Source organism: Xiphophorus maculatus, chromosome 21 (assembly GCF_002775205.1).
Source record: "Xiphophorus maculatus strain JP 163 A chromosome 21, X_maculatus-5.0-male, whole genome shotgun sequence".
In the NCBI taxonomy this organism is placed as follows: domain Eukaryota; kingdom Metazoa; phylum Chordata; class Actinopteri; order Cyprinodontiformes; family Poeciliidae; genus Xiphophorus; species Xiphophorus maculatus.
Genome location: NC_036463.1, coordinates 1,683,812 through 1,755,900, shown reverse-complemented (window position 1 = coordinate 1,755,900; position 72,089 = coordinate 1,683,812). Strand labels below are relative to the sequence as shown.

Here is a 72,089-nt window from a genome sequence, read left to right as displayed (position 1 = left end):
AACAGAGTGTTCAGCGGTTAGAAATGTGAGACATGGCTAAGGTGATAAGCCTATTTTGTAGAAGTTCAGTTACTAGTATCTGTTTAGCCATCAGCAGAGAGGCTTTTTTGGATAATGCCTAAAGTTGAATTGTGAATGTGTATGCAACCCTGCTCAACTGAAACTTACAGATAAGTAACTTATAGATTTTTGCCTGACACTTGAGCCAGGGGGTGTGACAAAGTAATGTGTGATGTATCCTATCTAGAAGAGGGGACGTTCAACCCCAAGTCAGAACTCATCCGATTCTCACTGAGATGTGAGCTTTGTATGTTTTCTCCATTTGCAAATGTTAATTAAAGCTGTGTTTGTTCTCTCCTAAAGCTGAAGTTTGGTCTCGAATTTTGTGCAACTTAACAAAACTTTAAGCACTTTTCAATTAAAACAAGTTTGAACAGCCATTACATTCATGTGTCCTCACTCTCTGTGTAATGGTAACAGTTTATATTGGGGTTTTTTCATGCTTTAGTTGGCTATAGAATGTGCAGTGTTCCCAATGCTTTGATGTGAATGAGAAATGTTATTTAATCACTATGTTAAATACGCTGCTTTTATGTTGAGTACAGCTGTTGATTCTAACACACTCCTAGTAGAATGAGCTCTTCAATGCAAAAGTGCCTAAAAAGAGATGGATCTGCTGGAGGGGTACATATTGTTTCCACTTTGGTATTATATCTGGTTTAAATCAGTTTTCTAAACTCGCCTTTGGAAACATTGTGGCTGTGTTGCTAGGTGACAGAGCGGGAGCTGAAGTCAGGTGGCTCCCACCTCCAAGTGACGGAGAAGAACAAGAAGGATTACATTGAGCGAATGGCGAAGTGGAGAGTGGAGAGGGGGGTGGTGCAGCAGACGGAGGCACTGGTCAGAGGCTTCTATGAGGTGAGCATGAGTTCTCACTAAAACACCACTGCTCTAAACCAAAGGGATACACTGTAAAAACGCACAATCCATAACATTGTTTTCCTAACTGTCAGACATTAAAATAGATTAAACTTTTCCTGTTTTTATGTCAGGATACTTTTTCTATTTGTTAAATGTCATAATGTTGCAAAAGATCTTTTTTTTTTTGTCTGTCTTCAAATCCAAAAATGTATAAACATTGAGATAGCAATTATTTTAGGCATATCAAGGAGAGCCCTGATTATGATTTGCTTCTTTCTCTCTGACTGGTCTTTCTGACAACGTTGGAATGTTTTTTCTCTTCAATTAACAAAAGATCTATTTAAAGGTGTTGTATATTATAATAAAGTATATTTAAGTATTTGGTTTCAACTTGATGAATTTTTGCTGAGGCATTAAGGTTCTGTGGGGAACTAGGGTTGGTCCAAGAGTTGGTCCATGATGCGTGTAAACTAAGTTTACGTGGACCAGCTACGTTTACACATGATGCGCGGATAACTTCGCTGTGTATTAAAATCGGGTTAGTGAAACTTAAAAACTGGGAGATTCAATACTGAGGGTGTGAAGGGAGTGACAAAGGAACCAGAGAATCTAATCAGAGATAAATGAGAACAGCTGAGGAAGAACCCAGGCAGAGGCGAATGAGGTGATGGATAATAGCTGCAAAGGGTAAACAACTGGCAGGCTAATGGAAGAAAAATATCAACCAAGCAAAGACAAAAGGGAACTAATATAAGAAAAAACAATCCTAAACACAAAGGAATAAACTAAAATGAGGAGATCTAAGTAACTGAATGACACTGAAATGATCAAAAAAGATTCACAAATGAAACTTCAAGTTCAAATGCCTACAGATGGTAACAGAAATATAGTTATTGAGTAAATATTCTGAAAGAGTTAGGGACTCCATTTGAGCTTTTAAATATTGAAAAAAGATTGACCTTTATCAAGTAGTTTGTTTTCTGGAAAAATAAAGTTGGTCTGTGCACATGATTTGGATTTCAAAATAATTAACTTTTTAAAAAAAAACTAAATACAATTTCAAAAGGGTTATTATTCACAGCTAAACTTCGATCAGGAATGTGACAAATTGATCCTAAACTGCTCGGCTTCCGGCACCGACTGTCTCCGCTGTGCTCCTGCTCAGGTGGTGGACTCCAGGCTAGTGTCGGTGTTTGATGCGCGGGAGTTGGAGCTGGTCATTGCTGGGACGGTTGAGATTGATCTCAGTGACTGGAGGAGCAACACGGAGTACAGAGGAGGTCTGTGTCATCTGTTCAGTTTCACTCCCAGATTCCAGACAAGATATGTGCAACTCAAGTCACATACTTGACATTTAGGCCTAGACACACTCATTTGTTTGCTTTGTTTTTTGTGGTAAAAAGTAAGAATCCTGTTGTCAATGTTGGGGGATGCAACAAAAGTACAAATGCATATGTAAATGAAATTGATGTCTTGCAGTATCCTCTTTTTTTCACCGGTTATTGCATGTAAAGGCCATCAGTATGAACAAACAATAAAACTGGAACTTGTTTACAAAATAGCAAAATAATTAAACTAAAACAATAAAGTTAAACAAGAACAACAGAGTGGTATGAAAAATAAAATGTTCAACTGTAACAGAAACACAGAGGTCAAAGATGGAATGGAGTTGAGCAGCATCACAAAAAATTATCGGTTTTAAAACGTGTTACTTCTTTTTGTACACTCTGATTAGATTTTTATTTTTTTATTTTTGTTGTTGTAGTGAAACAGGGTTTTATGTTTTGAGAGATTTACATCATGTTATGTCATTCCCTTATTAAAAATCTACCTAAAGTGTTGCCTTGATTTTTTTTCATGCATGTTTAAGAAATCCTTGAATCTCCCATGGCAACCATTCTGGGGTGCCTAAACGCTTGCTCTCATAAAACTGTGATGACATGCTGCAGGCAACATGTTAGAAAGAGCAGGAGCTCCTTAAAGCACAGGTGTCAAACTCCAGTCCTGGAGGGTCACTGCCCTGCAATTTTTAGATGTGCCTCTGCTGCACCACACCTGAATAGAATAATTAGGTCATTAGCAAGGCTCTGGAGAACTGATCTACACAAGCAGGAGGTAATTAAGTCATTTCATTCCAGTGTTTTGTAGCTGTGGCACATCTAAAAACTGCAGGACAGCGGCCCTTGAGGACTGGAGTTTGACACCCCTGCCTTAAAGGGACAAAGGCCAATTTTAACATTAACATAGTTACTTGCTTGTACTATGTGCGTAGAAACTACATAATACTGTCCCTTTAATCTGGAATCACACATAGATATCTTTGGAAAATAGTGGAAGAAAACAAGATAAGAATAGGATATAAATAGAAACAGGATAACTTAGAGCAGTGGTTCTCAAATGGGGGCACGCGTACCCCTTTTATCGGTAAGTACGTGGAGGTACTGCAGGGGGTACGTGAAGCTTTTCAAAATATCTTAAAAAAATCAGTAGGCTCCTCATAATAAGTATTGGGAAAAATTATTTTGTAAAAAGTTTGATAAAATATAAATGTGTGTTCATGCACTGAATTTTATATTCAGTATTTAGTTTCAATATCCTTTAAAATAAAACTGCCCCCCCCCCACCAAGTTAGTTTGACCCAGGGCACTCATCAACGACCTGTCGCTATCATGATTACACTGTAACTATGGAGACGTGGCTAAAGCCTAGCAGCAATGCTGCTGAAAGTACAGATAAAGTGAAAAAGAAGGCAAAACCAGAGCTGACGAAGTACAGAACGTACATGGAAAAGTATGTTTTAATGGGATTTACGTCCACGATCTCTGTACCTCTTTTTTATTCCAAAAATGTTTTGCCCGTGTCAGGGGGTACTTGACTAAAAATATATTTTTAAGGGGGTACATCACTGAAAAAAGTTTGCGAACCACTGACTTAGAGCATGTGTCCTGATGTTATTATCTGGTTTCCTTTCTTCTCTGCTGGTGTTTCTACTAGTGGGTGTATTTCTTAACTCACCAGCATTGAGATGCTGCTCAGAGCTGTAGAAAATATTTTAATAAAATATTCAAAACAAGGATCATTTTGAATTAATCATTGAATTTTGGTAAAAAATTATCTTCTTTATAGTGTTAATGCTTCCTTTATTTGAAAGTGGTGTTATCATCCATCAGTTTAAATCATCCTTTATTGTTTTCAACAGAGGAGTCAAGTTAAGGTGGAATAACTATGATAGTTTGAGAAGGAGAATTATATCTCCAGGAGTTACAGCCCAGCATGTCACTGTATTAACAATTAGTGTGCTATCCCTGCCAGGTTACCATGATGGCCACATAGTGATGCGATGGTTCTGGGCAGCGGTGGAGAGGTTTACCAATGAGCAGCGTCTCCGCTTGCTGCAGTTCGTCACAGGGACGTCCAGTGTGCCATACGAAGGCTTTGCATCCCTAAGAGGATCTAACGGCCTCCGGCGTTTCTGCATTGAAAAGTGGGGCAAAGTCACATCACTACCCAGGTATATCAATGTTTAAAAAAAAGTTACACCAAAATATCCAAATTTGCACAGAACCATCTTGGTTTATCTGCAAAAAAGAGAGTTGTTTTGAGTTTTAATTAATCTTTAAAATATTTTGTTTTAAAAACATATCTTTTATAAAGCTAGACACCGCAGCTTTACCTAAATGTCATCTGGTTATTATGTCTGAGCTGGACTGGCTTTTGGTTCAGCTGAAGCCCTGCTGCTTGCAGGATGAGGAAATCCTCTCAGTCAGAGAGTCTTGCTGACTTCTGATCACTTTCATTGTCCCCACTGGGAACTGAAGAATAGAGCATCAGCAAGAGAAAAACACAAAGCAGTTGTTTGGTTTCACTCTGAGCTATTTGATCAGTTTGTTTTTTGAAATCTTAGGGGTGATTTTGAGAACAGTGAAACATCATGTATGTTCTTCTGAATGAATAAAATGCCTCACCCTAGCTGTCACCAACACCAGTCACTGTGTGTATTTCACTTTCTCTCTCAGGGCTCACACCTGCTTTAACCGCCTTGACCTTCCTCCATACCCCTCATACACCACTCTGTATGAGAAGCTGCTCATCGCTGTGGAGGAAACCAGCACTTTTGGCCTGGAATGACCCATAGGAATCAAATGGCTTCACTCTGGCTAGGCCTGGAAGCTGAAGGAAGGAGAGCAGCCCATGTTGGCTCCAAGTCTTGTAAAGATTTGTGAAGTGTAACAGACATTTGGTGAATTGGCCTGGTTGGGTTCTCTGTGTTCATCTATCAGTTCACTAGAAGGAGGTTTCTGACTGCAGCCATATGACGACAGATCTAGTTTTATTAGTGGTAGTGAAACACCACAATGACTTTTCAAAACTCATTATGTCTATGTCTGTATGAGGGAATCCAAAATTCTTATTTGCATGAACCAAAGTGGATCAACCCTCCAAAATACCAAAATGCTCATGGTAACAAATAATAAATGGAAAACAGGCAGATAAAGTGCCTGTTTTCCATATGACTGGAAAACAACAAAATAGTTCTCAAATAAGACTTCTACAAATCTAAGATTGTTGACATTGCCTGACAATGTGTTTGAATGTACCATTAATATAAAAAAAGATGATAAATTATAATAAATTATTAATAATTGTATGGTTTGAAATATATATATATTAGAGGGTAGTAAAATAGTGAAACTGCGAGCAAAAATAGGACAAAAAAATGGCAAGATTGCTGTTCATAGCTACATTTCAGATCATCAGATTTTCATCCATCCATCCATCCATCCATCCATCCATTTTCTTCCGCTTTACCCAGGTCGCGTCACGGGGATAGCAGCTTCAGAAGGGAGGCCCAGACTTCTCTCTCCCCAGCCACTTGTTCCAGCTCCTGTGGGGGAATCCCAAGGCTCTCCCAGGCCAGTCGAGAAACATAGTCCCTCCAGCGTGTCCTGGGTCTTCCCCGGGGCCTCCTCCCAGTTTGATGTGCCCAGAACACCTCCTTGGCACTAAGGGACGCCAAGAAGGCATCCCTTGGCGTCCAGGAGGCATCCTGGTCAGATGCGCGAGCCACCTCAACTGGCCCCTGTACCCCATACTCCCAGAGAACCCCCCATAGGGCTCTCCGAGGGACACGGTCAAACGCCTTCTCCAAGTCCACAAAACACAAGTAGACCGGTTGGGTGAACTCCCATGCACCCTCCAGGACCCTGCTGAGGACGAAAACCACACTGCTCTTCCTGAATTAGAAGTTCAACTATCCAACCCTCCTCTCTAGGACCCCTGAATAGATCTTGCCAGGGAGGCTTAAGAGTGTGCCCCCCCCCTATAATTGGAGCACACCCTCCGGTCACCTTTTTTGAACAGGGGGACCACCACCCCACAACGTCCCGAGTTGAGGTCAGCAGCACACCATCCCCACTATAAACAGTGTTGGTGCCGTACTGCTTTTCCCCCCTGAGACGCCGGATGGTGGACCAGAATCGCCTCGAAACCATGCGGAAGTCTTTCTCCATGGCCTCTCCAAACTCCTCCCCCACCTGAGTTTTTGCCTCATCAACCACCTGAGCCGCATGCCGCTTTGCCCGCCGGTACCCATCAGCTGCTTCCAGAGTCCCACAGGCCAAAAAGGCCCGATAGGACTCCTTCAGCCTGACAGCATCCCTCACCAAAAGTCTCCACCAACGGGTTCGAGGGTGGCCGCCGTGACAGGCACCAACAACCTTGCGGCCACAGCTTCGATAAGCCGCCTTGACAATAGAGGCACGGAACATAGTCCACTCAGACTCGATGTCTCCCACCTCCCCGGAACGTGTTCAAAGTTCTGCCGGAGATGGGAGTTAAAACTCCATCTCACAGGGGACTCCAGACGTTCCCAGCAGACCCTCACAACATGTTTGGGCCTGCCAGGGCCCCCTCCCTTGGCCGCCACTAACCTCACTTTGCACCCGACCCCTTTTGCCCCTCTCATAGGTGGTGGACCCATGGCAGGGGGGACCCATGTCTCCTCTTCGGGCTGAACCCGGCCAGGCTCCATGGGTAAAAGCCCGGCCATCGTGCCCCCCCTCCGGGCCTGGCTGCAGAGTGGGACCCCGGTGACCCATGTCCGGGGGAGGGAATACCATGTCCAATGTTTTTGTTCATCATAGGGGTCTTCGGGCTGCACTTTGTCTGGTCCTACACCTAGGGCCTGTCTGCCTTTTTGTGACCGTACCAGGGGCATAAAGCCCCAGACAGCATAGCTCCTAGGAACATTGGGGCACTCCAACCCCTCCACCACGATAAGTGGCAGCCCAAGGAGAGGAGATTTTACTTAACAAAAACTAAAAACTGAAGCAATTACAGAATTGTGAACACGCAAATAACAGATTGCTCCTTTAAACACAAACTGATGAATTCTAACATTTTAGATGAATTATAGCTAAGTTCTTGGATCAAGAAAAAACCTCATGTTATTTATTGTTGAAAATTAATTGGCAAATAAAATCTGAGAAGGAAAGGTTGAAACTTGACTCTGCCTTAGCAATATCTTATAAATTTTGGACCAACATACAGTACATTCAGAGCTTCAGATTTTTATATAAAAAGAACACCTGAATTAGTGTTCATTTTATTTCAGTACTGTTACATAAGAGGAATAATCCACTCAACAGTGTAATTAAAATTATGCACCCATTTAAAATGCCATGAGTTTATTTAGATCTTTCCAAACAGAGATTTGTTGTTATTAAGCTATGTAGAGATTAATTTATCTTAAAAGTTAATCAGATATAGACATAAATTTAACCTAAAATAAATCTGGGAATATTCTAACATACCTATAGGTTAAAGCCATTCACTCGGGTTCTCTGGTTCTGCTGTTAGTGAACAATCACATTTGTGTTTTAGGTCTTGTGGGTGTACTAAGAAGTTGGATGCAAATACCCAACATCTCTGGAAGGATGACATCATGGCCAAGTCCTGCTACATGGAGGTTCATTTGTCAAAATGCAAGAGCACCGGTTTTCATTAAGGAGAATGAATTCTTATTTTCTCTGATACATTGTGCAGTTCTCACTCAAAATTCTCCCCTCACAGTTAAAAAAAAATCTGAATATTCAATGCTGTCTATGAGAATTTCTGATTTTATTTTTTTTCTGCTCTCAAATTTGAATTCTTTCAAAAATTTGTCTTCTAGTTCACACACACACAGAGAGACAAACACATGCTCATAGCGGTGTATTTTAACAGGAAAGAATATTCATACAATAAGAGGCTTTTATTATATCACCCGTTACAGTTAATTTCAGTGGATGTTATAAACTCAACAAAAACAAACTATTTAGCCTCTGTCCCTACAAAGAACTGGTGTCATGCAGAATGCTCTATATCTGGACGTGCAGCTTTTCAGTCTGGATCTCTAAGTTCAGTGTAACATAGAAACATCAGCTGGAGACAGACTTCATCTTTGAGAAAACAGCATCATTAAGGACAGCTGTCCTCCACAACAGTCCTCCTCTCTAAGCACTTCTAAACGACCATGATGTGATTAAATCAGTCATCATTTCCCATCATTTCCAACTTAAGGACTTCTGAGACCTTCTATGGAAACTTGGGGGATCACATCGTCCAATAAGTGATGTGCTCCCCCACAACACATTGGAGTGCATCGGCAAACCGTGCACTCCAAGGTTTGCCGATGGCTGTTTATGGTCCGGTCCCAAGCTGTAATTGGGGGATTTCAGAAACTCACCAACCTGTTGAGGGATGCTGCAGCTTTGAACTGCTCTTGTTCTGCTGTTTGAACAGGAACTGTCATGTTCTAGTCTTCCACAGATGACTGCTTCATCTCAGACTGCCGTTGCTCTCCAACTTGTCACTCATCATCATATCAATTGTTTTGAACTGTTGCAAAGCAGCATGCAAATGTCCAAAGGCTCAAGATTAATGGACACATTTACCTTCTAAACCACTATGTACCGGAGCTTCAGGACAAACCAGTGTAATATATGCAATAATAGAGACTTTGACTCCAACATGTATCACAGTCATCTTGTCTCTGACGGTGACTCACTGCAGACTCCTGCATTCATCCCCTAGTTTTTGCTTCCATGTTTCTCTGAATAATGAAACTGTGCCTCAGTAACTTACTGCCTCAGGCGTGGTGTGTGGGGTTACTGGGTTTCAAACCTGGCGTCATTTTTGGTTCAGTTATTTGTATGCTTATTTTTGTTTGTGAGTGTCTTCTCAGTCAGGTGGACTTGGCATTCTAGAGAGTGCTTGTTTTATACATCATGCCTGATTAATATTATTTTGATGCTTTAACAAACCTAAAGATATCAGGAGTATTTATTCATGGTCTTTGAAACGAAGAGGTAGTAAACTTACCATTTTACAATCATGTTGCATTTTTTATATATAGTAAAAAAAAGAAGGCCTGCAAGAAAAACTGCTCAGGTTGCAAATATCTGTCATTTTCATTGAGGAGATTTTTCTTGCCACAGACAATTTCTTTGTTATTTACATTGTTTTTGATTGGTTGAATTTCATTGTTTTGGTTGATTTTGTTTTCTGTTTAAATACACTATATTGCCAGAAGTATTTGTTTTTCTGCCTTTTCACGCAGATGAACTTGAAGTGACACCTCGTTTTCCTCTATGACAACATTTTGGCTAACCCTTTGTAGCAATAACTGCTGCAACTCCTCTTGGAGGGTTTCCTCAAGTTCATCATTTAGCGACGGAGAATATTCATAGATTAAAAATAAAATAAAATAATAATTTAACCTAATCTGTCTTTCCCTAATGCTGACATTGTAGGATTCTAAATGGAAATTGAGTGTCTTGGATGTCCCAGTCAGGCTGGATCTTCTGGAAAACCACTTGCAGATTTCTTGGACAGAGTCCACAGTTTAAGTTTTTTTCCTTGACTTGGTGACGTAGATGGCACCTAATGAGTTCTCTTACTGTAGTTTGGCTCCATTCCTATTGAGACCTGCTGCTTCAGCATCACATGGTCATTCACTCATCACTTTGATGCAGTAGTAATCATACACACATATGTTATTCTGTTTTCAAGATCATTGTCAAAATCACAACTTCTTTCATCCAAAATCTAATCATTTTGGATATATACAATAAATGTGCAATTATTTCTCTAATGATTCCATATTTGTCCCTTAACAACTAAGGGGCCATTATATCTTAAGTTATAATCATCATCATCATAGTTTAATTTAATGCAGACTATTAAAAGAAACATAAATCATTAATTATTTTAATTATTTGTAATCAAAATCATAGTTGCACACCTCTATAAGAGTAAACAATGCTAATCCATGATTTTTACTTCCCACTTTTATTTATTCAATAAAGTGATAGTACCTTATTCTTTAATCAGTCTATGCATGGGAATAAGTAATTGTCTCACCTATTTTTGACAGATGTTTTGCATAGCTGTTGACAATGTTAGCTATGGTCACTTATTCTATGAAGTTTTATATTCACTGCTCTCAAGTCAATCTAAAGGCTGCATGATATTTGGATATCCATAGATATTGACTTTATAGAAAGTTAGAGAATTCTCCACAATATATCTGCTGACCCAGCTCTGATTTTATCTGATCTACGGCTTCATAGGTTCCCAGTAACTTCCATTTTGTTCTAATGTTAGTGACAGTTGACATCAGAATATTTAGTGACAAAAATTCATCTGGACCTTATTACACAGGAGCTGCCCTTTGACATTAACACAGTGGAATCCATGAGTCTGACCCATATTTTTATGTTTGTAGAAGCAGTGTGCCTTTGTGATGAACTTTATTTACATATGAGAATAGAAGTAATTTCAAACACCTGAATTCAGAGATTTATGCAAACAATTATGGCAATATACAGTACAGACCAAAGGTTTGGACACACCTTCACACATTCAATGGGTTTTCTTTATTTTCATGACTATTTATAAGGCAAGAAATCCCACTTATTAACCTGACAGGGCACACCTATGAAGTGAAAACCATTTCAGGTGACTACCTCTTGAAGCTCATCAAGAAAATGCAGAGTGTGTCAAATCAGTAATCACAGCAAAAGGTTGCTACTTTGAAGAAACTAGAATATAAGGGGTATTTTCAGTTGTTTTACACTTTTTTGTTTAGTGCATATTTCCTCATGTGTTATTTATAGTTTTGATGCCTTCAGTGTGAATCTACAGTGTCAATAGTCATGAAAATAAAGGAAACTCATTGAATTAAAAGGTGTGTCCAAACTTTTGGTCTGTACTGTATATATTTCATACTACTCTAAGTTGTAAAATGTAAATTGGTCCAAATTACATAGATGATATTCACTCGCTGGAATCTACATTTTGAAAAGATCTCCATAAAACTTATGCAGTAGTGCATTTATTACCAAAGAGAATCCATTTTAACATAGCTAAGTATTTTTCGGAAGAAAAAGCTGATTTTTGAAGGACCATTGCTTGAGAATCATAATTTGTGGTAATAACATTATTCTCTATCTCCAAACAGTTCTTACTGGAGATAAAGGCCCAAACTGACAGGCATGGATTGACTAGATGCACTGTGTTACAGTCAATGTGCATTCCCCTTTAATTAGCTAACCCAGATATAATTGTCATTGTAAACTGTTATTAAACAATTGTAGGCCCGGGGTGGAGAGGTGGGTGGTGAACATTTGTACCACGTCACCCAAATCAGAAACCTGCGCTGTAAAGTATACACTGACATGAAATCTTTTCACCATCACCTAATTTTAGATAGAATCGGGTACAAATTCAGATAAGCAAAAGATTGGCTTAAGAGTGAGCTGGCATGTACACAAGGGGCCAATCAGAGTGCATCAGTGAAAACATCTGAACTACAGCAACTGAGTAACCTACAGTTGCTGGAGCAGCTGACAGTCACTGAAAACAGCAAGAAAGTTTCTAAGGGCCTGAAATAAAAAGAAAAACTGGCAGTATTGATATCTCATCACATGAGAGACAATCAGAATACCCTTGTTAGTACTTATTCTTTCAAAGAAAGTAAATTTTAATACTCTCTGGAAAGTGCAGGCTATTTCTCTGCAGAGGAAAGGTAAAGTGGCAATAAATGAGAAAGTTCTCTGAAAAAGGAAGAAATTTAAAATCTCGCAGCAAACAGAAATTACAAGATGTTCCCTATTTGTGCCTCACATTCAGAACTAACAAATGATTTTTTTGGGCAGTATATTATATTTTCAGAGTTAGACCTGTGGATCACAGCTGAATAAGTGAAAGTTGACCAATTCCATTATCCTAATTCAGGAGTTATTTCCATTTTGGGTCTTATCAAGATCATAAGGACATTCATGATAAAAGGGCTAAATGAAAAAAAACAACAACTACCAATTAACAAACTGTTAAAAAATTAATAAATAACTCAGGAATTCTTAAAATGCATTCAAATTAAAAATGTTTTCACATTGATGTAATTTGGCAGTACAGAGATTAAAACAGATTTGATAAAAAATAATTTTTAAAGCACACAAGAGTTACCTTTAAGGTTCTATTTATGTGAAACGCTACAGTCTTTAGGGACAAAAAAGTTTGACACATGTCCTAATCTAATCTCATCTAATCTAATTCCTCCCTATCACAGTACATTTCTAGATGTTACATAACAATGAACAAGACCGAGGTAGGTCAGGAACTGAATAAGTTCTGTGACAAAAGTTTGAGTCCTGGGTGAGTTTGAGACTCATGAAGAGAATGAGTAGTTTAAGACAAACGGCTCTAATGTGGAACAACAACTCATGTAGGAATCCATAGATCATCGCTTTGGCTTGGATTAATAAACTACAAGATCTCCCATAACTTTAGACAAAGAGGAGGCCTCAAAGACACAATGAGATGGGTTTACTCTATCATCAGCAAAATCTCTCATGGTAAAATAAAGATAACCAGGTCTTTGGTTGTTAAATACAACCTGGTCCAGTGTGACAAACATGAATCGAAACAGCTCCAGAAATGTTACAAAGTGAGCAGTGTGAATGCTGTGATCTCATTATGAGACCTGCAAGTTCCTTTAAAATCTAAACCTGAACAAGCCCATCAGTATTTGGTCACTGTGAACCAAATTACATCTAAACTTAACTGTTCCAACTGGGTGCCCATCTTGTTGCTGACCTTCTTTTTATCCAGACAAATGTAAACTATCCTTCCTTGTGAATAGTTAGAGTTAATGTTCATATGAAGACGTGTATAACTCATATTAGTATAGAAATAGAACACAGACCTTAGCTAACTTTGTATCCGGTCAAAATTTCAAGTCACTGTAATTCAGTTGTCCTGGACAATCTGCTAGAGTTGGTAGGTTGTGTTTCCTAAAATGCTGTGCTAGAGGGAAAGTCTGCCTTCCATCACAGCTTACAATTAATTCTGTTTTCTTTTTAAGAATGTTTTTGGCACTACTGGCCTTTATTCAATAGTGATCTGACAGGAAGGGGGGAGAGACATGCAGCAAGGAAACCAAGGAAAGGAGTCACACTTGGGATGGCAGTGTAGGTCTGTGACCTCCACTCTAACCACTGCACCACACGATGGCCCAATTTTGTTTTCTTAAGACATTTAAAAACCTCTTCCAATTGCCAGAGACTGAACCAACAATTCCCTCTGTACTTAGCATGATGACAATCATTTTATCTGACCTAAACCACACTGTTGTCACTGTGTATTAATGTAGACACATAGAGCAAGATTTGTGTAAATTCTGGATAATCTGTGAAAAAATTTATCAAGTGTCGTATTCCCCTGGGAGCAGCTGGAATTTGGCTTTTTACACTTTTGTTTTGCTTTTATTTTGTTACTTTTGCAACAGAAAATGTGATGACATTTTAAAATTAGAACCACTGGACGGTAAAATTAAGAGATTAAAATATTTTGCTAAGCCATTTGTTAAGTGAGCTCAAGTACTTATTGAAATTGGAGGAAACTAATTTACAAATTGCACACTCTTTCTTCTGTTGAAGCCTTAATCATATTTATTGCATCTCCACAAGAAAAAAAAGTTGTGATCCCGTTGCATTGCTCAACCTTTATATCTTACAAACTTTTCTACTTTCTGATATATATAATTAGGGGGAGGCACTGAAACTTGATGATGATGATGATGATGATGATGATGATGGCTGAATTGGTTGGGGGGAGGGGTTGTTTTTGTGTCACTTCACAGATACCCACTGCCTTTGTCCACTCCTTTCACTGCAGGCACCCTCAGTTGTTGTATCTCCTATGTCAACATGTCTCAACTTGTCATAGCTTTCACTACTGCATATCCAGCTGGAATATTCTATGCTTTGGAGGAAGATTGATGGATGCTCTTTGGCAACCATAAGAAATACTCTCTTGATACGTTATGTTCTAATTTAGATTAATGCATAAACATTTATTCATTCATATAATGTACCACTATCACTGACCTGTAAATGTCAAATGAATAAACTAGATTACAGTTGAGGTTTCAACAGAAAGGTATGGGAATGGATAATTGTAGCAACATTCATTTAGTAATTTATTTTTAATTTTACTTTTTAAAGTCAGAATTCAATAAAAATAGTTGTAAAGAAAATATGATTTAATGGATGGAAATGTTGTGTGAGCTGACACTGAAGCATGCAGAAGCTTTTGTTTTTACTTTTGTTATACTTGTTTTATCTGTTATATATCTGTGCAGAATTTTGAAAGGTGCAGTTCTGAAATAAGTGATGACGGGTTGCTAAATACTCAGGCTGTACTAATATCCACCATGCCATACAACTGTTTATGAACCTTAATAAAATTATCACTTTGTTACTGCGCTGCTGCTCTGGGGATTTATTCTACATGCACAGTCGAGTAGGAATATAATATAAAGATGTTAATCTTTGGGGTGGGGGGAATCCTTACGAGGAAATTTCACTAGATTTTCTTTGAAGTTCTGCTGGAGAATCAAAGCCATATTTGCCAAAAGCTGTTTTACAATCTTTGTAGCTTCAGTGTTTATGGGTTAAAATTTTAGTTGTTTTTACATTATTGTGCAGAGAGATCAGAAGTGAAGAGGTTGACCAGCCTAGAAAGTTTTCTGTATAAAAAACTTGTTCAGATGTAGTTTTAAACAGAAATTATTAGATTCATCTGAACATAATCAGCCCTTCAGACAGGTGAAGCTGTGAAAATCAACATGTAGACAACTTAATACTGAACATAAGTAATAATCTAATATTGTTATTTTTTAAATGTTATTTAAGTTTACATTTTTCTCTATTCACATAAAAAGAATGAAAAAGAGAACATAGCAACCAACAGACCAAGATGTGGTTGGTGTTACAATGACACCAAGTGGATTATAGTTTGCATTGCTCAACGACTCTTAATATAATGAGTTAGTCTTTAATGGCCTGCCAAGGACTTGTTGTCCTTAAGCCACTATGTAACTACTTTACTTGTAAGCTGGTTATACATAGTTCTCATGTGACATCACACTTCCAGGAACTTTGTAGGTGACAGCCATCTTGGTATGCAGTTGCTATGGAGTTGCTATGACAACAATAAATAAACCACAAGCTTATTACTTGCTCTTACCTAGTATATTATAACTATTATTCAATCACAACTTTTGAGTACTCTACTCACCTCTGTGTAATACTTCAATAAATATCAGTGATATTTACAGTAGTATTTACTGCCAAACTAGCTAAATTAGCTTAGCTAATGTAGCTTTTATCTTCAAGCCAAGACGGACATGTAGCCTATGTGTATGTTACTGCATGTACTTACACTGCCAGTCACCAGAACCTTCTTATTCACACAAAGAGTTTGTATGTTCTTAATAAAAAATCCGTTGAAACATTGATTGTATGTGTCAGTGGATTTCAGGTCATGAACTTCCGCCATAGTGTGCACTCTTTATGTTCACAAAGTAGTGAACTTTGTCATAATAGAATATCGGAGGCAGGTTGTATACATCATCTGACATGCTTCCATAATCTGTTTCATACGGGTTGATCCCAACAGCAGCAATATTGTTGATATTTCTCTTGCACATTGGTTGAGAGTGTCAATATCCTTTCTTTGTCAAAGGCATGATTCATCTACATTTTGTGCTGCACTTGCCTACTAAGATGGTGCAGATCACTTCTGGTTCAGACTTGTGGGAAAATTCAACTAAGAATCGTTAGCAGTGAGACGGTTTTAGGCCAAATATTATGCCAAACTAAAAGGAATTGCACGAAAACGTCACAATTCACACAAAAAACAGAAAGAAAGGTTGATTTGGGGGCAAGAGGCAGAGTATAGCCTAGACAGGTCATCCATCGCAGGGCAACACAGAGACTCAAACCCAGGACTTTCTAGCTGCAAGGCAACGGTACTTTGGCCACTGTGCAGCCCTGAAACGCATCAGTGACTTGAAAACAAGTACCAGTCTGTAATGAATGTATTTAAGTTAGTATATTATCTGAAGAAGATACTTTTTTAAAATCAATACTAATTTATTAAATATACGGTTATATAAATATATGTTTTGAGACAAAAAAAATCGATCATCATTGCTCCTGCTACTAATTGGCCAGGACACCTGTCTGTCACCAGGAGTTGCCATGGTAACAGTAGAAGCGCACCTTTGCTCCACGGAGTGCCTGTGAGCAGAGCCAGAGCAGGGTCGCATAGTGGAGCAGGACGAAGGGGGTTTGGCAGAACCTCACCCCAATGAGGCGCTCAGAGCCGGTGTGTGACAGGTTTCTACGCAGTGCGAAGCTTCCTACCGTCCAGCCTGTCGGACAGTGACACATTTACGAAAGTTTCCTTTTCCAGTAGCCGCTTAGTAAACGAGATAGTTTACTTGTTCTGCAAAAGTTGGACTCTCGAAGCGCGCCATGATTCCCGAATGCCCTCGCGCCGGGGACATGAGAAGCAAAGCCCACTTCCAGATGAACCCAAGTCCGGTTCCTGTCGCAAGAGGACCGAGCCACGCTCACCCCGACAGCGGCTTGCTTTCGGAAATCCAAACCTCCATTAGGAAGGAACCTTTCAGTGTGCACTACACAGTCACCCCCGGCAGAGAACTGGGCAGGTAAGTACCAGTTATCTGGAAGTATTCGCTCTTTAGTTGTCGCTTGTTGTTATTGGAAACAGAAATAAGTCTGTTTTGAGCTTGAAATATTGGATCGGATACAGGATACACCTTAAACATGAGCTTGAATATTCTATTCTATTTTAAAAGGTTTTAGTTCTCCTATTGGTTTTTACCTGGAAATATTTCATTTTTTGATTCTATACAATCAATCTCAAATCTGCGGAGTACCATGGACTTCCCACTGGTATTTTGTTGTAAAAATAAAAAATATAAAAAAGGGAGTTGCTACATTTTTGGATCTGGATACATGTGAAAAAGAAAAATAAGATTCTGGGCAATCTCTGTTTTACAAAACTTAATCATTTATCCCATTGTGTTTATGTTCATCCATTTATCTCTGTTCTTTTCTTAATTCCTTCATTCATCCTTAATTTCATCTTACTGTATTTGTTCCCTCCCTTTCTTAAACAATGGAAAAGATTGTGGCTCCTTTGAAAATATTTATTAGAAAAGGGAAGTGCCATGGTAAACCAAATAGAAATATCAAAACATCCAGACCTCAAAAGCCTTGAGGACAAAAAATTAGGAACAAAAAAAGACACATAGTCATAAACAGGAGTCAGTTTTTAAATTGTAAGAAATTGGCTAAAGGAAAGAAGTTGAACAACCTAACTTGAACAATTATTAATCCATAAATGGAAGAAAGCAAATCAGATGAATTGTGATTTTCCCATGTTCAAGCAAGATAGTCAAATGTTTGACTAAATCTTAAATTTTTCCTCTGAAAAAAAGTGCCTATAATGGTGGACCCTACTACGACATGTGCCAACTGAAGGTTTCCTCAACCTTCTCGTATATGCTATGAAGCCTTGTTAGTATAAAGCAGAGAAAGCACTTCATAAAGCACATTGACTGAAAAAACCTCATAAGCTATGAGGTATAAACACCCAGATGAAGGCAACAAGTAGTGTGTGTTGTGTATGTCATTTGCAACGCATGACCTGACATTGTGACTGACATTAGCTTCCACCGATCAACATGAAAGGTTACAGTCTGCAGTGCAGCACTAGAGAAGGCAGATCAGCTGAGACATCATTGTTAGTATTATGGCAACATTTTCAAGAATGATTTCATTTACAGTACTCTCCCTTCAAATATTTGACCCTTTTTTAAATTGCTTTTACAAATCAATCAGTGAAAATTTTATTTGTATAGCACATTTCAGCAACAGGGCATTTCAGAGTGCTTTACATAATAAAAACACAAAGTCATGCAACATAGAATCAACAGTTGAAACATTACAGTCTACAGTCAAGTGGCATCGTTAAGTTCTTAATCCATTATGTTTCAAAAGCAACTACAAACATGTGGCTTTTTAGTCTGGATTTAAGAAACTCAGTGTTTCAGCAGATCAATCACGATTAGCAAAATTTGATTGGAAATGTTCTTCAGGTGATAGAAGACCAACTTTGTAACTGTCTCTATGTGGCTCTGAAGGTTCAGATCAGAGTCCATCACTATTGGGCGTGGTCACTAGCTTCTAGCTGTAATAACTGAGGTCAAAAAGGGGGGGGAGTGAGTTTCAGGCGACTGCTTGCTGAGGTGGCTGGTTGCGTTCTGTTTGTCATTTTAATTGATCAGTAAGGTTGGTTCATTTCCAAAACCTGTGACCTTGATATTCACCTCCAATTGATGAAACTTAATTTCTTTCTCTTCAGTTCTCTGCAGTATCTTGTCAGGCCTCTGTGCTTAACAGAAACATTGTGTTGTAAGATGTAAAGAAACAGACTACATGTGTAAAACAAAGCAGAAATTGTCTAGAATGTGAGAAACTCCACACACACTGAGGGTGTGTTTTTAAAATGACTGTACAGCAGAGTGATAACTTTAACATTTCTTTTCATTGCTTATTCTTAAAAAAACAAGATTTTAATGAGCTACACAAAGGAGAGGCTTTGAGAATTTATATTTTAGTGCATTTCTTAATTTTTGGACACCAGCAAATGAGTAATTCCATTTTTGTTCCATTGTCCTGTAATGCCATATTCACAGATGGCTTTACAAATCACAGATCATATGATCCATCAAACTGCTTTGGCCAGCGTCATGACCGCTAACTTGCTTTCTGTTTGCACACTCACACCAAACAGGCACACACACTCTCCGTTTACGCATGTGAAAGGTTTTTTTTCAGGGTGTAGTCTGTGAATGAAGCTGCAGGTTTTGGAAATGTGCTGATGCTGCTTTGCCAATGGCTGTGTGGCACAGTGTGGTGGTTGTTAAACTGCAAACTATGCTGTTCATTGCTGAATCCATCCTGCTCTAACATCCAACTTCTTCTCCAAGGACTTTAGAAATGAGCTGATATGCCACTAAATCCATATTTGCTTTTCATTCAGAAAGGCTCCTGTCTTCATTGTTGTCATTTGTTAGTTTTATGTTTGAGACGGAAGAAACACATTGATTATAGTAACACTCAGGTGAGTGGACACTGCGGGCAGCTGCACTGTAGTTAATGCTTAATGTTAGCTTTACGGATGAACCGCAAAATAAATTTCATATCATCCCGGTCTCAACAAAATGGTGGCGGAACACATGGCGGTGGCACATCGCTGGTAGATGTGTTTCTGTGTGTGACGAATGAAGGTGTCAAATCCTGTTGCTAAAATGGACACAAGAGCTATAAATAGCTGGGCAAGGTGAGAGTTAATCTGTTAAATTGGCTGAAGATGAATACATAAGCTAAAAGCTGGAGTATTGACATTTTTTACAAGCGTATTTGTGGGCCTGCATCTTTATTTTCAAATTGAATATAATTTCAGATTTTTGTATAACTTTTCTTCAGGTTAACTTAGAAAGTGAGCTATTATTGTTCATTTTCTAAACTACAGAAAAGTGATTGTTAGAAATGCTCAAATATGAAAAATTGGACTGATGTTGATATCCAATAGCAAAACTGCTGTTAGATTTACCAATTTACCGATATTCCATCCATCCATCCATTTTCTTCCGCTTCATCCGGGGTCGGTTCGCCGGGGTAGCAGCTTCAGAATGGAGGCCCAGACTTCCCTCTCCCCAGCCACTTGTTCCAGCTCCTCCGGGAGAGTCCCAAGCTCCCAGGCCAGCCAAGAAACATAGTCCCTCCAGCGTGTTCTGGGTCTTCCCCAGGGCCTTCTCCCGGTGGGACGTGCCCAGAACACCTCACCAGGGAGGTGTCCAAGAGGCATCCTGACCAGATGCCCAAGCCACCCCAACTGGCTCCTCTCGACATGAACAAGCAGCGGCTCTACTCTGAGTCCCTCCCGGATGACTGAGCTTCTCACCCAACTCTAAAGGGAGAGCCCAGACACCTTACAGAGAAAACCCATTTCGGCCGCTTGTATCCGCGATCTTGTTCTTTCGGTACTGACCCAAAGCTCATGACCATACTTGAGGGTGGGAACGTAGATCGACCTGTAAATCAAGAGCTTTGCTTTTTTGACTCAGCTCTCTCTTCACCACGACAGACCGGTACAGCGCCCACTTCACGGTAGACGCTACGCCAATCTGCCTTTCGAACTCCCGCTCCCTTCTTCCCTCATTCATGAAGAAGATCCCGAGATACTTGAACTCCTCCACTTGGGGCAGGACACCCCCTCCTCCCCGACCTGAAGAAGGTACTCTACCCTTTTCCGGCTCAAGACCATGGCCTCGGATTTGGAGGCACATCCTCATCCTGGCCGCTTCACACTCGGCTGCGAACCGCTCCAGCGAGAGCTGCAGATCACGAGCTGATGAAGCCAATAGGAACACATCATCCGCAAAGAGCAGAGATGCGATCCTAAGGCTACCAAAACCGATCCGCTCAACACCTTGGCTGCACCTAGAAATTCTGTCCATGAAAGTAATGAACAGAATCGGTGACAAAGGGCAGCCCTGGCGGAGTCCAACTCTCACCAGAAACGAGCCTGACTTACTGCCAGCAATGCGGACCAGACTCTGACACTGGTCATACAGGGACCTGACAGCCTGTATCAAAAGGCCCGGTACCCCATACTCTTGGAGAACCCCCCACAGGGCTCCCTGAGGGACACAGTCGAACGCCTTCTCTAAGTTCACAAAACACATGTAGACCAGTTGGGCGAACTCCCATGCACCCTCCAGGACCGTGCTGAGGGTGTAGAGCTGGTCCAGTGTTCCACGACCAGGACGAAAACCACACTGCTCTTCCTGAATCCCAGATTTGACTATCCGACGGACCCTCCTCTCCAGGACCTCTGGATAGACCCTGACCTTAAAAGTGTGACCCCCACTGTAATTGGAGCACACCCTCCATTCCCCCTTTTTGAACAGGGGGACCACCACCCCAGTCTGCCAATCTAGGGGAGCAGCCCCCGATGTCCATGCAATGTTGCAGAGTCGCGTCAGCCAACACAACCCTACAACATCCAGAGCTTTAAGATACTCCGGGCGAATCTCATCCACCACGAGGACCTTTTTAACCACCTCGGCAACCTCGTCTCCAGAGATTGGAGAGCCCAACCCAGAGTCCCCAGGCTGAGTTTCCTCAATGGATGGCATGTTGGTGGGATTGAGGAGGTCTTCGAAGTATTCCATCCACAACGTCCCGAGTTGAGGTCAGCAGCACACCATCCCCACTATAAACAGTGTTGGTGCTGTACTGCTTCCCCCTCTTGAGACACCGGATGGTGGACCAGAATCACATCGATGCCGTGTGGAAGTCCTTCTCCGTGGCCTCTCCAAACTCGTCCCACACCCCAGTTTTTGTCTCAGCAACCACCTGAGCCGCATGCCGCTTTGCCTGCCGGTACCCATCAGCTGCTTCCGGAGTCCCACAGGCCAAAAAGGCCTGATAGGACTCCTTCTTGAACCTGACAGCATCCCTCACCGACGGTCTCCATCAACGGGTTCGAGGGTTGATGGCGCCACAGGCACCGACAACTTTGCGGCCACAGCTCCGATAAGCTGCCTTGACAATGGAGGCACGGAACATGGTTCACTCAGACTCGATGTCTCCCACCTCCCCTGGAACGTGTTCAAAGTTCTGCCGAAGATGGGAGTTAAAGCTCCGTCTCACAGGGGATTCCGCCAGACGTTCCCAGCAGACCCTCACAACACGTTTGGGCCTGCCAGGTCTGACCGGCTTCCTCCCCCACCACTGGAGCCAACTCACCACCAGGTAGTGGTCAGTGGACCGCTCCGCACCTCTCTTCACCCGAGTTTCCAAGACATACAGTTGCAGATCTGATGAAACAACAGCAAAGTCAATCATCAAACTGTGGCCTAGGGTGTCCTGGTGCCAAGTGCACATATGGACACCCTTATGTCTGAACAAGGTGTTCGTTATGGACAATCTGTGACGAGTACTGAAGTCCAACAACAGAACAGCACTCAAGTTCAGATCCCAACCACGCCCCTCCAGGTCTCACTGTCATTCTTCCCCACCAGAGAGGTGACATTCCACATCCCAAGAGCCAGCTTCTGCAACTGAGGATTGGACCGCCAGGGCCCCCTCCCTCGGCCGCCACCCATCTCACATTGCACCCCATCCCGTTGGCCCCTCTCATAGGTGGTGGGTCCATGGGAGGGGGGACCCATGTCTCCTCTTCGGGCTGAGTCCGGCCAGGCTCCATGGGTAAAAGCCCGGCCACCAGGCACTCGCCATCGTGCCCCCCCTCCAGGCCTGGCTCCAGAGTGGGGCCCTGGTGACCCGCGTCCGGGCGAGGGAACACCAAGTCCAAAGTTGTTTCTCATCATCGGGGTCTTCAGGCTGTGCTTTGGCTGGTCCCTCACCTAGGACCTGTCTGCCTTTAGTGACCCTACCAGGGGCATAAAGCCCCAGACAGCATAGCTCCTAGGATCATTGGGGCACTCAAACCCCTCCACCACGATGAGGTGACGGCCCAAGGAGAGATTTACCAATATTTTATTTCATAAAATTTTTTTTAAAAACAATTACTCGATTAATCGTAAGAATAATCTTTACAATACTCAATTAGTAAAATATTAGTTTACAACAGCCCTACTCTGTTTAATATGTCAGGTGGTAAATTTTTTGCGAATTAGAGGCTGCACTTATGCACAAACATTACTATGGTTATTATATCCATCCATCCATCCAACCATTATCCAACATGCTTATCCTTGAAGGTTCGCCAGGGGAACTGGTGCCTATCTCCAGCAGTCATTGGGCAGGAGGTGTGGTGCACCTGGACATGTGTATCTTTCTGAAAGGGCTTGTAACTTTGTTTTTTTTTTATATTACATTCATTTGACATTTTAACAGGTTTGTGTATACTTTTATGTTCACTGTAATTTATCTTTGATGATTTCTAGAAGCAAATGGATTGCAATTTAAAACACGTTTTGTTTTTAACTGAGCAAATATTGCATTATTTAAAAACTATTAAAAATTTGACCAGAAATTTTTGCCTGTCAATCGAACACAGTTGCACTTTTTGTGAGCTGTTATTGCAACTTAAAATGATGTAATACCAATTTTAAAATGTTTTTCTTTTTATTAAGATTGATGGGTAGATCTAAGATATTTTGAGTATTTAAATGAATTAATCTATTTCGATACTCTTCGTGTGATGGGATGTGATGCTTCTAGGCAGCAGGATCCTCCTGACTCTCACATGAAGCTGCTGCAGCAGCCCACGGCACTGCACAAAGCCCATGGTGGGTAACAATAATACATTTTATGAGAACATGCTTTTCAGGTCATTAAAGGTCACCGAACACTGAAACTACAAAACAATAAAAAGATAACAATATAATCAAACACAATAAATGGTTACAATAAATAATGACATTAAAATGAACAAAGAAGTCTGAAAAAGTGAGTTTTGAGGTTAGATTTAAATGACCGACATTGAATGACAGGACATTGATTTTAGATGTTCTTATTTCCTATGTCATCTCCTGGTTGAGTCGTTGGTGTGCTCTTGGAGTAATTTCAGTCAGCCAGCAACTCTTGGCTCGACTAAAACTTTGTTTCTTACCGGCTCTTAAATGTTGCTATTTGAGATCCTGTAGCCTATTTCATGCTTTTAGACAGGTTCTATTGAAGCAATTGCTTTCTTCTTTAGGACTGAGGTCAACTTGTAATACACTTACACTTGTAATATTACAAGCACTGGTAATAACTAAGTGCTGTTACACACAATGAATTTATATTTTCTTTATAAGGTCAGGTAAGTTTGGTTAGTTTTTTTCTCCTAATGAATAAAATTAAAATTTGAAAATTACATCATACTCGTGTTGTCTGATAGTAACATTTGTTTCATGATCTGAAACAGATCAAAAACCTATAAGGGCAAAACTTTTTGAAGGCAAAGCAAACTGCTTAAAATACATAAGCATTGAAACAGAAGCAAATTGTCAAATTATAGAAAGATAGGGTAATACACATTAAAGTAAGACATACAAATTCTGGAGTTATTTCAAGTTAAACTGTTCTTTCTTCCTGAGTGATTTTCAGATGTTTTGTTAGCAAACCCAAAGGTAGTTCATTATATTTCTTCAGTTTGTATTTTTCAGATTCTGAAATATATCAAAGTGTATTCATGGCTCACTGTGGGTTGTAGCTGGTGGCATACAAGCATGTGCAGTGTGTTCTGTTTTTGGGTCAGTACTTTAGCCAGGCTGATGCTGCCGACTGCCAGTATTGACCAGAAGTCTGGCACCATACAGACCCATCATGTCCCATCATTTCATTTCAGAGGCTGTGCCTGCGGCGGTATGTGGGACATTGTTCCACATGAGGCCACCTTCACTGTGCCAACCTTATTTAGGTCATAGCAAATGGCAAACTAATAGAAACACTTCCAACATTCTTCAAACACTGTTTACCAGATTCCTTTCAACTACTTTTTCATACTATACTGAATTCTTAGCTGCTGCTTGACAAATTTTCTCTTTCTATTGTATAAACCAGAACACCTTTGGGTGGAGTCAGTCAGTGAGTGTTAAAGTTTACCCAAAACCAGTGTTACCAGTGGACCCATTTTATTTAGTTTTTATTTTTGTCTTCTCTTTAAACTCGTCCTGTTGGGACTGTAGCAGTCAGAATTATTTTCTTAGTACCAAGGAGAAGTCCGACATGTTACGGTAATCAATAATCAATCAATCAAGTTTATTTGTATAGCACATTTCAGCAACAAGGCAGTTCAAAGTGGTTTACATCACAAAAATGCACACAAAAAAAACAAAGTTGTAGAACACACAGTCATCAATTGTCAAGTGCCGTCATTACACATCAATATGATGATTAATAAACTCTAAACAGGTGGGTTTTAACTATACAATCTCAAAACCTTTGGCTATACATGACAATAATGTGGCTATAAATACTGTAGATCTTGTGCTTTGTTCTGAGATTGTTCCTCTCTTTTAGGGGGAAGTTTTCCGTGGTTAGAAAGTGTATAGAGAATTCCACGGGGCGTGAGTATGCTGCAAAGTTCTTACGGAAGAGGCGGAAAGGACAGGACTGCCGGATGGAGATCATCCATGAGATTGCAGTGCTTGAGCTGGCCACAGCTAGTCCACGCATGGTCAAACTCCACCAGGTCTACGAGATGGCCTCAGAGATGGTGCTTATTCTGGAGTTGTGAGTACAGAACATAAACATAAAAACACATTTATTCCATCTCAAATGTTAAATGTTTAATATTAAGGGAAGAAAAGGGCAAACTTTAATGATCAGCAACAGTTATTCATTTTATCCCATTTTTTCCGTGTGGGCCCCATTCTCAATATGTACCGTATTTTCCGCACTATAAGGCGCACCACATTATAAGGGGAATAGAATAGACGCTACAGTAGAGGCTGAGGTTATGTTATGCATCCATTAGATGGAACTGCGCTAAAGGGAATGTCAACAAAATAGTCAGATAGGTCAGTCAAACTTTATTAATAGATTACAAACCAGCCTTCTGAAAACTCCGTTCATTCCCAAAATGAATAAAAAGCTGTTTTATTATTTTCCCCGAAGTAAAGTAAGTGACGTGGTATTTTCGTGACACAGTTTATCTTTTAACAACAGCAAGGTATAACATATAGTGGAGGGGAACTTTTCCTCGATTCAATAAACATGTAAAAAACAGTCTGATACTGTTACGGCAGGGGTTGAACCAATTAGTCGACTAGTCGACTCTAGGACGTCTCGTGAGTTTTTACATTTCATGTCGACTAGTCGCAGTCATGTGATTGCCGGTGGTGACAGCCTGTGCTGATCTGACAGCACAGTATACGTCACAAGACACAAGAAAAATAAGTTAATACATTAGTTTAAATGATATGTAGATGGATGCATATTTGTGGTTTTACAGTGTTTTTAAAAGGAGATGGAGTTGCAGCTGCAGTCCACTATAAAACAGGAGCCGTCTAAAACTCGCCCCCTTCCCGCTAAGGATGTCACTTAGCCGGCTCGCAAGTGTCTTTGTCACGAAAAAATTTAAAATATTTAAATATTAAAAATATTTAGCTGTTCCGGCAACCAGCACTCCCAGCGAGAGGATTTTCTCTCTCGCTGGGAATACCATTACGAGAAAGCAGGCAAGCCTTCATCCGGCTCATGTTGATGCCCTTGTTTTCCTACATGTCAACCAAGAAAAAACCCCAACAACTCTTAGCGAAGAGAATACTGACAGCGAGTGAACTTTATTTACCCCCCCCCCCCCTCGCCCCCGTGCCACCTCTTTTTATTGTTTTTACATGCCATCTAAAAGATGTGCGTTTCCTTTTGAATGTTGGTTTCCCAGCAACTTATTATTTATCATAAACTATCCCGATGTTTTGTTGTTTCACTTGTTGCTGTTCTGCGTAAATGCCGTATTTTTCCGTGAAAACGGGTAATAAAGCCTGTACGTTACTCCAAAGCTTTGCGTCTTGCGTTGCTATGACGTCACAACGACTAGTCAACTCGACATCGACTCGACTTTTATCATGTTGACGTTGACTAGAAAATATCTTAAATCGTTCAATCTGCTGAGTCAGCAGAGCTTCCTGCCGCGCATCGGGCGGAGGAGAAGCAGGTGGTTTCGTTGAATTCAGCTGTAACCAAACGGGATCCGTTCATAACAAGTTTGGCTTGTGATGTTCCAAAAGCACCATGTAGTCAGTGTGATCATTTGACTCCTATAGTAACTATCCAGAGATCATCAGCGTCAGCCGGTGTTTAGAAAAAAAAAGGCAGACCCGACTTTGTGCAACAAACTTTTCCCCGCTGCTCACGAAGAATCTCCATAATAGACTTAGTAAAAGCAGGAGAAGGGGAGAGTGTGTGTGTGTGTGGGGGGGGGTCAATATTTGCCGTGAAAATAGCTAATAAAGCCTCCAAGTAGTTGTGAAGGGTTTTTGCACTTACGTCACTATGACGTCACCACAACTAGTCGACATCGACTCGACTATTATCATGATGTAGTCGACCTTAAAAAATATGTAGTCGTTCAACCCCTATGTTACGGTAAATCAAACATTAGTGCAATCACAATATATATCCACTTCTGCACCTTTGATTCGTTCATGTTAAATTCTCTCGCTGCTGCTCCATTCCCATGTTCTACTGTGTGACTGATCGCCTTGAGCTTAAACTCTGCTTTTGAAAAAATTGAAGGTTTTTAGGTGCGCCTTATAGTGCGGAAAATACAGTAGTTCCCACAAGAACAGACCGGAAGTCAGTGCCCTGGAAATGCACCATCTTGATAGAATACCGGTAAATAGCATTGCCTATGGTTTTTTTTTTTGTTTTTTTTAATCTTTGATACTTTGTCTTTTAGTTTTTTGTACTTGCTGTAACATCAATTGCCCATTTGGGATATAAATCAATCTGGATCTGAATCTATGCAGCATTATGATCTACACTAGAATGATTATCTGTGCTTGACCCCGCAACTATTACCAGTATTTCTGCAGACTTATAGTGACTTCCCAGACTACTGAATGTAGTGTGAAGTGCTTTGGGGTCCTCTGGGATTGAATAATCACTATACAAGTACAGACCATTTTACTATTTAACATTTCATTATTAAGTTGTCAAGTTACACAAATGAACTTGGATAAACCTAATTCCACTAGTTATCAATTGAAGCAGTTTATTTTAGTTAGATCAACTATTCTTTTCCTCAGAGCAAACACACACAAAATGCTGTTGACTGTAGTAGCTGTACCAGTTGTCAGTGTTCTCATCACACTGCTTCACTTACTGTAGTTCCTATAGTATGTGTGTGCATGTGTTCATTCATGCTTTATTGATCAAAAAGGCCTTTCTGACTTCCTGTGTCTCTCTTTATGTCATTGTCTGGCCTCTGTTCTGCTTATTGGTATTGTTGTCAATAATTATTAGCACCAATAGTATTGAACACTGGTTTATAGTGAATATGTTTATGACCAAGAATCATTTGGACCTTTTATTTTTCTGTCTGTTTTTTTACCCTGCCAGTTTTTTCGAATGCATTTTGCTGCTCACAAGGCCTCCTCTGTTCCTATCCAGCTTCCTCTGAGATAAAACTTAATACACCAGTTCTCGTAGGGGACACTTTGTATGTTCTTGATTGCCGCAATTATCACTTTCTTTGACAGTTTTTTTTAATTATTATTATTATTCATAAAAACTATCACAGGTCAGAGGAAATTAATCTAAGTTAGACAGAGGGTGAAGGTTTCAGTGTCTTTAGCATTATTTTTTCAGTTTTTTGTGTTGACCTGGGATGAAAGTGATCTGAGAACTATGCAAATGGCCTCATTCAAGTGGACCCCATAATTACATGACTATATTTGATGGTGCTTTGCTATTTCTGCCACCACCTCAAGAAAATCAGAACACATAATCAGGCTGGAGAGGATTTGATTTCATAAACCAAACACCACAAGTATTGGCTATAGGACAGGTTTTATGCCCATTTTGGGGAGGTTTTGTATGAAATGGGAATCAAAGAATGTCATTTGGTTTTTCTGTGGCTCTCTTGGTTTCCGTCCATAGTCTAAACACAAACTGTAAATTACAGATGCATCTGTTGGTCTTTAGCTGAGAATCCTGCCTTCATCCTCTTTAAGGTTCACACTGTGGGGAATAATACCTCAAGTGAACATGGGGGAAAACAACAACTTTTATTACTTTTTATTACTTTTATAATAGGCTAATTTGCTAAATACGTTTTCATTGCACTATTACATTGTTTACAGTAATTCCACTTTACTTCTTCTGTAATTTCACTTTCCATGTAAATCAACCAGTTTTATTTCAAGTGAGTTGATAACCTCTTAGCCAGGCCACCATCGTAAAAAGAGACCTGGGTCTCAATGGTTTTTTTTTGGGATTTTTAACCTGGTTAAATAAAGTTTAAGACAAATAATTAATATAGTGTAACAATTGCATATTTATGAAAAATACATGTTTCTAATGTAGCTTAATTATTTTATTATATAAAGTGTTACAATTGTGCATTTATATAACTCTTTTTGTAATACAGTGAACCCTCGTTTTTCGCGGGGATTAGGTTCCAAAAAGAACCCGTGATAGGCGAAATCCGTGAAGTAGTTACCTTTATTTTTGGAGCCTGCCATGCAAAGCAATGGCAGGAACCTATTACTATTCTCCCAATTCTTTATTTTTCATCCGTAACCGTTAATGCGGCTCATACCGCTGCGTGCACACCTACAAATGAGGTATCAAAACATGCAGAAAATTCACGCCATTGGAGCTATTACTTTTGGTGGGATTCGAGGTTAACATGGTGACATAATTCGCAAAAAACTACGAAAAAAACCCCATTATAAGTCAATGGGAAAAATTGACTTATAATGTCAATAATGTTATAATGTGACTTATAATGCCTATTAGGCAGGTATCCTAATAGGTAGACACAGAAAATTAAGGATTTTCTGTGTCGTCACGAATTCACGTAGAAATGCCATTCAAATTTCATTTTGTAGATACGTCTGTGATCTCTTCGAAAGTGAAGACGGCTCGTCGATACCAATTACGGTTTGTCCACAATTTGTCTCTAAGCGACCCAAAGTTTTTCATTTTTCCTAAAATTAGAGTGAGAGTCAGGGCCTTTAGATCTCCGCTAGAGTGAGAAATGAAGAGAATTTTTCACCCCAAAATAATTTTGAAATCGCCATCACGCCCACAAATATCGCACGATTGGTAAAAAAATCGGTCCTGACATTGATACGCATGTCTGCTCCGGTAAAATGTTTTCGAAATTTATCTAGACCATACGGTTTTCTGTCACGGTGCTTCAGAGCAAAGTCATGCGACAGGATTTTCTGAGCCTGTCTCAGGCTCTCTCCCATATATTTCTCAAACATTTCAGATCTGGGCAAACCATTTCTTTCTCTCATCGCTGTAAATGCTCTGAGTGAGGTAGAGACATGAATCTCGGGACTATCGCAGAAGACACATTGCCCTCTCATACGCTTCAAACGGTTTTCGAATATGTATTACGGTTCCCGAATGGAAAGGAGTTGTTTCCAATGCTTTTTTTGGGTAAAACTGGCTGGCTCAAACAGAGAATTGTCTGCCCCAGCCTCTCTCACTAACAGTTCACACTTTGCTGAGAAAATTATTTACCATAGCAACGGAACTCAAGAGGCTGCTGATTAGGACTACAAATAAGCATCACTGTAGTTCTAACTATAGTGGAACACTCAGTTGAAACAGATCAGGACTGAACTGGCCTTTACAACTACTTGCTGCTAAGGGCTGTATATAACTGATTTAACTCAGTAACTTACACATGGGATTAGTTCGGAACTTTAAAATGAAGCATAATAATAATTTCAAAATAAAAGCCTTGAATATTTTTAAATCAGGTAATTGCTCTGTTGAGCATTATATAACTGATTTAACCCAATGACTGTTATACATGGGATTAGTTTGGACCTTTGAAATGAAGCTCAACAAAAGATTTCAAAATAAAAGCCTTGATAATTTTTACATAAGATTATTGCTCTTTTGAGCATTATATAACTGATTTTATCCAATGACTGTTATACATGGTATTAGTTTGGCCCTTTCAAATGAAGCATAATGAAAATTTCAAATTAAAAGCCTTGAAAATTTTTAGATCAGGTATTTGCTCTTTTGGGCATTATGTGAATTTTTTTATCCAAAGCACTGATACACATAGGATTAGATTGGTGCTTTGAAATGAAGCTCAACAAAAATTTCAAAATAAAAGCCCTTAATATTTTTACATCAACTACTTGCGTTTTCAGCATTATATAACTGATTTAACCCAATGACTATTACACATGGGATTAGTTTGGCCCTTTGAAATGAAGTTTAACAAAAATTCCAAAATAAAAGCCTTGACAAATTTTAAATCATACTGAATGGTGCACGTCCACCTTACTTTTTTTTTAACATTCTTTATTTAAGAATATTATGAATCCAACATATATGCATATGTATATTTATACATGCACTTACATAACAAAAAAAACAAAACAAACAAAAACAAAAAAACAACACATTAGGGGGCTCAGCAAACATTTTAGTCCATTTCGGCAGTTGACATTTCTTAGAAAGGTTCTGATGTTCTCACCTGAAGGGCAGGTTTACATATCCAGTGACTTCCATTAAAAGAGAGAGACATACAGAGGAGGCTTTTTATAACCCATGGCATCTTTATCAGTGTGGCCATCCAAAGTGGGAAATAGCTGGGGTCCATACACTCAGAAAAATGTCAGTTTTTACCTGAAGGTTTGCTGTTATCTTTTCCATTATATACACATTCTTCAATCTTTCTTGCCATTGTTGAAGTGTGGGAGGCAAAGGCTTGAGCCAGGACAGAGTTATCATTTTCCTTGCTACTAGTAGCAGAATCTGTAGTAACTGGCCTTCCTTTTTCCCAGTATCTTCTCCTGAGGTCAAACCCAATATATAATGTAGTGGGTTCAGTGGTAACGTGACCTTAAGTATTTTTTTAATTTCTGTCTGAACCCCCTGCTAGAAAGGAATCAGTACTGGACAGTCCCAGAAAATGTGGGTGTGATCCCCAATCTGATTACAGTTCCTCCAGCACAAATTTGTAGCACTTCTGTCATATTTTGAAATACTGAGAGGTGTTTTGAAGAACCTCATTCTTAATTTCCAGTCAAATTCCTTCCAACCTGGACTGTGGGTGATCTTAAAACCTTTTTCACAAATCTCCTCCCACTGCTCATCTTCAATAACAGTGTTCATTTCTAGTTCCCACTTTTGCTTGATATCTATAGAGTTGTCAGAGAAATGCATCTGTAGATGTTTATATAAATTAGATATAATCTTCCTCTTATTATTTTCCTCCACACATTTTATCAGAAATATTTCTAAAGGTAATGTATTTTGTTTCAAGGTAGGCCATTCTTTGTGTGATAAAAGATAATCCCTTAATTGTAAGTACTTGTAGAAATCTTTTGAGCATAATCCATATTTATCTTGTAACTGCTTAAATGACTTAAGAGTTTCTCCACTGAATAACTGATTAATTCTTATTAGTCCTTTCTGTGCCCATCTCTGATAACCCGTATCCTGTTTGTTTGGAAGGAAGTCAATAATCTTGTCTATTTTTATTATGCGTGATATTGTTATAGGTGCTCCTATTTTCTTCCTCACTAGAGACCAGACTCTGTGTGTATAATTAATCCACTCATTTTCAATTTTTAAATCCTTCCAATTTTTTCCCTCCATAAATGGCATCGCTTCAAGAGGTACCAGTGGGCATGTGCTGCTCTCCAGACCAATCCAGTTGGTCTCCTCATCCTGTACAAGCCACTCGACCACAACGCGAAGTTGTGCTGCCCAGTAGTACAGTTTCAGATTAGGCAGACCAAGGCCACCTTTTTCTCTTGGGCTTACCAATAATTTCTGTCTGATTCTTGGTTTCCTCCTTTTCCAAATAAAGTTATTAATAATTTTATCTAAAATTTTAAAAGTGGAGGCAGGTATCCTAATAGGTAGTGCCTGAAATAGATACATTAATCGTGGAAGTACATTCATTCTCACTGTTTCTATTCTGCCCAAAAGGGACAGAGGAAGAATCTCCCATCTGGACAGGTCCGATTTTATTTGTGTGATTAATCTACTATAATTTTCATTAAATAGTTGCGATGTTTGTGGTGTAATCATCACACCTAAATATTTGAATCCCCTCTTGGACCAATTAAAAGTGACCTCGTTATCTAAATCTGTAGGCCATTTTCCCACCAACATTATAGCTTCAGACTTGGTTTCATTAACTTTATAGCCTGAGATTTCTCCAAAATCTTTTAAACTAGTCATAAGCCTAGGGATTGAACTCAGGGGATTAGAAATATACAAAATAGTATCATCCGCATATAATGAGATTTTATGGGCGACTCCACCTGCTGTTACTCCAGGATTCTGGGGTCTGTCCGTATTCTTTCTGCCAGAGGCTCAATACTAATAGCAAATAGTAGAGGCGAAAGAGGACATCCCTGCCTAGTTCCTCTTTTTAAACCAAATTTCTTAGAGGAGTATCCATTCATCCGTACTTTGGATGTGGGTCCAGAATATAGCACACCCATCCATTCGATAAAGTCTCTATGGAATCCCATTGCTGCCAGTGTGTGTTTCAGATACTGCCAGTCCACCCTATCAAATGCCTTCTCAGCATCACGGCTGAGAAGCACTGAAGGATCCTGTTTTAGTCTTGCCACGGAGATCACATTTAAAGTTCTCCTAATATTATTTATCCCTAAACGTCCCGTTATGAACCCTGTTTGGTCTGGTTTAATTATTGTGTGGATACATTTTTGAATTCGATTTGCCAGTATTGTAGTTAAAATTTTCAAATCACAGCAGAGCAAACTTATTGGTCTGTAGGACGAGCAATTTATGGGATCCTTGCCCTCTTTGGGAATTATAGATATTATTGCTTCTGACCAAGACTTTGGGGGGTCCTTATTTGTGAGGGCATAATTAAATACCCTTTGTAACAGAGGCGTGACCTCAGCTTTAAAATGCTTATAAAATTCCGCAGGGAATCCATCAACTCCTGGCACTTTACTGTTCTTTAAATTTTTTATGACCCCCTCGATTTCCTGTTTTGTAATTGGATCTCTCATTGCCTTGGCATCATTTTCAGTTAATTTTGGTAACTTAATTTCACTCAATACATTCTTAATCTTCTCTATTTTACTGTCTATTTCCTCTGAATCATAAAGTGTCTCATAGTAGGCTGAGAAAGCTTCTGCAATATCTTTAGGATGGGACAGCATTTTCTTTGTGAAAGGATTCATTATCTTTTCCACTGTGCGATCTGCCTGTTCCTTGCGCAGCTGAAATGCTAGTAGCCTGCTGGCCCTATTCCCTGATTCATAGTACTTTTGATAGGCAAACCGTAATGCCCCCTCTGCCTTGTATGTCAACAAAGTATCCAGTGTTTGTCTGTATTCGCCAAGAGATTTTAAAGTAGTTTCATCATTAGTCTTTTTATGTTCCTCCTCCAGTTGTCGAATACGATTTTCTAACTCTACTTGTTTTTTATCGCGTTCTCTTTTGATTTGGGATGACAAAGAGATTAATTTCCCCCTCAGCACAGCTTTTCCAGCTTCCCAAAGAGTTGACACTGATACTTCCTCGTTGTCGTTATGTTCCATATACTCAGTCCAGTCGTTTTTAATTCTTTGAACTATTTCTGGATAATTTAGAAGTGAAACATTCATTCTCCACTGTTAAGGTTGTTTATTGTTCTCTAAATTTATTGTCATAACCACCGGACCGTGGTCTGATATTGTTATTGGTTCAATATGGCAATTTGTAACTTTATGTGCATCCCTCTTTAAAACAAAAAAGAGATCTATTCTGGAGTAGCTTCCATGGACCTTTGAAAAAAAGGTGTAATCACGCGCCGTGGGGTGGCTTTGACGCCATATATCTACTAGCCCCATCTCTTCAATCAAACTGGGCAAAATTTTAGCCTTCTGGGTCACTGGTCTCTGTTCATATGGGTATTTGTCCAATTTGTGGTTCATCACACAGTTAAAATCCCCTCCAGCTAGTATAAATCCGTCAGCTTTTGCTGTCAGAAGCGCTGAAATGTCCTTGAAGAAGCTAGGATCATCTTCATTAGGCGCATAAATGTTTAAGAGGGATATTCTCACTCCTAATTGTACCTACAGCTAAGATGTAGCGTCCCATTTTATCTTCATATGTGCTCTCTACAACGAAGCCCAGTGATCTGTGACATAAGATGGCAACTCCTCTCCGTTTGCCCCTTTCACATGAAGCACTGTAAACCTGCCCACCCATGCCCTTCTAAGTTTTTTATGTTCTGTTTCGTTAAGGTGGGTCTCCTGAAGCATTGCAATTGAACAGTTCAGCCTTTTTAGCTGGGTCAAAATTTTATTTCTCTTTATTGGATTATTTACTCCATTTATATTATATGTGATTACTGTTAATGTATCCATTTTTGTGGCTTACGGTTTTTGGGTTTTTCCCCTTTTCCCTTCCTTATAAACATACCTAAATAACTATTCTTTCTCCCTTGTAACTGTACTTAATAACTATAATCAGGGTCACCAGTGGTGGGAAGTAACGAAGTACAAGTACTTCGTTACTGTACTTAAGTACAATTTTCGTGTATCTGTACTTTACTTAAGTAGATTTAATAATGGATACTTTCTACTTTTACTCCACTACATTTAACAGTAAGTATCTGTACTTTCTACTTCACTACATTTCTATATAGCGTTTCGTTACTCGTTACATCCAAGACGCATTTCAGTTTTTTGATTTGTTCGTTAGTTTGAAAGTATCCAATGGCGAGAGCAGAATCAGTCCGCTGAACCAATCCAAAGCGGGAAATAACCACTAGGCCCTCCCTCAAGAAGAGCAGCACAGCACGCAGGACCTGCAGAATCATTATCTCCCAGAATGGAGTCCAAGGATAGTCATCCTCCAGAAGACCTGCCCCACCCATGGCCTTATTTAAAAGATTTCTTTGAAATAACTGGGTCAAAAAACGCTTCCTGGAGATTCCAATGCCGCCTTTGCCTTCCCCGAAAGCATGAAATTCTATCTTTCAAACATTCACCATCAAATTTGAAAAAACTTATTGAGGTAAGTTAAGTTGCTAAACGCTATCGATGTTAAATTAATTTGTGTTAGTGAAGTTTTATGTAATCTTAGCAAGCTTTTTGTTGAACTCGACTGCAGTAAATAAATACGATTACTGTATATTGTTATAAGCTAGCATGAACTTGCAAGTAACAGCATTGCTCATTAAAATGGTGCATTACTGATTTATTAAAACTAAATACGATAGGTACACTTAATGACATTATATAAGCCGTTAGGTATTATGGTCGGCAAGTACTTTTACTTTTAATACTTAAGTAGTTTTAAAAGCTTGTACTTTCTTACTTTTACTTAAGTAAAATAATAATGTGGTAGTTTGACTTTTACTTGAGTAAATTTTTGTCTGTGTATTTGTACTTTTACTTAAGTACATTGTATGAGTACTTTCTCCACCACTGAGGGTCACATCAAAAGCCATAGCTACATAGAGAATATTGTTTGCTGAGATACACAAAACATTAAAGAAACAAAAGAGTTTTCCTGAACATGGAAAACAACTGTGAACTTCCAATTCCCCAGTGGTTTGCCCCTGAACTGAAGTGAACACAAACATAACCATACAAACAGACTCAGGGGGTCCCCACCCCTGATCTTCTTTGGGCAGAGAGACAAGGCTCTCTGGGTGTTGTGCACAAAGTGCCTGGGCGATGGTCCTCCAGGATGTCCCCGAAGTGTCCTCACACTGCCATGGTTGTAAAGTTTGCTTCATCCAATTTTCCTCTTTCACCGTTCCCCACTGTTTCGTAGCTTATTTTCCAGCAATTATGTTATAGCCTAAATCTATGTATTTGAGTCAATATTTTATGATAAATGATACTCCCTTAAAGGTCTAGTCTAGTTTTTCTTTTGTTCTACAATTATTGTCCATTGTCTTCCATATTCTTCGTCACAAATTTTTGTCTCTATTTACCTTCCATCCAGTTCTAGACTAGACATGGCGACCTCACTCCCGGCTAAGGGCTCGCTCCTCTCTGTTGTCACCATGGATAATGGCTCTGATCTCAGCAGGGTTCAACTGTTGGCTCTTCCTCTTCTTTCCCTGGGTTGCCCAACCGTCCTGTGTCAGCTCCTCTTCCAGTATCTCTCGGTCCTCCAGGGATGTTTCAATGCCAAGATCTTTCAGTGTGGAGTGTGCAGCTAGAAGTGAGGGGAAGAGTTTTGTGCCCCCGTTCATGAAGAGTTTCAGCTGAGCTGGGTATGGTGACTGGGCCTTAATGTTCTTTTCTTTTAGCTTCTTTATTACCTCTCTGACCTTTTTCCTTTTCTCCTGCAAGTCAGGTGAGTAGTCATGGTCAAAATAAATCGTGTGCTCTTGGTACTTTATGTTTCTTTGCTTCCAAGCTTGTAGTAGCACTTTTTGTTTTACATTAAAGTCCAGAAACCGGGCTATAATGGATCTTGGGGGCGCCGCTGCGGCTTTAGGCTTTGGGCCTAGCGCTCTGTGTGCTCTTTCTAGTTTAATGACAACTTCCTCTTGAAACTCTAGAGAAGTGCTCAGAAGGTCTAAAGTTCACCATATCGTCTTTTTCCACTCCCTCTGGGACGCCATACAGCCTGATGTTATTACGGCGGAGTCTGTTTTCCATATCGTCACATTTAGCAGCCAGGATAGCTTGTCTTCCTAGCAGATGTCCTAGCGCTCTCTCCTGCCGTATGCTTCTGTCTTCCGTTGCACTTACTCTGTCCTCCGCTTCAGTCACTCTTCTGTCCAGCCCCTCCATTCGTTTCTTTAAGTCCTCCATGGATGATTCTACCCGGTGTAGAGAGCTTTTCAGGTCCCGGAACGAGTCGGTATTTTCCTGCCGCAGTTTTCGTAATTCCGTTAGCATCACTGTTTCCCCGCTAGCATCTCCTGTAGCTTTCAACGGTGTAGCTTCGGCTAACGTTAGCTGCTTGGAGCCTGTCGTAACGTCGTCTTTTCTACCAGCCTTCATGTCTTTCTTCTCCGTATTTTGACTGGAACTTCGTCCTCTTGAGCCTTTTCCTTTTAGTTTAGCACTCATTTATCACTTTTCGTTACTTTGTTGGCTATTTATTGTGGGTCTGGTGGAGCAGCAAAGTTATGCGTCCATCTTCTCCATCGCCTTCCCGGAAGTCCCCCACGTCCACCTTACTTAACGTTCTTGTGATTCTCCACATGCTATTGATTACATTGCAGCGTTCTTTAGCATCGATGCTAATTTCTAGCATGACAACGCCGGGCCCATACCGACGGACACGCTTTGGCAGGCCCCGGTTAAATTTCTTCAGAAATTTTCTAGTTTACAATTATTATACAGCATAATTACTAAAATACTCTACATTGAAACCAAAGAACAAAACCTGTTTTCAGGCCTAAGCATTTTTTTAACAAATAGAATGCTTTCTTACAAATAACTACAGTAAAATAATAATTTAAATCATCAATACAAAGTACACTAGGACAAATTGTGACTCGCATATTTCACTGTTCCTCTGACTGTGACGCTGCGGCCTGACACCTCTCTGTAGTGTCTTTTTCTTCTGAAGCCTGTGGTGCAGGTGTGTTTTTCCGAGAAAAGAACATAGTTATCGGTAGTTGTTGTTGCTTTTTTTTCTTCTGGGCCAAAATTTGCCAAGCTGCATTACGTATATTTAAATACCGTAATGTTATTGGCACGTTACAGTATATAGAGAAGAAGCGCGGAGACTGTTTAGCCAATCAGGACACAGAACACAATGCACTGTGAAACAAAAACTGCACAAAAAAATCTGAGAAGCAGCGAAGCCGTGAAAGGTGAACCGCGTTACAGCGAGGGTTTACTGTAAACCAGGCATGTCCAAAGTCCGGCCCGGGGGCCAATCACGGCCCGCGGTCAGATTTCATACGGCCCGCAGCTTCGGTTTTATAATGTGTTATTTATGGCCCGCCTGCACTGTGAAACAGAATAAATAAATCATAAAACTTGAAACTGTAATTCCTCCTTTCACCAAATGGTGGCAGCACCACTTTAATACTATCAGTCTGCCTCCGTGCAACGAACCGCTCTCCACTCATTTCTGCCATGGCCACTGCAAAGAAAACGAGGAAAGTTGACAGTGAGGGCCGCCGCTTTCAAGAGAGATGGGAATTACAATACTTCTTTTCTGAAAATCAGGGCAATTGTGCTTGTCTAATTTGTGAGACGGTTGCCTTGTTTAAGGATTTCAACGTATAGAGACACTACTAAACATGCTAACACATACAACAAGCTAACAGGAAGTGACCGTGCTGAAAAACTGAAGCAACTCCAAGCTGGACTGGCATCACAACAGCGATTCTTCACGCGGGTCTGTGAGTCAAAAGAAAATACCACCAAAGAAAGCTACGAAGTGGCCATGTTAATAGCTAAACATGGCAAACCTTCTACTGAAGGTACATTTATCAAAGACTGTGTTATGAAAATGGTGGAGAACATTTTGCCCTGAGAAGAAGCAAGAATTTGAGAAAAATGTTTGCCTGGCACGTAACAGTGTGGCACTGAGAGTTGAGGACATGAAACTGAGTGTTTTGAACGGCAACGTCTGTCACTATCAGCAGTGAAGAGCCAAAAGAACATTTATGCACTTTGATTTATGGCACTTATTTTTATTAAACTCTTGAGTAAGATTTGGTTATGAACCTGTAGATATTGTAAATGACGAGCAAAATTCACTTGTTTTAAGATTTAATAATAACTGACAACTTTGCATTACTTATAACTCCTGTTTAAAATGTTCTTGAGGCAAAGATATTTTTAAACTCATGTAAATTTAAGGTATTTCATACAGTTTGTTCAATGTTATCTGACTCTCCAGATATGAAAGAAAGGCAGAATTTGGGTTTTTAGAGTTGTTCTCATTTGCCTGAGTGGCTTATATTTGTTTTTTTGTCATTTGAAAAATAAAGATAATTGTGACAATGAAAATTGTGTATTTGCATGAAACTTTTGTAGTTAAAAAATGTCCAGGGCGTGCCGTGGTGGCGTAGGGCGACCCGTATTTGGAGGCCTTGAGTCCTCGACGCGGCCGTCGCGGGTTCGATTCCCGGACCCGATGACATTTGCCGCATGTCTTCCCCCCTCTCCTTCCCTGTTTCCTGTCAGCCTGCTGTCACATAAGGGACACTAGAGCCCACAAAAGACCCCCTGGAGGGGTAAAAAAAAAAAAAAAAAATCAAAAAATGTCCGAACAAACTATTGGACCCCGGGCATCTTCACTTGATCAGATCTGGCCCTCTTTGCAAAAAGTTTGGACACCCCTGCTGTAAACGATTCTTTTTTAGGCCGACACCAGGAAGAGTAGTGATTGTTACGGCTAATGGGAGTCCAAACAAACAAACAAACATTACTGAATCTAATATACACATATGCATGAATGAAGATATTAACATTAAGTGTTGTTTACTGTTTGCCAAACTTGGAAGTGACACTTTTAAATTATAAATATTTTTAATGAGGGCTGAAATCCTCTCTACTCAATAAGGTAAAAATATTGTAATGCTATAATTATATTTTTTCTCATAATTGCAAATCAGTCTTAAAAAACTGTTGCTGCTATTTCCAAAGTTGAGACTATTGAGTATTTTTCTTAGTATTGGTATCAGTTTCAGGATTCAAATTGTGACTTTCTTAACGATGGCAAAGTTACTTTGCATGATTGGAAATTAATCATTTTGAATGTTCATTTTGGCAGTATAATATATTATTTGCTCTTTTATTTGTCCATTGTACATCTCAGAGTATTGAGATTTATTGCTAGCATAATAAGAGGGTAAATCATTTCTACATCATGTTTGAATTGGCTTGCAGTGCTGCTGGAGGAGAGATCTTCAACCAGTGTGTGTCAGATCGTGATGATGAGGCCTTAAGTGAAGAAGATGTGAAGAGACTAATGAGACAGATCCTAGAAGGAGTCTCCTTCTTTCATCACAACAACGTGGTTCACCTGGACCTGAAAGTCAGTAGAGTTAAATTACATCCCAGCCAGCATACCTTGATGGGCCCCATATGGGGAAAAAATTTACGAGTGCCCACGCAAATATAACTGGACTAGAATATGGGTAACAAGTGGGTTTGTCTGAGGTTTCCATGGTGGCCCTACATGGGTTTACCCAGGTATTAATTTAATGGACTTTGACTTGGTTTTCAGTGGGACCCAGATGGTTGACTTACATGAGGCCCATAAGGGTGCTTTGAGAAATATTTACCTGGGCCCTGATTGGGTCTGAATTGGGCTAGAATATGGGTAACAAGTGGGTTTGCTCGAGGTCTCCATGGTGGCCCTATATAGGTTTGCCCATCCCTACACACATACATACATATATATATATATTTAATGTATGTAAATTTAATAGTAAGGTATTGTATCTACACTTAGAAAAATGAAAGTCTTTATTATTGTTATTATTATGTTTTGTTGGTGAAATGTCTGTCTGAAATAAATTATCATCATCTCTCTCTCTCTCTCTATATTATATATATATATATATACATACACATGTATGTACGTATGTGTATGTATGTATGTAAGTCACGTGGTTAGGCCTGTCGCGATAAACAATAAATCAATTAATCGTACGATAAATTAAAACTATCGACGTCATTTTAATTATAGGCATTATCGTCTCTTCTGGCCTTTTTCTTTTTCTGTTAATGACACTGAATAAAAAAAGGCTCAACTCCGGTGCTCTCCACTGACCCCCCCCTTCCTCATTTCCTTAGTGTAAAGCCCAGCGCGCACGACACGATCTTAGAGCTGTCGGCCGATTGTCGGCCCATTTTCAAATCCTGACAGATCATACATTAGCCGACAGAAATGTAACTGTTCGATCGGGTTCGTTCCTGCCTTTTGGTGTCCAACAATGGGCACAAAATAATGGCTACAAGTCCAGTTAACTAATTTTAAAACCTGTCACATTCAACAGGCTGCGTTAAGCTCCCAGTCGGGGAAAACCCCTGATTTAGATCGGAGCGGCCACGACGATCTACCGTAACACACCACACAATCTTAGAAAGACCAACGTTCTAAGATTGTTGTAAGGGGAAAAATAGGAGCAAAAAATCATGTAGTGTGAACTATTGCATCAGGTAGTTGGATGTGCCCATCTTCTCTAGTTAAATCTAATGATTACTGAAGGGCAACATAGTATACAGACTTCATAATCTCCACTCTTTTGGTTGAATGCAGTATTTATTTCCACTTTGGCTTTATGTTATTTAGTTTTTTTTCAAGTGCGTTTTTGTTAATGGAGACTGAGAATCCATTTTGTTTTTGGTAGTTTTGTTTATTTTGTTTATCAGTTCCAGTGTTAAGTGTTGTTTTGAAAATAAAGTGTATCTATCTTTGGCAGGAAATCGCATGCATTATTACATCATTTCCATTAAATCAGTGTAAAAAGGTCTTCAAACAATATTATCATTTATCGCAATAATTTTTGAGACAATTAATCGTTCAGCAAAATTTGTTATCGTGACAGGCCTAGATGTGGTATTTTCGTGACACAGTTTATCTTTTAACAACAGCAAGGTATAACATAGTGGAGGGGAACTTTTCCTCGATTCAATAAACATGTAAAAAACAGTCTGATACTGTTACGGTAAATCAAACGTTAGTGCAATCACAATATATATCCACTTCCGCACCATTGATTCGTTCATGTTAAATTCTCTCGCTGCTGCTCTATTCCCGTGTTCTACTGCGTGACTGATCACCTTGAGCTTAAACTCAAACGTGTCTCTTAATAGGAGCCATTTTGGGGTCTTTACACAAAACCCAGCATGCACCGCGCGCTTCTTCTTCTACGGGGGAAAATGAAGCTGCTTACTGTAGTTGCGAGACCTGTTGTGGCTCATTATTGGTCCATATATAAGGCACACCGTATTATAAGGTGCACTCTCTGCTTTTGAGAAAATTGTAGGTTTTTAGGTGTGCCTTATAGTGCAAAAAATACGGTACCAAATAAAAAGTCTTGACCAAAATAAATTTTTCATCTCTCTTCTTTTTTTTTTTAGAAGTTTTATACTAAAGCATTTTAGGACTTTAGTTTGTTGATCAAGATTGCATATCTATGAATGTAATTAACTTCCAGGTTAGGTGAGAAAGACCCCATTGTTCCTACAAGGATAAGGCATCTGGCTCCCACTGAAAACCCAGTCCATATGGGCCTATTAAACCCATATGGGCTAAAGCATATGGGTCCGTCATGGTCAATGTGAAAATACGCATTTGTTACACATGCTAGCCAGTTGAAGTTCTATTAAGACCCAGTAAACATTCCTGAAAGCATATACATGGGCCTCATGTAAGTCAACTATCTGGGTTCCACTGAAAACCCAGTTAAAGCCCATTAAAATCGGCGTGTGGGGATATGTAGGGGCGTGCGTGCGTGCGTGCGGGCGGGCGGGCGGGCGGGCGGGCGTGCGTATGTATGTATGTATGTATGTATGTATGTATGTATGTATGTATGTATGTATGTATGTATGTACAGTATGTGTATATAGATATATATCTATCTATAGATAGATAGATAGAAATAGATATATATATGTATGTACTGTATATTTACATACACACACCTATATATATCCTTTTGTCAAACATTTTTAAGAATAACCTACATGCCACATGCATGCTTAAACTTAGAAATCTCTCATACATTATTGAAACTGTCCATCTTGAAATACCTGCCCACCTGAATTTGAACTAGCAGCCTCCCTAGTCGTTCTAACTTTCCTATTTCCACCTCTGTCACAGGCTCCAGTAAACCACTTCGAGAGTGCCTTTTCCGTAGATGGATCCATTTCTTTTAAGTGCCCCTAAAATAACAAGCAAAGATAGAAAATGTTTAGTGTTTTACTTTAGTACAATGTAACATTCATGAGTTTTTCATCTCCCCCTTCAGGGGGCAAAAATGCTTGCAGAGATATGCCATAATCAAAAGCGCTCTTGAGTCATTATTATTTTGTACATAATCTATATTCTTATTGTAAATTTAAAATATATCCATCTATATAAATCAGCTACTGGCATAAGAAAGGTTCTATCATGGTTTTGTAAAGTTATTTTGTTAATATTGTTTGAAATACAAACAATGTTTGAAATGTGAATATTGTTTGAAATACAAACAATATTACCTTCAAATTTTGTCATCTATCAAAACTTATGTTCTTAACACAGTGAAAGAATACTATGCAAATAAAACAAAAAATTTAAGTCTCAGTTTTTAACCTTTTTAACCTAAAAGATTACTAAAAATGACAAACAAAATGCATATAACAACCAAAATAAATTAACAAATGTTTAAGAAAGAAAAGTGGAAAAAAAGTTACTCCATAAAAATGCATATTTACCATACACAACATCAAAGAGATGCTTGTGTTTCCCATGTTGGCCAAAAAGGTTCAACTTTGACTCCCAATTCCTTTGACATGAGGAAGCTCGTGGTATTACATCATCTAAGGACGCTCTTCCAATTTCTGTAACCATGGCAACCTTAAGTACAATGACAATAACAAGATAACATTTTGAAATCAGAATACATGATACATTTTGTTTTTATTAATCGGTTTGTTATTATTTCACACTTGTATGCTTAATTTTACTAATGTATTAATCTACCTTTTTCAAGTTGTTAAAAGGTGATCTTCACAGGTTGATACTCTTGAAGTCTGCAAAAAGTATATATTTTATTAGTGCAGTTCATATAACATTTGGGCTTTTCCAAAAAATAATAATACAATATTTAAGGCAAAACAGCCTTTGTATTGATTAATCACTGAACCCTAGGCCTGTCGCGATAAACGATAAATCGATTAATCGTACGCTAAATTAAAACTATCAACGTCATTTCAATTATCAGCATTATCGTCTCTTCCGGCCTTTTTCTCTTTCTGTTGATGACACCGAATGAAAAAAAGCTCAACTCCGGTGCTCTCCATTGACCCTCCCTTCCTCATTTCTTCAGTGTAAAGCCCAGCGCACACGACACAATCTTAGAGCTGTCGGCTGATTGTCGGCCCATTTTCAAAACCTGACAGATCACACATTAGCCGACAGAAATCCTAGGTTTTAACGGTTCGATCGGGTTCGTTCCTGCCATGTGGTGTCCAACAATGGGCACAAAATAATGGCTGCAAGTCCAGTGAACTAATTTTAAAACCAGGCATTAATCAATGCTTTACTACAATCTACCTGCAATGCATGTGGCTAGTGTCAGCGTAAAGTCCTGACTGAATGAAAATCATTAGAACCTATTTACGTAACGTTAACGAAGAACAGCTGAAAAGTTACCGGGTTTATCAACTGCGGTAGCAATTTCGCTCCAACTCCTCCTCTTGTCATTTCTATATTCTTTGCATGTTGAATAAACATTAATGTTGTTTCCAAGTCGGCTGGACTTCGGGTTGCCATGTCAGCTGTTTGGGATTCCCCTCTGTAATTTCCCCTCAGAAAACACAGAGGAGAATCCGTGCTTTCTGATTGGCTACTGTCTGTTATTGCGCAATAGCCAGCCCCGCCCTCTTCATCACAACTCCCTTGGGCTGACTACTGACCAGTTCTCCGTCTAACAGGTCCGGAAAATCTCTGAGACCTGGGTATTACCCTAAAAGTACTCTATGAGAGATAATCTGTTTAAACTGGTGGCGAAAGTGATTCGTCTAGCTCTAACTACCTCCAATCCAGAAGTTACGACCCTTTACAGTTAAGAAACAATCAACTGAGTAGCCCTCGCAGCTGCATAATTCCAATAACCACTTCTGTTAACGGTAGCTCACTTTCTAAATTATAACTCGCTCTTGGAACCGGCTAGATTAAGTTTAGTGACTTAGATGTAAGTCCCAGGGTCATTATTTACACTCACTAAAGGAAATTATGAAGCCTCCTACTTACTGGAATCATGTGCATTAGTTTTACCTTAATTAAAAGAACTGAAAATTAGTCAAATGACTCAATTAATTCCAATGTCCACCAACCTCTTAGGATTTTTATATTATGAATTTATTAAGCACGCTTAAGCAGGGATGTGCGACATACAAATCAATAATCAATTGTATATAATTCAAAAACAGTGTAATAAAATTTACATGTACAATCATACTACCCTGTCTCCTCTCCCTATCTTATGTCGCACGTACTAAGATGGATTTTCAGTGAGCAGACTCAACTCATACCCAGACGATGGTGGATCTTTTGGCAACAGGAGTTTCTAGCATCCTTGGATGAGGTCTTTGCCTTGTGTGGAAAATTCCTCCTTAGAAAGAAAACAAAGCAGAACGGGTCCGAATCCTTGTCCAAAACCCCGTTCCTTATCCCTTAGGGATCTTTGTCCTTCCTCCAAGTCTTGTTGCAGGGTTTGAAATTGTTGGGTTGAGATGGGACCGACGGTCGAATGAAGAACCAGAGCTGGGGCGGTGGGATCCAGTCCTTTCCTAGCGGTGTGAAGTCCGAGCTCCCTCGTGGTTCTGAAGTGCGGTCCGTTGCTCAATCTGCTGATTCGTGTTGTCTCTTCTTCAGCGCCGCCGAACTAGGAACGGATGGTTCCTCTTTTCAGCCCGTTTTTATACACTTCTCCACCATGTGTGTGTATGGGGAGCTTCTGGTCTACGTGACTTCCTGAACGTCTGCTGTTTCTCGTGAAAAAGTCCCAACGGTTCCCAACCTGTTTTTGCTGACTGTAGTGGAAAGTTCCGTAGCGGAAAGGTCCGTCCTTTCCCAACCCTGTTGCCTTAGCCAACTTTACCGTACCACCCATCCTGTGCGTCCTGGCCATCTGTTCAGAACTGCTTGCGACATTTCCTGTTATCAGGGCTGTACTGCATTCCTCTCTTTACTATAACTCACTATTATCTATTACAACTCCTTAAACACATTCAACCTATTAAACCTATTTGAATTGATTTCAAATGATCACAACTTCATATTCATTAATAATAAATCACATCTTTCTCTTATTATTACTCATCAAACATAATCATTTCATAGTTAAATCATCACAGATCATTAATCAGAGATTCTTTGCAGAAAGTTATTGAGTGATTACTTATACTCATGTTACCAATTTGTATTCATACATATTCAACTTAATCAACCTTTAATCAGACAACAAGATTGCTTAACTTCTTTCAGGCCTTCGTGCACCTGTTCTGCGTGCACCCGGAAAGATCTCACACCCTATGCCAGTTTTCTTGACACTACCTGTCACATTGAACAGGTGGAGTTAAAGCTCCCAGTGGGGAAAACCCCTGATTTAGATCGGAGTGGCAAAGACGATCTACCATAACACACCACACAATCTTAGAAAGACCAACGTTTTAAGATTGTCATAAGGGGAAAAATAGGAGCAAAAATCATGTAGTGTGAACTATTGCATCAGGAAGTCGATGTGCCCATCTTCTCTATTTAAATCTAGTTATTACTGAAGGGCAATATAATATACAGACTTCATAATCTGCACTCTTTTGGTTGAATGCAGTATTTACTTCCACTTTGGCTTTATTTTGTTTAGTTTTTATCAAGTACATTTTTTGTTAATGGAGACTGAGAATCCATTTTGTTTTTGGTTGTTTTGTTTATTTTGTTTATCAGCTCCAGTGTTAAATATTCTTTTGAAAATAAAGTGTATCTATCTTTGGCAGGAAATCACATGCATTATTACGTCATTTCCATTAAATCAGTGTAAAAAGGTCTTCAGACAATATTATCGTTTATCGCAATAATTTTTTGAGACAATTAATCGCTCAGCAAAATTTGCTATCGTGACAGGCCTAATCTTGTAGGAATTTTATACACTTCATCACAAAAGTGTAGTAAGTGAATTTGCATTCAGCCCCATTTACTAGGAATGATTAAATACCTACAAAGACATGGTCATCCATAGGCCTGTCGCGATAAACGATAAATCAATTAATCGTACGATAAATTAAAACTATCGACGTCATTTTAATTATCGGCATTATCGTCTCTTCCGGCCTTTTTCTCTTTCTGTTAATGACACTGAATGAAAAAAGGCTCAACAGGCGGCATTAAAGCTCCCAGTCAGGGAAAATCTACCATAACACACCACACAATCTTAGAAAGACCAACGTTTTAAGATTGTTGTAAGGGGAAAAATAGGAGCAAAAAATTATGTAGTGTGAACTATTGCATCAGGTAGTCGATGTGCCCATTTTCTCTATTTAAATCTAATTATTACTGAAGGGCAACCTAATAATACAGACTTCATAATCTGCACTCTTTTGGTTGAATGCAGTATTTATTTCCACTTTGGCTTTATGTTGTCTAGTTTTTATTCAAGTACATTTTTTATTAATAGAGACTGAGAATCCATTTTATTTTTGTTTTTGGTTGTTTTGTTTATTTTGTTTATCAGTTCCAGTGTTTAGTGTTCTTTTGAAAATAAAGTGTATCTATCTTTGGCAGGAAATCGCATGCATTATTACGTCATTTCCATTAAATCAGTGTAAAAAGGTCTTCAAACAATATTATTGTTTATCACAATAATTTTTGAGACAATTAATCGCTCAGCAAAATTTGCTATCGTGACAGGCCTACTGAACCCTTATATTGTTAACACTGAACAGTTTCTCTATTGCAAATACCCTCATTTAAAATGTTTCTGTGACAGGACTAAGATAGTAGTATTAATATTAAGAGTAGTTTAGAAAATCACTAATAAATATTACTAATAAATCCTAAAATATTGCACATATAAAAGAACAAGAGATACACTTAAATATAAGTACATTTCACATAAGTGCTAGCAAAATATTGCAAAAACATCAAAGAGAAATTCTTCATCTTTCAATCTTTGACTCAGGCTTGGCCACTGTAGACTACTCTTCAGTGGCCAGCACAGGCTCCCCTCAAGGCTGCGTCCTGAGCCCTCTGCTGTTCACTCTGATGACACACGACTGCGCCCCCAGGTTCGCCACCAATCACATCGTGAAGTTCGCGGACGACACAACGGTGGTGGGCCTCATCAGAGACGACAACGACCTGGACTACAGAGAGGAGGTGGAGCAGCTGGTGGACTGGTGCAGAGACAACAGCCTGATCCTGAACGTTGACAAGACGAAGGACATGATCGTTGACTTCAGGAAGAACCGGCCCAGCCACGCTCCACTGCTCATCAACAGCTCGGCTGTGGAGGTGGTCAGCAGCACCAAATTCCTGGGGGTGCACATCACAAACGACCTCACCTGGACTATGAACACCACGTCTCTGGTCAAGAGGGCACACAAACACTTGTATTTCCTGCGGAGGATGAGAAGAGCACACCTGCCCCCGCCCATCCTCAAGATGTTCTACAGAAGCACCATAGAGAGCATTCTGGCCAGCTGCCTCTCTGTGTGGTGTGGAGGCTGCAGCGCCTCCGACTGGAAGAACGTGAGGAGAGTGGTGCAGACAGCAGAGAGGATCATCGGGGCCCCCCTTCCCTCCATTCAGGACATTTCATCCCAGCGCTGCGTGTCCCGAGGCCGAAACATCGTCAGTGACCCCTCACACCCCCACCATGGACTGTTCTCCCTGCTGCCCTCTGGAAAGAGGTTCCGCAGCATCCGGTGCAGGTCCACCAGGTTCCGAAACAGCTTTTTCCCACTTGCCGTCAGACTGCTGAACTCTTAACTGGACTGCACTCAAAAACTGGTCTCCACTTCATACCTTGCACATGTACATAGCTAAATAACTTCTATTTTACTGTCATTCCTGCACTTTATATTTTATATTTATATTCATATTTTATTTTATTCTGGAGTAACCTCATAACATTGGAACCTCAAAACATTGTTCTGAGCCGTATGCAACGAAATTTCGTTCTGTATACACCCTGTGCATGCAAAATGATAATAAAGTCAGTCTAAGTCTAAGTCTACTCTATAGACCAACACACAACAGTTGCAGATTGAAACAAACTCTGACAGAACAAAACCTTTTAAAGTGTCACTTACATAATAAAACAAACATTTAAAAATATTAACTACTATACCTTCATTTTATTTACAAAATAGCTTTTAGGCCCAATATACTGAAACCACGTGGGCCCCATATAGTGTTCCCATTTCTGTTCCATTCCCGGTTATTCTTGTACATTAATGCTGAATAGTCGCTATACATTTAGCCCAAATGGGCCAACAATATGGGTCTCATTTTACGTTAACCATATGGGCCTCATGCAGTTAGCCCAGATAAAACCCATGCCCACTCATTACCTATATAGCCCACAACAAAACGATTCAATGCAGTTTCATTAAAAAACTGCACCCTTGCATGGGTGGGTCCCAGCCAGTTTGATTGGCTGTGAGATTTTTTAATTTTTAATTAAAAGCCCATGTACACAGAATGATAGCAGAGTAGTTACTTTTTTTAAATCATGCAAGTGGTTTTATCTTCCCAAGACACTTTGAAACAACCTCTGCTAGCAACTTAGATTCTTTAGTAAACCGATTTTATTCTGCCACATTGGCGATTAAATGAACCAGTTCAGCAAACAGAATGGCGGCCCACAATAGTGCGGAGTTTGAAATCACTCTGCACCAAAATGTGCTTATTGTGTGTGGGCGTGTATGTGTTAACAATATCAGAAAAATTATCACCCGAAAGAAACGCAAAAATAATAATAATAATTAAGTCTCTTTTGGGGTTTTCCGGTCATTGGAACTGTTACGAGCCACAAATTTTTTTAACTAGCGAATTAAAATCTCTCCCTAAAATGTGGTACAACACAGGTAAAATAGACAGAAGAAATGTACTTACAGATTCTTTTGTAGGACAGCCAACCTGCAGACTCCATGCCAATGGACTGATGAAGAGAATAAGTTTGATTTTGAAACTGCATATCCATCCGCAGTTAACAATTTTACATTTTCCAAGTTTATAAGATTAATTTTGAGAGTGTAGCACATACGTTCTCAATGAAAATAAATAGATGTAGTCCTTACGGGCTGCACAGTGGCGCAGTTGGTAGCACTGTTGCCTTTCAGCAAGAAGGTCCTGGGTTTGATTCCCGGCCCGACCCTGTGACAGACTGGCGACCTGTCCAGGGTGTACTCCGGAATGTTAGCTGGAGATAGGCACCAGCACCCTCCTGACCCCCCTAGGGACAAGGGTGTTTAGATGGATAGATGGATGGATAGTCTACTTCAATTCACCAACCTTTATTGGCAACGGTGCCAACAGAGCAAAATGAACAAAAAGGTTAAATTGCAACCAGATTAAAAGATATAAAATGGATCATTAACAGAAATGTTAAGTTTTTTTATTTTATTTATGCTGATTACTTGGAAAATGTTTGCAGATATATGAAAAACTAAATTTTACTTTGTTTTGTTTGAATTTATTTTCTAAACATTTTGTTATGTTTTTCACAATGGTCTGATCTGAACTAGTTCTCCAAATAAGAATTTAATCCTGCTGCAAACAGGCTGCAAGAAACACTTTGGATGTCTGAACATCCATTTGATAAAAAAAATAGCAAGGACAAAAGTAAACTCTGAACCATGACCTATTGAGTAAGCAGCAGAAGATGAGTTTATGTACACATGGCATGGCGCACATTTAAAACAGATGATGTCACAAAAATGTTAGAAGACATCCAGGCTGGATTGGACTGGACTGTTCTAGTGTAAAATAATAAAAAGAAAAAATTTTATGGGTTCAAAGTGTAGCTAGAACAATACTCAACTGGTTTAAAGAGTAAAGCATTGAAGCATTATTTTTTAATGGCAATATCCTGGTCCTCTGGTAGCCTAGTGTTTCTAAATACTAGATCATACAGTGAGCATGTTTTAAGTTCAATCATTAGCCAGGCATGGATGTTCTGTCCTATCAGCAAAATATATTCTCCTTGGATGGTGACCTCCAAGATGAGGTCACCATCGTCTTTTTGACCTCAACAATGGTCGAGGTCACCAAGGTTTCCCTTTTATAGAAGGAGAAACTTATACAATTGCTTCTACAATTTACCTTATATCAACTCCATTAGAGGCCAGCTGAGTAACAATTGCCTTGGCAAAGACCATCAAGCTGACATCTCAGGTAATTTTTTCCAAGTTTTGATAATCTTTCTCTTGCAGCTTTTGCTTTTGACATGTAGTAAAAAGTTTGAAAGTGACAGGGTAACCACATTGTCTGTTAAGATGTTCTACAATTTTGTCCCATTAGTCCACATAAAAAAGTACTAGGGCCTACGTATTCATGCCCAGGTCCTATCCATATACAGTCAGCCCATGCTTATGTCATGTGGGTTCAATGTGGTCAGCCCACGTGGGCTTCCCATGTTGGGTCTATGATACTGAAATCACATGGGTCTCATATATTGTTGCCTATTTCTGTCCCATTCCCAGTTAGCCCACATTAATGCTGAATAGGGCCCATACATTTAGCCCAAATGGGCCAATAATATAGGTCCCATTTTAGGTTAACCATATTGGTCTCATGTAGTTTGCCCAGATAAAACCCGTGCACACTCATTACCCATGTAGCCCACAACAAACCCAAGTGGGGCCCACCCATGCATGTTGGCTGTGATTTTAATTTGATTTCCCATATTTAGGCCCGAGCAGCAAAGCGCTGCGAAGGCCTATTGTATCTGTACTGTTTATTATTATTATTATTATTATTATTATTCCCACCTCTTCGTGTGCCTTTTTGGGGGCTTTATCATATTCAAAAACTCACCAAACTTGGCGGAAGCGACTAGGCGGTTTAAAAATTTTGAATTTTAAGGTACTAGGCGGTTTAAAAATTTTGAATTTTAAGGTCGCCGCAAAAATCGCAAAAAAAATTGCTCAACGGCGGCAACTAGCAATTTTCAAAAGACCCATTGCTATTCACTTACTTCATCGTAGAGACTTGAAATTCGGTACAGTTGTAGAGCTCACTAAGACGCTCAGAATTTACAAGTAATGTCATAGTGCAAGTATCGCAGGAAGTCGGCCATGTTGGATTGAAGGTCCATTTCGGACCCTGATTTGGCCGTTTACAGCCTTCGTATTTGATCGAACTCCTCCTAGGGATTTCGATTGATCGGCTTCAAACTCGGTCAGTCTGATCATAAGGCATGTCTGATTTAAAGTTATCAAATTGGTGAGTTTTGGAGCATGTTGAAGGGGGGTTTCCAGGGGTCAAAGTTCACCTACACGCCATGAAACAAAAACCTCTTATATTTCCTATAAAAAAAACACATAGAGGGACCAAACTTTCAGTGATTGATCGTCATCGGGTGTCCTATAATACCCTGCAGTGAATTTTTTTTTTTACGTAGGCCACGCCCCCTGAGAGCAGGAAGTGTAATGTTTTACTGTGAACGGTCGCTATCTTAGCCCTTTGACCTAATCAACATGAAACTGTGTCCAGAGACAGAAGACATGTTGGTGTGTTGTGGATTCCAACCCCGACCGGCTGCGATGAAGCAGGTGGGCGTGGCGGCGTTGCGAACGCCATCGAATTTCGTTTGGCTCTGAATTCCACAGTTTCGGGGTGAGCTGCTCCAAACTCACTAGGATGGATCCTTATCCACCCGCCAACAGGAATCCATAGCGAAATTTGGTGGGCGTGGCCTAATTTCTCTATACGGTCCCCTAGAATATTTTAAAAAATCAGCCCCAAGCGATGCTTTAACTTAGAATTACGAAACTTGGTACACATATGTAACTTGTCAGGACGTACAAAAAAGTCTCTTGGAGCCATGCTCTAAACCCAACAGGAAGTCGGCCATTTTAGATTGAAGTTCATTTGACCTCGATTTTGACGTTTATAGCCTTCGTATTTGATCGAACTCCTCCTAGGGATTTCGATTGATCGGCTTCAAACTCGGTCAGTCTGATCATAAGGCATGTCTGATTTAAAGTTATCAAATTGGTGAGTTTTGGAGCATGTTGAAGGGGGGTTAGCAAGGCTCAAAGTTCCCCTGTGATCGACTGTGTAATACAAAGGGCTTTGTCATGTGTAGGGCAATGCTGCCCTCTGGTGTCGAATTACTGAAATAATGAAACTATTTCAGTAATTTCAGTAATTCGACACCAGAGGGAAGCATTGCCCTACGGAATGACAGAGTTCAATTTTGATCGACTGTGTAATACAAAGGGCTTTGTCATGTGTAGGGCAATGCTGCCCTCTGGTGTCGAATTACTGAAATTACTGAAATAGTTTCATTATTTCAGTAATTCGACACCAGAGGGCAGCATTGCCCTACGGAATGACAGTTCAATGTTGAATTAAAGAGGAAAAAATTAAATAATTTGTAATTCTAACACAAAAACTCACAGAGACACCAAAGTTTGAGTTATTGATCATCCTCGGGTGTAGAATAATATCCAATGGTCAAATGATGACATCACATAGGCCACGCCCTCTGACAACAGGAAGTCTTGTATTTTACTGTGAACGGTTGATAGCTTCTGCACCAAACTTTGCACGAGTGACCCTGGTGGGATCCTTGACGACCCTATGTCATCATATTATGACGTCATCTAAGCCCGGCCCCCTCGGAACAGGAAGTGCCGTTTTTTTCCTTTGTTGTTGCGCAACACCCCCCCCCTCCTTTCTGTCTCTACTCTCTCACTCTCTGCTTCCTCTTCTGAGAGGGGAGATGTGCTACCAGCTCTCCTTCTAACGGGTTAATTGAGTTTCCTAAATCTGCTGGGATTTACCCTATCCAGAACTGAAGTAAACTCTGTTTAAGCTGGTTTCGAGAAACGATTCGCCTGGTTTTCTGACGGCCTACATCCAGGTGTCCCACCCTTCTTCCCCCTGTGAATTAGCCAGACTGAGCAGCCTACAGCCAACTAGTTTCACAGAGCACACCTGTTAACGGTCGCTCGTTCTCTATTTTACAACTTGCATTTGTTATTGAACCAGGTAGGTTTTAGTGACTCGGGCGAGTCCCAAGGATGTTGTTTTTTACATATGGGCTACCAGCAACCTATAAAACATTTTCCACTTCTTCCTCTCCAGAATCAAACATCAGAGCTATTTTACAACCATCAAAGAACTTTAAGGCGACTCATTAACTGAATGTCCACAACATCTTTTAGATTTTCTTTATGCTAAATATTTTATTAGTAAGGCATTTTTGCAAGGGTCAGTACAGCTTAATTCAGTAGCAGAAATAATCAAATAAGTAAAATCAATCATCTAGTCTATCTTTCCCTACTGCTGACACTGAGAACTAAAAAAGGGAACCTTTGAGAGAGACGGACGGAGTTTGGCGTTTCGAACCCCAGACCTGGCTTGATGATGATGAAGATGTTGCAGCAGGAGGAAGACGCCGATCGATGAAGGCCAGGATCTCCGCAGGTCTGATGAGCCTCCTCTCCGCGTGGATGGTGAGGTCACACAGGACTTGGTGCTGGCAGGAAAAAAGGCACCAGTTCTTCTTCTTTGTCTTTGTCTTTGCCTTTGTCTTCATCTTTGTCTTTGGGGTCTGAACCCAGCCGATGAGAGAAGTGCGATTCGAAGCCACAGGTTGTGGGCCTGACGGGTTGGTCCCCATGGCAGGACAGTCTTCGGCTCCGTGGCCCCGGCTCCTCTTCAGCTGCAGAGTTCTTTGTCCATCTCGATCTTGGCTCGAAGCTGCCCGGAGGATCCAACAAAAGGTTCCTCTTTTGCACCCACTTTTTATAGGGTTTCTTTGGCTAGCACTGTTGCTGGGCTTGTTTCATTGGCTGACTGCTCAGACAGATGATCTCATATCCATCACTGTCTTACAGACATTATGTCCTGATGTCTGTGCTAATGTCTCAGAGTTGCTCAACCTCCTGTCCATTGCCTGCACAACCTTTCACCTACTCTCTAAATAAGGCGTTGATCATCTCTGCTCTCCTGTTAGTTCCTTGCCTTTCACCTTTCACCTACTCTCTACCTCCAACATATCAGTGATGTTTAATTGCAGTTACACCTTTTACACCATTTCAAGTTCAATGTCAAAATCACATTTATATCACATTTATTTTCTTTAGCTTCTTTGATTTAGCATTCATTTATAATTTTATAACCATAACTTATATCACATTTATTTTCTTCAGCTTCTCTGATTTATCATTAATTTATGATTTTATAACCATAACTTATTAATTATACTTATTATAATCCTAATGTGAGTTATTACAGATGTTTTTCTGAAAAGAAACCAAGAATAATACATGATTCTAATTATTTGATGCCAAAGTTACAGTTACTTGTTTTTCTTGTAACTGTTCCCACAAATGTTCGTGTAAATATTATTACAAGTAAACCAATATTAATATAAGTATTTTACTTTGAATCTTATCAAATTACTCAAAATGTTTTAGATTTCATTCTTTAAAACTTTCATGATTTAAAATAAGAAATAGTCTCAGCTATTTTTATAAATCTGCAGGCTGGAAACTTCCTCTTTTTCCAGGAAACCTGCTTTTCCTGTTTAATGACTCTCTCTGACTGACTATGATTTCTTATGATTAGATAGAAAAAAGTAGAATTAAAGCAAAGTTTGCATGAGACAAAAACAACACACACAACCAGATTTATTTCATTGACACTTAAGTCTACTGTTGGGCCTTGATGTCACTTGAGTGATTCATTTTAAAGATAACTCTATTTATTATTACTGTTAAACTAAAATCTCCAGCATGGGGAAGCGGGATGAGCTCGGATTTTCTTGACACCTTGGAAAGCTCCGTTTATGGCTCTCTTGACCTAATCAAGATGATTCGGATGATAAACTCTGTCAATGCTCGCTTCTGGCTGAACCGTGTGGGCGTGGCCAAATGGCGAATATCAGTCCCTCGCCATATGCATACGTTTGGCTCTTATTCAGGCATAGATCATCCGATTGGCGCCAAACTGGATCTGTATGACCTTTGTTCACCTCTAAAGAGCCCAACGGGTTTGAAATGTAATTTGGCTCCACTGCGCCCCCTAAGTTAATACATGGGTTGTATCTCCTCGACGCATCGACCGATCTGCGCCAGATTTTTTGACAGTCGTTGGGGAGCGCTGCCGAACGCATTCACGCGTGTCGCCTGGTGGACGGGCGGGGAAAATGCGCGACAGCTTCTGCGGTGGCTGGCGGGCGGCGGTGCTGAAAACACCGGCGGAGCTTCTGCGGTCGGGAGTTGGCTGCGGCTCTGGAAATTGTGCGAGACCTTCTGCGGTGGCTGGAACCCCCGCGGTGGCCAATAGGCCGGAGCGGCGCTTGCTGCGAGGGCCGCCCGAGGCTGCTTGCAGCTTTAATGTGTGTTTGATCTTTGGTCGGGAGTTAGTTTGGTAAGGAAAGAGTTAAAGCTACAGGATCTAACTTTTACAAAAATATGTTTTTGACATAGGTTTTTCTTCACCACTTCTGATTGTAAACAACCCAATCAGAGCCAGGCGGAGGATCTTAGTGTTGTCAATCAACTTCATGCATATGCTGCTCAATGTTCTGACAGTGGAGAAACATCTTAAGTTCCATAAAAGCTCTTCATCCACAGTCATTGGTGGCCATGGTAACTAGCCTGAGCATTCATGACAAGCTCTGTTGTGGTGTACCAGGTGGCCTTGTGTGGTTGTTTTTTGACTGAGCGGTGCATTTGTTCAGATGACAGTAGGTCCATAGGGAAAAGGCAGAGATCGGTCTTGCATCATACTGTCACAACAGAGTAATGGTTTTAACAAATATATGGGGAAAAAAACATATTTTTTAACTTACTTAGTGCTGCTCCAGAGGGGACCAATTATGCAGAATCCATTTTTGTTTATTTTTTTTACTTCCATTTCCCATTGGAAAACAAAAACCCTGTTTTGTTTTCTACTGCTTCTAGAAACCATCAAGAAACAAAACAGCCATCAATTTTCTGGCAATTTAATGTTTTGTGGTGTGTAGAAAATGAGCTCTTTCAAAAACAGTTGGTGGGTACTGCCCCTCACCTAGCACATAGAGCTGGTTTTACTACTGTATTAGATTTACAATGGCTGCTGGGGGAGATAAGAGTTTTGTCTCCCAGTACCATCCAGAAAGCGCTGCTGCATCCTAGATTGATGTACAAGAGGCTCCAATTCTTCTGCTTCTGGGTCTGACTCGGTGTCAAAGATCTATTGTGTCACCTGGACCTGAAGTCGGTAGAGTTAAATTACATTTAACAATATCTGTCAGGTCACAGATGAAATAATGTAGGACATTTAAAGGTTTAGTGTTTTATGTGTTTCATGGGAAAGAAATAAGTAATCACTGACTGACTGACCAAAGCCTCTGCCACTTCAACTTCATCTTGGTTTAGTTTCTAGGGCAAATATCTTAGTTCACTTAAAATAAGACAAAACTAACTTACAAGTAACTTTTCAGCAAGATATATGAGCTTGCTTTAAGTCAATAATTCCTTAATATTGATGAAAAAGTTTTAGTTCCATTGACAGATTGTTTTATTTATAGAAAGACATTTTTCCTGCATTATAAGTGAAGTAATATGCCTATAGAACTAGAACGTTTTCATCAAACTTACTACTTGTAAGTTAGTTTTGTCTTGTTTCAGATGTACTAAGATATTTGCACTAGAAACTAGACCAAAACTACTTGGTAAGCTTTTGTGTTTTTGCAGCGTAGAATGAACAAATAAATGTGGAACCTTTATTCTGTGCATGAAGGTGAAAAGATGCGCCTCCAGAACGGTTGCAGGCTAACGCTAGCATGTGCTGTGTTGTGTCAGCCTCAGAACATCCTGCTGACCAGCAGCTGTCCTCTGGGGGACGTTAAGATTGTGGACTTTGGGCTGTCCAGGAGGGTCAGCAGCCACCATGAACTCAGGGAAATAATGGGAACCCCAGAGTATGTTGGTGAGCCACATCCTATGTTGACCTCTGCTGCCTGAAATATTCATACAGATTTGATTCTGAATGATGCAGCTTTATTTCTCTGATTTCCATTTCAGCTCCTGAGATTCTCAACTACGAGCCTATAAGCACTGCAACAGATATGTGGTACGAAGGTGTTTCAGTTTCCAGCAACAAGTACTAGGGCACATGCCACCAATTGTTGGAGCTTTTTGAAAGCAGACCTTTCATTTGTGTTGTCTTCTGTTCAGCAGGTTGTTTAAAATTTAAAATTTTAAACAGAATTTTAAATAGAATTTAAAATTCTATTTAAAATTTCTGTATTTCCTGAGGCCCCATTTTCAGTCTTTGACTAGATAGTTTTGTCTGGGAAAAGTTAAATCGAGACTGTTTGTTCTACAAATTTGTGTCCACTGAGCGCTTAAGAGAGTACAGTAGGGAACACACAAAGAGAAATGTCTGTTTCCTTCACTCTGATGAAGTGGCCCATTATAAGTAGAGATGTGGTCATTTTATTTCTTTACTTATTGCAGTTGAACTGCTGCAACGCATGCTTGTTTTAGCACATGTGACGCGCCACGGCAAAAGTGGGAACAAGTCAGTAGAGCTAGTTGAAGATATAAGGAAACCATGACGTGCTTTGAATACTCCATGATGAAGAGTATTCTTTAAAGGTTCACAAGACAGAAGCTGAAAACCTTTAAAAATATATATTCTCACCTGGATGAAAACTTTTGTCTGCCTTCCCAGGCATGGCCTAGCTGCTGACAGACAATGCTGGGTGGGTGGGGTTAATGCACAGTTATGTAAATGAACAGTCAGGTAAAGTTGCTCCTCAGGTCTGAGAAAAAACTCAGACCTGAGGAGGTCTGAGTTTCCTAAATTTTGGAAGCTGTATTCTCTAAATTATGGAATTCAGACTTCCAAAATTCAAATGGCCATATTTTTCTTTTCTTTTTTTATTTTTTATTTCCATCTGTTTGACATTATTACAAAACTTAAGAGTTAACGCTTTTAGAATCTGTAAATGACTCAAAACACTCCTGAGTAGACTTGTACATACATTTCAGGTGATTGATTACTTAGAACAGCCACACATTTACTGCTACCTTAAGAAGTATTTATTTATTTTAAGAGTATATTCCGAAGAGCTGTCAACCTTCAGAAATAGGATTGTAGCAGATCATGAGTCTTGTAACATATATACATCATAATTATATGATATATATATATAAAATACTTTAAAATACATGACCAGACATGTAATAAAAGACTAATAAAACAAGCAGAAGCTAATATCAACATCTCACATGCCAAGGCAAACAAAGGAGTTTTAAGAGCTCCTTAAAACTCCTCTGTTTTAAGGAGTTTTAAACAAACTCCTCACACTGAGTTACGGCCAGTGTGACTGTAACTTATTCCACATTTTAGGACTTGCCACAGCAGAGAAACTTTCCTCACAAACTGCTGTTGATTTTAGAAACTTTTACATTCTCAGAAAATGATTGAGGATGTGGGTAACATCAACTAAAAACAGCAATCCAGGATTGATAAGAACATTATAGCAGTTGTGAAGCACAGAGCATGCGGTGAGGGATGAACCTTCAGAGTTAAAACCCTTTAAGATGCCTTGTTTCTGTGCTCAGGAGCATTGGAGTTCTGGCCTATGTGATGCTGACAGGAATCTCTCCGTTCCTTGGCAACAACAAACAGGAGACGTTTCTCAACATCTCTCAGTTGAATGTAAGCTATGGAGCCGAGGAGCTGCAGCAGCTGGACCAGGACGCGCTGTCCTTCATCCAGATGCTGCTCCGCAGACAGCCACAGTGAGTTCAGACCTTCTCCACAGACACACGGCAGCTCATCTGGATGCAGCGCAGTGCTCACACTGCTTCAGCTTTTCCAGTTTGATGCATTTTGGGGGATTCCATATGGCATACCAGCACAAAATACTGCAAAAGTGTATCTTAGAAGAAAAGCTCTAGATGTTTTCTGAAAAGTATGTGTGGCGTACTCTGCTGGTTGATTTGTAGAATCATGATGCCACCTGGCAACCAGTCCAGTGGTTTGTCAGCAACTGACCAATCAGTGATCAGCATGGAAGTGAAACGCCCCTTACCTGGAGAATAAAACCCGCTTCGTGGGTAAACTCCAACATGTTGGAATTTATGGTTGCAAATGTGCTGCGGTCATAGAGATTTGGTGAAAAATAATCAGAAAAAATGGTTAAACGTTGTCAGTGGGAAACATGCACTTCAGACGTACATTTAGAAGGTAGAATAGAGTTTACTCCAGTTCCAAACCAGAGTTTGTAAAAATGTAAAAGATGAATGTCTGCGGCTGACCTCATGGACAGCTGAATGTTTCAGCAGAACTACCACTAAATTACTGTCTGTATGAAGGTAACTGCTAGTAAATCTCCCATTTTTTGTCATCATTACATATGCTTAATGATGAAGATTAAAGCGCAAAGCTGTGTCCAAAACAGTAAATGTGAGCTGTGGCTTCAAATGGGGACAGTTTCTTTAAAGCAATACTTTTTCAGGCAGGTGGTACAAATATTTCTACACAGTCTGACATGTTTGATCAGAGTTCCACCGGTACTTCTGGATGCTCTGGGTCTAAAGCCCAGGGGGAGCCGCAAATTAAATCTGCTGCCTGTTCCACAAATTGTGGGGAAAAGATGTGCGTGGGACAGGTTAATGCAGCAGGACGGAAGTTTTTACTTTTTATTTAACCTTTACTTCAACAGAAAAATCCCATTGAGATTAAAAATCTCTTTTGAAATATTTATGTAATAAAAAGATGAAAAAATACCACCTTTAAACTTTAATATTGTGCCATGCTATTTAACAGAAGACAATGAGTATTAAGAGCCACCAGAGAGCAGAAACCCATTACAGTCAAGAGATTGAGACAAATATCAATTTCCTTATTTCTATAAATATTAAATAATTGCCTTCTCAGTTAGATCTTCCAAACTTGGAATATTGTTTTAAAACCTAACTGTTCTTTCAACTTATCCATGTATGTGGTTGTAAACAGACAAAATGTGAAGAAGTTCTTTGGTTGGCTCCACTTCCAGGCAGTGTGTGCTGCAATGTGTGTGTGTCTGCAGAGAGCGGGCCACAGTGGAACAGTGCCTTACACACCCCTGGCTTCAGAGGACAGGCCCCCAGAGACCCATGATGGAGGAGGAGATGCTCCCAGTACAGGATCCAGAGACACCCAGCATTACCAGCAGCTCCACCCGCAGTGCACCACCTGCCAGCAGCAGCAGCATAGCTGAGGAAGAGGAAAGTGAGGAAGGAGAGGCAGCAATGACGGAGGAGCTGATCATTCTGGCTGCCTACACCCTGGATCAGGGCCACCAGACTTCCAGCTCAACCTCTAAGGAGGTGATGCTGGCTGCAGACCAGAAGGCGATCTCACAACGCTTCAGGTTTGAGATCCTTCAGCGTCCTGGAGAGAGACTGCATCTACTGACCCCCACCAGCACTCACATCTAGAAAACAGCACATACACTATTTAAGCTGTTTGATTTTAATAATGTTCCTTTATGTACATTTATTTCTTCCCATAATGCGTTTTAGTTCTCCTGCAGCAGCTATTGTTGCTTGATTGTCAACATTGCTTGATTGTTAAATTGTATTTTTCTACCCGGATCCAGACCAAACAAAGACTGAACAGTTTCAGGCTGATCTCTCTGTGGGTTTTCATGAGAGACAAAAGCCTAGAACTAACAGGCACTTCAAGTACAACTCAGTGACCGTTTGGACAGACTGCTGTCCAAACAGAGAATTCAGAACAATGGTTGGAAGAATTTCACATGAAATGTAGAATATTTGGGTTTAATGTTTTCATTCATTATTCATTTGTGCCAACTCCACATTCACTTACCACCAGCAGGTTGTGTAGATATTAAAGGACATATGGTAATATGCTGGAAGCATCTGTTACTTTAAACAGTGGAGAACTAAAAGCAACCACAAATTCAGCCATAAGATGTAAAATTTAAATCTTTTAACAGAGGGACCTTCAGTCACGCAGGCAGCGCCTTGGAAACAGTCTGAGTCTAGAACCAGGAGTTTCTTCCTCTCCTGCTGCTGCTGAGCTCACCCACCTTGGGATTCATGGTCTCAGAATGTCTCACCATGAATGAGTCAAACTGGCTGGAAGAGCCCCAACTGTTAGCATGTAGCTACATCACCTAGCAACAGCTACAAATACACTAATGAGTCCCAGAAAGGGTCACGAGGGTGTTGGTGTATCCAGCTTTGGATGGACCCCATGAAGCTTTAGGTACGGAGCCCTCTAGGGGACATGGGGAAAATATTTTCTTTCGCGTTCCCTCGCAAAACCTTTGCGTTTCCTCGCAATACTGTACTGATCAGTTATACGGCATAATTGAATACTGTAAGCCTTTCTTACGGTGGCCGTCGTACTTTCTGCTTTAATATAAGGTTATGTAAGGTTTTTCGATGAATGTTGATATCTTGTGAAATATCTGAAGTTTTATATCTTTCTTTAGGATAGAAAGGCACCACAAACCTACAAACAGAAGCTTTCTGTGAGTAGGAAAGAAATAAAAAATACATCCTAATTTGGACTATTTCTGATTATTATCGTGGGGTAATAAGTCATCTGACAGTTTTGATTGTGTCTCTTGTGTTCGTAGTCTGAATAGTTTAAAGGGCCGTTTTCATTTTCAGTTCCATCTCAACCTTAACAGACATAAACATGCAGTGAGTAAATTGATTTTCAATTTTTTTTTTGCACCAAAGACTTAATAAAAAACACGACAAACTAATTATGGTAAAGGGCCACACTGGGTTAACTTGGGGAATGTCATCTGTCCATGTATCAATCAACTCCAAACAACTTCTTTGTTCTGTCACAATTATCGATTAATTCCATTTTGATCATCATGCTCCAAACTTTGCAAGGACTTACCACCCCGCTTACCCGCTTCCTCATACACACAAAGCCAGTACGCCAGTAACCTTTGTCAAGAAAACCCGAGCTCATCCCACTTCCCCATGCTGGAGATTTTAGTTTAACAGTAATAATAAATAAAGTTATCTTTAAAATGAATCACTCAAGTGACATCAAGGCCCAACAGTAGACTTAAGTGTCAATAAAGTTAGTTTAACAGTAATAATAAATAAAGTTATCTTTAAAATGAATCACTCAAGTGATATCTAGGCCCAACAGTAGACTTAAGTGTCAATAAAATAAATCTGGTTGTGTGTGTTGTTTTTGTCTCATGCAAACTTTGCTTTAATTCTACTTTTTTCTATCTAATCATAAGAAATCATAGTCAGTCAGAGAGAGTCATGAAACAGGAAAAGCAGGTTTCCTGGAAAAAGAGGAAGTAAGTTCCAGCCTGCAGATTTATAAAAAATAGCTGAGACTATTTCTTATTTTAAATCATGAAAGTTTTAAAGAATGAAATCTAAAACATTTTGAGTAATTTGATAAGATTCAAAGTAAAATACTTATATTAATATTGGTTTACTTGTAATAATATTTACACGAACATTTGTGGGAACAGTTACAAGAAAAACAAGTAACTGTAACTTTAGTATTAAATAATTAGAATCATGGATTATTCTTGGTTTCTTTTCAGAAAAACATCTGTAATAACTCACATTAAGATTATAATAAGTATAATTAATAAGTTATGGTTATAAAATCATAAATGAATGATAGATCAGAGAAGCTGAAGAAAATAAATATGATATAAATGTGATTTTGACATTGAACTTGAAATGGTGTAAAAAGGTGTAACTGCAATTAAACATCACTGATATGTTGGAGGTAGAGAGTAGGTGAAAGGTGAAAGGCAAGGAACTAACAGGAGAGCAGAGATGATCAACGCCTTATTTAGAGAGTAGGTGAAAGGTTGTGCAGGCAACGGACATAGGAGGTTGAGCAACCCTGAGACATTAGCACAGACATCAGGACATAAGGTCTGTAAGACAGTGATGGATATGAGATCATCTGTCTAAGCAGACAGCCAATGAAACAAGCCCAGCAACAGTGCTAGCCAAAGAAACCCTATAAAAGGTGAGTGCAAAAGAGGAACCGTTCGTTGGATCCTCCGGGCAGCTTCGAGCCAAGATCGAGATGGACAAAGAACTCTGCAGCTGAAGAAGAGCCGGGGCCACGGAGCCGAAGACTGTCCGGCCATGGGGACCAACCCGTCAGCCCTACAACCTGTGGCTTCAAATCGCACTTCTCTCATCGGCTGGGTTCAGACCCCAAAGACAAAGATGAAGACAAAGGCAAAGACAAAGAAGAAGAACTGGTGCCTTCCTTCCTGCCAGCACCAAGTCCTGTGTGACCTCACCATCCATGCGGAGAGGAGGCTCATCAGACCTACAGAGATTCCTGCCTTCGCTGATCAACATCTTCCTCCTGCTGCAACACCTTCTTCATCATCAGACCTGCGGAGATCCTGGCCTTCATCGATCGGCGTCTTCCTCCTGCTGCAACACCTTCTTCATCATCAGACCTGCGGAGATCCTGGCCTTCATCGATCGGCGTCTTCCTCCTGCTGCAGCACCTTCTTCGTCGTCGTGCCAGGTCTGGGGTTCGAGGCGCCAGGCTCCGTCCGTCTCTCTCAAAGGTTCCCTTTTTTTAGTTCTCAGTGTCAGCAGTAGGGAAAGACAGACTAGATGATTGATTTTACTTATTTGATTATTTCTGCTACTGAATTAAGCTGTACTGACCCTTGCAAAAATGCCTTACTAATAAAATATTTAGCATAAAGAAAATCTAAAAGATGTTGTGGACATTCAGTTAATGAGTCACCTTAAAGTTCTTTGATGGTTGTAAAATAGCTGTGATGTTTGATTCTGGAGAGGAAAAAGTTTAAAATGTTTTTAGGTTGCTGGTAGCCCAAATTTAAAACGTCATCCTTGGGACTCGCCCGAGTCACTAAAACCTACCTGGTTCAATAACAAATGCAAGTTGTAAAATAGAGAACGAGCGACCGTTAACAGGTGTGCTCTGTGAAACTAGTTGGCTGTAGGCTGCTCAGTCTGGCTAATTCACAGGGGGAAGAAGGGTGGGACACCTGGATGTTGGCCGTCAGAAACCAGGCGAATCGTTTCTCGAAACCAGCTTAAACAGAGTTTACTTCAGTTCTGGACAGGGTAAATCCCGGCAGATTTAGGAAACTCAATTAACCCGTTAGATGGAGAGCTGGTAGCACATCTCCCCTCTCAGAAGAGGAAGCAGAGAGTGAGAGAGTAGAGACAGAAAGGAGGGGGGGGGTGTTGCGCAACAACACCTTCAATTCATACTTGATGACAGCCACGCCCACATCGACAAGCCCACCACCCAAGTGTCAAAGTCGTCTGCTCCTGTCATATCAATAATTACTTATGTCATTCATAAGGCTCTTACAGAGCCTCAGTGAAAACTTGTTTACTATTATTAACTGTTTGGTGCAAAAAACTGATTGAAAATCGATTTATTTACTGCATGTTTATGTCTGCTAAGGCTAAGATGGAACGGCACTGAAAGCATCCCTATAAACCATTCAGATTATGAACACAACAGAGACACAATCAAAACTGTCAGATGAGTTATTACCCCACGATAATAACTCACAAATTTCTTTTCTACTTATGGAAAGTTTTTGTTTATATCATAGGTTTGTGGTGACTTTCTATCCTAAAGAAAGATATAAAACTTCAGATATTTCACAAGATATTAACATTCATGGAAAAACCTTACATAGCCTTGTATTAAAGCAGAAAGTACGACGGCCACCGTAAGAAAGGCTTACAGTATTCAATTATGCCACATAACTGATTTCACAATCAGTGAAATACAGTATTGCAAGAAAACACAAAACCTTTTGCGAGGGAACGCAAAAAAAAATAATTCCTCATGTCCCCTAGAGGAACTCAGGCAGCTGAGTGTTGTCTGAAATGATCTGCATTGCATGTCTTTATGCACTTATTATATTTTATTAGGGTCATTGTAGATGAAGGAGTAAATATGCAAGAAAAAATCTCAAACTCTGAGACTAATCTTTGAAATTTTCTAGAAAAAACTTGGAAATTTTCTGAGCTCATAAAGTCAAAAAATGTATGATTATCTACAAAGGCCCTAATATACACTTGTATCTTTAAGCCAACAAATGTGTTTTGGTTCTTGGTTTTATGTCCATTTTTATTTAGCCACAAGGAAAAAGTCACAAGTTTAACTGAAGAAGACGTCTGCTGACCTGTTTAACCTATCTGATGTTTTCTGATTTCATCTGTCAGTCGGTACATGCTTGCTATTGAATTAGGATTTAGATGTGTCTCTACAAACACTCAGTAACATGTTCATGATCAAACTGTCTCCTATCTGTGCTGCTGTTTCTCTGAGACGTCAGGGGAGTCTCAACATTCACACACAAATGCAGCGCAACTCAGGCCAGAAGCAGCTTGGAAATCATGAGATATTTGTGTTTGCATCAAAAATACAATTGTGGATTTGTGCATTTGGGGGTCTTGTCCTGTGCACTTGTGAATTATGAGACTGATTTAGCTCCATAGATACAAGATGTGTCTGTTTTTCTCTGTGATCCAAGATTTATTACTATGGGAACATATTTGTAGCATAAATGTTATGTATTGTGAATAAATATTTTCAAATTGTCAAGAGTTGTGTATATCTGTGAACATCAGAGCAGGCAAACAGAAGAACAAATGGCAGTTTGAGCATATTGTAGTTCAGAGGAGACAGACAGAGGAATTCTCTGGGTTCATTAGATGTTCTTTAGAAATGATTAGCTGGAAGATAAATTCCTTGATTTCTGGTTTGGTATTCCTATTTATTTGAAATGATTTCAAATTAGCACTAGGAGGCAGAAGCAACATACAGAAAGACATTCTCTAGAGTTGAGAAGCTTTTCCATGAACCAGTGCCATTTTATGTGGCTAGTTAAAGCCGTTTTATTTAAGAAGAAGAATTACTTTATTCATCCCAGCAGGGAAATTATTTCGCAGTTACAGCAAGAATGTTTTTATACACAGATTAACACACACACGACAGGAGCTGCGTCTGCAGGCAGCCAGCTGAGCCGGCGCCATTTTTGAAGGAGGACATGCGGCAAAGGTCGTCGAGACCGGGAGTCGAACCCGCGACGTCTGCGGGTCTAAGGCCTCCAAATGTGGGGCGTGCTGTGGTGGCGCAGGGGGTTAGCACGCCCCAAAGAGCATTTTAAAAGCAGGCTCAGGAAGGATAAGCTGTTACAGCTGATGGATATAAAAACTTTAATGATGAAAACGATATGAGGATTTTGATGATCAGTTGTTTTGTCAGACTAATGAATGTGGATGCCAGGTATAGATTTTTTTTTGTCTCAGGTTTCTTCAGGTTTCCGCCCAGTGGAAAAGTAGCACTGCTGTCTTGCAGTGAGAAAGTCGTGGGTTTGAATCCCGGCCTGGGGGCTTTCTGTTTGCATGTTCTCCCCTTTCATGCATGAGTTTTCTCCAGGTACTCCAGCTTCCTCCACGGTCCATAAAGATGACTGTTGGGTTAATTCTTTTTAAATTAGCCTGTTCCAAACTTACACTGATGTACATTATAATCTCTATAGTATTTATTGTATGTTGTATGTACAGCGACCATGACTGTAAAGGTATTGTTACGGTTTTTCTAAGTCAGTTTGGTGCATTTCTCGAATCATTCTCTACATTTGCAAAACAGTAAGTGCTTTTCTCAAAAATAATTCATACAAACTGCAAAACGGCATGGATTACCTCCAATAGCCAGACTCTCTCAAACTTAGACCAGGCTGAATGATTAACATATAACCGCATCCTGCTTTGTGTCACAAACCAAATCCTGATGTCAGAGCGATATATGACCTCAACCTCCTCTGGCTCTCCTGTTTGGTCTCCTAACTCCTCTACCAGCCTCCTCTTCCTCCTTTTCTTTTCTCTGGCTGTTGACTCCATCCACATTGTTTTCCGTTGTCAGAAATGTGACATCATGTTGAGTTCCACTCCTGCTTTTCTTGTCATATTATGGCAATTAGATGAAAAAAATACACTTGGTGTTAACGTATTTTAGATTAAAATAATTTCGCAGATAAAGGCAGACATATGTGCTTGAGATCTTAATAACAGGAAGTGACATCATTTGATGTAATTTATATAACTGGAGTAATTCCACAAATTTATAGGGAAATAACCACATTATAATTTTATAATTGCATTGTATTTTATGATTGTGTATAGCACTTTGGTCCTGTCGGTGTATAAAGTGCTTCATAAATAAAGTTGGTATGATATAATAGATTTGAAAATATATTCTCAGACAAATGTTTTTTAAAATTTTATTTAGCGCAATATTAGATAGAGAGAGAGAGAGAGAGAGAGAGAGAGAGAGAGAGAGAGAGAGAGAGAGAGAGAGACGTGGAACTCCAAACAACACAAACACAGGTCCGGTCCGACACAGCTTGCTTCTTTCCGCTCCGTCCTGCGCGTCATTCGGTGTCTCCTTGTCTCGGGCAGCGGAAGCCCGATGAAACCGACTCAGTGAAAAAGGAGCGCTTCTTCTCAGTTCTTCTGCCTTTCAGCAGCAGGGCGTCTACTACAGCTGCCGCCTCCGTTAGCAGCGGAGACATGAGGAGCCCACTTGCCGGCGGTGTTGCCGTGACATTGTGGCTGTTAGTAGAGGTGAGTGCTGTCTGCCATTGTACCGATGTGTGTGTGGCTCCAGTTGGCTGTCAGAGGGGGAATGTGCTGGTTGTTGTGCCTGAGCTTCGGCTTTGCTCCGCCTGTGATGGAGCTCTGGTGGTGGCTTTAGAGTATTTCCATGGCTAGTTGCCAAATTCTACTTAAAACTGGTACCATGCAACATTTCTTCTCTCTGGGCAGAAATCAGACAGATAGTACAGGAAAGCCCTGAGTATTAGCCATCACTATGTCGCTGTCTACCAAGTTCAGCACGCAGCTGATTAGACAAAGAACCAGAGCGAAATCCCAAAGCTTGAGCCGAAGCAGCGGCATCCAGAGCTGGGTTGGCCGGCAGCAGTAGGCTGCTCTGACCTCCGCTGCTTTGTTTGGTAGGGGAAACTACCTGTCACCCTTTGTTTTTATGTTCATCCCGCCACGCGCACACACACACACACACACACACACACACACACACACACACACACGCACACGCACACGCACACACACACACACACACACACACGACCCCCCTCTCCCAACACACACACACATGTGCTCACTAAGGACAGAAGCTCTGTTTGATGAAGTTAGGAGAGGGCTGAGTATTGATCTAAGCTGTTCATATTCATATTTGTGCCATATCACATCACCTAAGGTGAATGAAACCACAGCTACCCCTGAAGTCAGCACAATGTGGTCCACCATGACAGTGTGTCTATTCATGGAATATTAATCCTCATGATTATTTTATTTGTGTAAGCTGAGTGTGTCTGCATCACTAAGACTGGAGGACGATCATCTGGCCTTCTGCCTGCGTTTTACCCAATAAACTTTAAAAGTCTGTGTAAGTTTCAGCAGTTGGTGGTTTGAATTTAATAGCCAATTATTTTCATTAGGATCTTATCAGCTGTAAGACTCTGACTATATCACATAAACAGTAATTTCTCTATCAGTGTGTGGTATTTTCCAAAGAACAATGTGGACAGTAGTCCAAGCCACATGCATCCATGCTCTGCATGCTGATTATGTTCAGTCAGATATAGATGCTCACACCCGATTGTTGTCAGAATGCTGAAGTATGAATAAGGCAAAAAAAAAAAACTTTATTTCACTAGATAAAAATCACAAACTGTTTCAGCAAACAGGCTAAAATGGCAGTATCATGCCACAGTTTGGCCACAGGACTAGGAAGATTTCTATAAAGGTAGAAAGTAAAATCTATTGAGCAAAATCACAAGATAACATGATTACACTTCAAGATGAGGTGAAAACCTGGAGAGGAAAATCTAAATACTGGACCTGAAGGCTTGGTCACGGGGTTCTGACAGAAGATTGGATAAATGGATTACGGATCAGAGTGTATTTTCTTAAAGAGCTGGCTGGCCGTCATCGGTGGACCTCCACTGGCCACCAATGGGTGTAGAGGCACGTTATTTCTCCACCAGTAGCATATTGAGCAGCAGAGGTGATTAACAGCGCTAAAACACTCCTCCTGGCTCTGATTGTTTGTTTCTGATCAGGAGTGGTGTATTCTACAGATCGCAATAGTAGCACTGGAAGGAGAAGGAGGGCCTTAATGTTCTTTTTGTTATAATGTTACGACATAGTAACAGTTTGAACACATGTAAAAACATATTTTCTTAAAAATTAAAGCTATTTTATTTTGAACAAAGTGAAAAGGAATGGCGAGAGTACAGTACCCTGTGGTGCTCCTGTGGTGCTAACCAGCTGGTCAGATACTCAGTTCTTCACTCTCACAACCTGTGGTCTGTTTGTGAGGTATCTCAGATCCAGGTGATTGTTGAAGTGTCTTCTGGAGTTTCTCACAGATCAGATGAATTGCGTTAAATTCACTGGAGAAATCAAAGAACATGATCTTCAGTGCTGCCTGCTTTGTCCAGATGACAGAGTTGTTGAAGCTGTAACCGGGGCAACAAGAAGATTTTACTTAATCTTCTGGGTGACCAAAGCTCATTTTACAGCCTGTCTTTTGCTGCGGTATCCTTACAGAGAATCTGTGACTCCTCTTGCTAGAACAGTTTACATATTATACTACCCTAACCCTATCCCCTGTGAGACGGACCTTTAACTCCCATCTCCGGTAGAACTTTGAACACGTTCCGGGGGAGTCGGGGGACATTGAGTCCGAGTGGACCATGTTCCCTGCCTCCATTGTCGAGGCAGCTTATCGGAGCTGTGGCCGCAAGGTTGTTGGTGTCTGTTGCTTCAGCAATGCTGTCAGGCTGACGAAGGAGTCCTATTGGGCCTTTTTGGCCTGTGGGACTCCGGAAGCAGCTGACGGCGGGCAAAGCGGCATGCGGCTCCCACGTCCAAGTTGCAAAATCTCGGGCATGGGAGGAGTTTGGAGAGGCCATGGAGAAAATACTTCTGCACGGCTTCGAGGCGATTCTGGTCCACCATCCGGCGTCTCAGGAGGGGGAAGCAGTACAGCACCAACACTGTTTACAGTGGGGATGGGGTGTGCTGCTGACCTAAACTCTGGATGCTGTGGGCCGGTGAGCAGAATACTTTGAAGACCTCCTCAATCCCACCATGCCTT

The 72,089-nt window shown here is 40.1% G+C and overlaps 3 protein-coding genes across 9 annotated transcripts in view; all 3 read left to right on the top strand.

The window, feature by feature from the left end:
- Window positions 1-5,826, top strand: part of hecw1 (HECT, C2 and WW domain containing E3 ubiquitin protein ligase 1) — an 81,336-nt gene extending 75,510 nt beyond the window's left edge. For all 4 annotated transcript variants that reach the window (XM_023326417.1, XM_023326414.1, XM_023326415.1 and 1 more), the window contains 4 exons: window positions 772-918; window positions 2,087-2,201; window positions 4,234-4,432; window positions 4,938-5,826. In XM_023326417.1, the coding sequence (XP_023182185.1) occupies window positions 772-918; window positions 2,087-2,201; window positions 4,234-4,432; window positions 4,938-5,049 (573 nt within the window). In that variant the 3' untranslated portion in view covers window positions 5,050-5,826. The remainder of the gene's footprint in view (window positions 1-771; window positions 919-2,086; window positions 2,202-4,233; window positions 4,433-4,937) is intronic.
- A 10,755-nt stretch (window positions 5,827-16,581) lies between these two features.
- On the top strand, window positions 16,582-63,192 carry LOC102235199 (serine/threonine-protein kinase 17A-like). Its single transcript, XM_023326048.1, has 7 exons — window positions 16,582-16,981; window positions 25,383-25,595; window positions 40,865-41,012; window positions 58,718-58,844; window positions 58,940-58,988; window positions 60,488-60,667; window positions 61,960-63,192. Exons 1-7 carry the CDS (start codon window positions 16,785-16,787, stop codon window positions 62,348-62,350), a joined length of 1,305 nt encoding a protein of 434 aa, XP_023181816.1. The 5' UTR covers window positions 16,582-16,784; the 3' UTR covers window positions 62,351-63,192.
- A 6,071-nt stretch (window positions 63,193-69,263) lies between these two features.
- The window catches only part of vopp1 (VOPP1, WBP1/VOPP1 family member), a 20,217-nt gene continuing 17,391 nt past the window's right edge, over window positions 69,264-72,089 (top strand). For 2 of the 4 annotated variants that reach the window (XM_023326777.1, XM_005816249.2), the window contains exon 1: window positions 69,264-69,529. In XM_023326777.1, coding sequence (XP_023182545.1) covers window positions 69,476-69,529 — 54 coding nt within the window. In that variant the 5' untranslated portion in view covers window positions 69,264-69,475. The remainder of the gene's footprint in view (window positions 69,530-72,089) is intronic. The other 2 variants (XM_023326778.1, XM_023326779.1) reach the window with 1 other exon arrangement.

Coding starts and splice junctions, on each gene's coding strand:
- LOC102235199 (XM_023326048.1), top strand. CDS start 16,785: ATGATTCCCGAATGCCCTCGCGCCGGGGACATGAGAAGCAAAGCCCAC. Junction 16,982..25,382: donor CCCGGCAGAGAACTGGGCAG/GTAAGTACCAGT, acceptor CCTCTCTTTTAG/GGGGAAGTTTTCCGTGGTTA. Junction 58,989..60,487: donor AGCACTGCAACAGATATGTG/GTACGAAGGTGT, acceptor TTCTGTGCTCAG/GAGCATTGGAGTTCTGGCCT.